A 72,089-nucleotide genomic window follows, 5' to 3' on the forward strand; every position below is an offset into this window, starting at 1 on the left:
TCCCCACTCTAGCTTCCACAAAGTCTGTAGTTAATACCCATCTCCTACACCTTATGCTAAGTTTCCCAAAAGTGGAGTTCCCCACATTTGATAACCAGAATCCTGGAATGAGAGAAATAAATTTCCAGAAGCTGAGAATATTGGATACAGGCTGGCTAAGGTTATGCAAGGAAAAATGTGGTTGGGAGTTCAGATTGTTATTTGGTTGTCATCACCGTGGAAGACTGCAACCTAAGGCTGTCCTGAGGGCACTGGTTGGCTGTAGAGAGCGGGGTAGGAAAATCATGAGAGGCGAAAGAAAAAGGCACCAAAGGCCAGTTCCAACACCACAACCCTTTGCCAACATTGATAGCATATGGATGACGATCTATGTGAGAGATCGTACATACAGCCATGAATTATTCCCACCTCTGGACACATGCAGCTGGGATGTGGATTTGTAGCTCCTCCCATCAAGATGCTGAGTCTATTTCTCCAACCCTTGGATCTTGGTGGGCCATGTGACTTGTTTTGGAGCATAGAATAGTAAAAACACGATGCAAGCAGAGACTCCAAAAGTGCTGATGCATTGTGGCTTGCCTTCTCTTTCTGTTCTTCTGAACCCTGCAACTGCCCTGTGAAGAGGCCTGGACTATCCTCCTTGAGGATGAGGGGCACAAGGCCCAGTTATCCCTGTCACTGTGGCCTGCCCAAGAGCCTGCTAACTACCAGACATTTCCATGAGGCTATCCAGGATTATCCACTTGCATCCTGAACCACTAGCTTACCACAGATGCATGAGCAAGTCTGGCTGAGATTAGCAAAGTTGACCCAGACTCAAGATCTGCCCAGCTATCCCACAAAATCAAGAGTCAGCTGAATGGTTTTAGGTGGCTAAATGGTGGGGTGGTTTGCTAAACCAGCAAAAGCTCAACTGCTGTGGTCGATTTCCATGGATGAGGGATTAGTGGGAGGTTATGTGACAGAACCAGATGTGCTGGTCTCTTGAATTTATTGGTTATAGTGAGGCCACCAGGAGCAGGGAAATTAGGGACCTGAATGAGGAATCAATTACTCCCACGTTCCTCCTTCCCAGTCATCTCCCAGGCTGAAAAGAGGAGGAGAAAAACATCCAGCGAGGCTACACCTGCTGTTCTGGTGTGTCTACGCTATAGGAAGTAGGACATAAGAACCCTCACCAAGCCTGGGATCAATCAGGGTAGTTTCACCTCTCTTCTTCTTAGGTGTTATGCTACATCATGAAGAGAAAGTGGAGAGGGTCAAGAGAAATGAAAGCGCAGGGTGAATGAAGCAAAGATGAGAAATGAGGTTGGAAATAGTTTGCTCTTGCTCAGATGGGGACTGGCTGACAGGTCAGGAAAAACCTGCCTGGCCAGGGTAGCCCAGAATACCCTCTCACCATGGGTGGTCCTGGGTTCGCCAGGGTTGGAACTTGTGCTGCAGAATGGGGCTGCCCTTGTACTTTGAATTCTTGTAGATAAAAGACATAACTAAGTCATTTTAGGGGAATGGAGAGTGACTGGAAACCTCAACCTCCTGGAGCCAACAGTTTCTATTTTTCCATTAACTTGCTACTAGATTTCTCTGCCCCTACTTTCCAACACTTCTCCCCAACTCACCATTTTCAGGTTGTTCCTTTGTCTTTACACAAACATAAACGCTTCACGTGCTTCCTCAGCACTGGTTCTGTGCACCCTTCCCCCTCTCTATTCAGTGAATTATTGGTTTGAACACCATTTAAATGTGGTCTGTAGCCTAGACCCTCCACAGAGTTGTGAACTTTTATTTTCCACTCAACTTCTCTAGTTGGCAATTCCACAGGCATCTCAAACAGAACTCAGCCGAAACGGAACCCTTGACCTCCACCCCCAACCTGCTCAACCTCCATCATTCCCCGTTTCAGTAAATGGCATCACCGCTCAGCCAGTGGCTCAGGTGGAATCTTGGGGTCATCTACAACTCTTCCTTCCTCATTGCTCATCAGTCCATCACTAAATTCTATTGCTCCTACTTCCAAAAGCACAAAATTATCCTCTTCTCCTCATCTTCATGTTAATCCAACCCACTCTCATTTGTTTGCAATGTAACAGGCTCCTAACTGATCATCTCAGATGCCTTTTTAAAACTTAAATTTGATTATTTTCTTGTTTAAATTCTTTAATAGCTTTCTATTGCTTTTTTATTTTATTTTATTTTTAATTTTTTGTTTATTGCAGTAACATTGGTTTATAACATTGCAAAAATTTCAGGTGTACATCATTGTACTTCCATTTCTGCATGGACTACATCATGTCCACCACCAAAATACTAATTACAACCCATCACCACACACATGTACCGAATTATCCCTTTCACCCTCCTCCCTCCCCCCTTCCCCTCTGGTAACCACCAATCCAATCTCTGTCCCTATGTGTTTGTTTATTGTTGTTATTATCTACTACTTAATGAAGGAAATCATACGGTATTTGGCCTTCTCCCTCTGACTTATTTCACTTTGCATTATACCTTCAATGTCCATCCATGTTGTCACAAATGGCTGGATTTCGTCGTTTCTTATGGCTGAGTAGTATTCCATTGTGTATATATACCACAGCTTCTTTATCCATTCGTCCCTTGATGGGAAAACAGTATGGAGATTCCTCAAAAAATCAACGATAGAACTACCATATGATCCAGCTATTCCACTGTTGGGTATTTATCCAAAGAACTTGAAAACACCAATTTGCAAAGGTACATGCACCCCTGTGTTCATTGCAGCCTTATTCACAATAGCCAAGACTTGGAAGCAATCTATTGCTTTCTGTAAAAAAAAATTGTTGAAAATCCTTGGATGGTCCATAAGGCCCTGCATGATCAATAACTCTCTCTCTCAAAAGGCTTTAACCATACTGGCCTCCTCAATGTTCCCAGAACCTCTGAGCTCCTTACAACTTCCAGACCCTTGCGGAACAGTTCCCTCTCCCTGGAGAAATTCATCTCCAATCCATTGCCCAGCTCATTCCTGCTCAGCCCTCAGCCCTTAGCTCTCTCTCTGTCACTTCTCCAGAGAGAACCACTCCAACTTCTCCACAGAGCTCACCCGCTCACCCAGCTCTATTACTGAAAGCTTCAAGTTTATTTATAAATTCTACAAATGGTGAAAAGAATCATTTATTTGCACAAGTATCCTCTGAGCAGTGACTCCCGAAAGAGGCATTCATTTGTGAGGCTCAGCCTTGAAAACAGATTACAGCCTAAAGTCAGCAAAGATGGGAAACAGGAACTAACGAGAAATACGTTCTGAGAGCAAGTCAGCCAGGAGGTTTCAGATATAGACCCAGGGGTTAGGTCCCCTCTCCGCCAAATCACTCATTTTCCTCCCTCCCTGCCCCCACCCACAAACACCCCTGTTCCCTTACCTGGAAAATCTGAGTCCTGCTCACTCCTCTCACTTTGAAGGCAATGCTAAGCCGGGATATTGAGAGAGGAGGAGAGAGGAAGTGAGGGGAGGAGCCGTTCAAACTTGCTCATGCAAGAGACCTGCCCACCTTCTCATCTAGCAGCACTAATAGAACTGTCTGCAATGACAGAGGTGTTTTGTGCGGTCCAATATGATAACCTTTGGCCACACGGGCTGTTGAGCACATGAAATGTAATGAGTGTGATTGCAGAATTGGATTTTTAATTTTATTTCATTTTCACTAGTTGAAAGTTAAAGTTAAATAGCCACACCTGCCTAGTGGCTACCATATTAGACCATGCAAAAATTCTACAGGGAGGAAAGAAATATAGGTCATGCTGTGATATTCTGGAAGAAACTGCTGGGTCAAAACCGAGAGTTGCCAGTGATTCTGAAAGACCTATGGATCCCTGGACCCACATTTCAGCACAACAGGCCTCCCAGCCCAACATTTACCCCCAGTGCTTCGGGCTTGTATCAGTGTAGGCAGCTACCACCTGCTCTCCTTTCTCCCAATGATGTGGGAGAGAGAGCAAGAACTGTTATTTCCAGGGTGTCTCTTCTGAATCATCTGCTAGAAGAAAGAGCAAATGATTTTCATTTGACTACTTAGGAAGGGCCCAAAGTCACCCTGTGAGATAGTACTAGAACCATTTTGAATAATTTAAGCCTTGACATCTGACATTATCTGTCAGGAAAATGGAAACTGTGAGGATTGTAATGAGGGTCCCAGTTCTCCAGGGATGTGGATCCCATCTAAAAGGGGTCCCAATTTACCATTATAGCCCAAAACTGAGACAATTTAGAGTTGCACAGGACTTCAGTAATTATACAAGCTGCTAACAATTCTAAAGAGAGATAAAGGAAATGACATAAATTTCTCTGAAGATAGAGTGTGGTTGGCTTTGTATATATAAGCACAGGATAACTACTCTAGGCAGTGGCATAAATCATGCACCAGCAGTAAGGATAAATGACGTTCCAGAACAATATAACCTAAATAACAAGGACATCTCAGTCCCTAGGTGAGAGAGACAAGAAAAGTGAGTCAGAAGAATAGACAGAGTGTGAACACGTTGCTGTTCTTCTGAAGTGAGTGACTTAAAGAGAGAAAGGGGAGGATTATATTTTGTTTCTATAGCTTAACCCTAGCTAGAAGATTTGTGTCATTCTCTATTTAATTGTGGAAGTGGGAGCAGAGACTGATGTAAAGTATAGTCGTTATTTAAAGTACTGTTAAACCCCAGACCATTATTTAGGTATTCTTTATTTGGGTTACAGGGATCACTTCTCATAGGAAGGTTCTCTGTTATGGTTTACATTTGGAATGACACCCAGGTTGGGCTAAATGCTTTCAAAACAAAGCAATGTGTAGAGAGAAATTTCTAGCTTTAAAGGCTTATGTTATAAATGAAAAACAATCTAAAAACAATTTTCTGAGATATTACATTTAAAAATTGGAAAACGAACAGAAAATTGGACCTAAAGTAAAGAGAATGAAGGAAATAATACTGCGATGAAATCATTGAAATAGAAAACAGTGAAACAATAAAGAAAGCAAATGAAAACAAAAGCTTATTCTTTGAAAATAACCAGGAAAATTGACAAGCCTCTACCAACATGAAGAAAAAGAGTAAAAACACACAAATTACCAACATCAGGAATGGAATACGGAACATCACTACAAATCTTACCAACATCAAAGGGAAATCATGGACTGTAATGAAAAACTTTATGCCAATACATTTGACTATATAGATGAAATAGACAAGTTCCTTGACAATCACGAGTTAGCAAAACTGACCCAAGAAGAAATTGAAAATTTGAAAAGCCCTATATCACATTAAAAATTAAAATAGTAATTTAGAACTTTCTCATAAAACTTCAGGGCAAAATTAATTCATTGGTAAATTTCATTAAATATTTAAGGAAAAAATTATATTATATCAATCTAACACAAACTCAGAAACTAGAAGAGAAGGGAACACATCCCAATTCATTTTACGGGGCCCAAAATGCCATGAAACCAAAACCAGATGCAGACATCACCAGAAAAGAAACAACGGACCAATATCCCTCATCAAAATAGACACGAAGATCCTTTAAAGAATATTAGCAAATGAAATCCAACAATATGCATACAAATACTATATCATGACTGAGTGGGGTCAATCCTAGGTGTGCAAAGTTTGTTTAACATTTGATAATCAACATAATTCACCATCAACAGATGAAAGAAAACATATACAAATGGTCCCTGACTTACGATGTTTCGACTCACAATTTTTCAACTTTACAATGGTACGAAAGCAATACACATTCAGCAGAAACTGTACTTAGAATCTTGAATTTTGACATTTTCCTGGGCTAGTGAAATGCGGTACGATCTTCTCTTGTGATGCTGGGCAGTGGCCGCTGCTCCAGCTCCCAGTTAGTCACGTGAAGATGAGGGTAAACAGGCAATACACTCACAACCATGCTGGACCCACACAACCATTCTGTTTTTCACTTTCAGTACAGTATTCAATAAATTACATGAAGAATTTAACACTTTATTATAAAATAGGCTTTCTGTTAGATAATTTTGTCCAACTGCAGGCTAATGTAAGAGTTATGAGCACGTTTAAGGTAGGCTAGGCTAGACTATGATGGTCAGTAGGTTAAGTGTACTAAATGCGTTTTTAACTTAGGATATTTTCAACTTACCATGAGTATATTGGGATGTAACCCCATTGTAAGTCAAGGAGCATCTATAATCATTTTAATCATTCCAGAAAAAGCATTTGATAAAATACAGCATCCATTCATGATTAAACTTCTCATCAAGCTAGGACTAGAAAGGAACTTATTCAATCTGATTAAAGACACCTAGGAAAAAACTATTTCTAACATCGTACTTAACAGTGACAGGCTAAGTGTTTTAGATCTGACATTAGGCATCAGGCAAGGATGTCTCTTCAATATTGTCTTGGAGACCCTAGCCATTGCAGTAGGACAAGACAAAGAAATAAAAGGCATAAAGATTAGACAGGAAGATGTAAAACTGTCTTTATTTGCAGATGACATGATCATGTATGTAGAAAATATTAAGGACTCAATGAAAAAGCTGGTAGAACTAAGAAGTGAATTTACACAGCTGCAGGATCCAAGGTCAGTACATAACATTCAACTGTATGTTTATTCACTAGCAATGAATGATGGGAAAATTACATTTTAAAAATAAAACAATTTAAAATAGAACAAAACATTTAAGAATAAATTTAATGAAAGATGTGCATGACCGATACACGGAAAATTGCAAAAGGAAATCAAGACCTGAGTAAAATGCAATGTTTGTGGATTGGAACACTCAGTAATGTTAAGGTGGCAGTCCTCCCCTAATTGATCTATGAGTTCCGTAGAATCCCAACCAAAATCCTAACAGAATATTTTAAAAGAAATTGCTAAGCTGATTTTAAAATTTGCATGGAAAGGCAGAAGACATGGAATAGGTAAAACAATGTCAAAAAGAAGGAGTGGAATATGGAGGACTTACAACACCTAATATCAAGATTCACTATAGAGCTGTGATAATCTAGACAATGTTAGATTGGTGAAGGGATAACAGAGATCCATGGAAAAGAACAGAGGGTCCAGAAACACACCCCTATGTAAACCATCAATTGATTTTCAACAAAGGTGCCAAAGTAACAGAAAGAAAAGAGAGTGCTTTCAACAAATTGTATTGAAATTGCTAAATATCTGCATGGAAAATAATAAACCTGAATCCTTATCTCACATCACACACAAAAATTAAATCAAAATGGACTCAAGCTTAAATGTAAGAGCTAACACTATTCTACTTCCAGAAAAAAGTATAAAGAAAATCTTGATGATACTGTGTTAAACAGATTTTTTAAATAGGACAAAAAAGTTCCAAATATAAATGAAAAAGCTGAAAACTTAGACATCAAAATTCAAACTTTTGCTCTTCTAAAGACACACTTAAGAAAATGAAAAGGCAAGGCACAAACTGGGAGAAACTATTTGCAAAACATATCTAGCAAAAACATGTATCTAGAACATAGGGAGAATTCCTACAAAAATAATAATAAAAAGACAAACGAGCCAACAATAAAATGGTCAAATGATTTTAATGAAAGGGAGATATACAAATAGCCAATAAGCACATGAAAATTGCTCAACTTGACTAATCTTTGGGGAAATGCACACGAAAACCTTAATGAGATACCACTACACACCTGTGAGGAAGACTAAAGCTGAAAACACTGAAAATACCAAACATTGGCAAGGATGTGCTTTCATAGATCACAGACAAGCGTACGAAAGGGTACCACATTTTTGGAAATAAACAGTATCTCATAAAGTTAACCATACAAACCGGTTAAACCATACAAATCCCACTCCTAGGTATTTCCTTAAGAGAAATAAAAACATAGACTTGTGTGTGAATGCTTATTTGTTATGATATTTTAATAGCCCAAACCGGAAACACCCAAAGGTTCATCAATTGGTGAATGAAGAAACAAATTCTGGTATCTCCATACTGCTATGGGTTAAATTGGGTCCCCTAAAAAGGTACATTGAAGTTTTAATTCCTGGAACCTCAGAATGTGTTCTTATTTGAAAATAGAGCCATTGGAGACATAATTAGTTAAGATGAGGTCATACTGGAGCAGGGTAGACCCTTAATCTTACAAGGACTAGTGTCCTTATAGGAAGAGGAGAATGCCATGTGACAACAGAGGAAGAGCCCTGAGTGATGGGTCCACAAGTCAATGAACACCGAGGATTGCTGGCGACACCAGAAGCTAAGAAAAAGAAAGAAGCTAAGAACGATTCTCCCCTAGAGCCCACAGAGAGAGGACGACCCCGCAGACACCTTGATTTTGGACTTCTAGCCTCCAGAACTGTGAGAGAATAAATTTCCATTGTTTTAAGTCACCCAATTCGTGGTACTTTGTTATAACAGTCCCAGGAAACTAACGCACACACCATGGAATTCTAGTCAGCAACAAAAATGAACAAAAAATAACACTTGCCACAGCATGGAGGAATCTGAAAAGTAACGCTAAGTGAAAGACGTCAATCAGGAAAGACTACATCCTGTAGATTACATTCATATGAAATTCTAGAAAAGGCAAAACTATCACAACAGAAAGCAGACTACTGGTTGCCTGGGACATGGAGTTGGAGGAGAGGATGGACTCCAAAAGGCCATGAGGAAAATTGTTAGGTGTTGGAACTGTTGTGTATCTTGATTAGGGTGGTGGTCATACAGCTGTGTAAAATTACCAGAATGCGTCAAGCTGTACACTGAAAATGAATGAATTTATTTTATGTGAATTAAAACTCAGTAAAGCTGAAAACCTGCAGCTGTTTAGGTACAATTGGATGTAACTTGGATAATCTGTCGTGGTAGATTGATTGTAAGACAGGCCACCAATGGGCACACTACCTGCGTCCACGGCCTTTGACAACATGAACCTGTATCTCTTCCCGTGCAGAGATGGGGTCTATTTCGGCACCTCTTGAAGCTCACAGCCACCAAGGCTGTGCAGGTTGGTTTCCGACAGCTTCTGCTCTTTTGTGCATTTCCTGTCTCTGCTTCACAATTTGACACGTTTTTTTCAACCTGTGAACTACCTTCTCACGCATATCAAAATATCTGTACCACATTACTAGAAATTCTATGGTAAAGAGACCAGAGAACGGTTTTCACACACATCACAGCACGGTCCCCAGGAAGTCTGTGGTCTACAACCGACGTTAGCCCATTTCTCAGAATCTTGGGAGGAAAACAAGAAAGGTCGTTGTAAACTTACCTGTGCGCAGCAAGCTTCCTCCCTGTCTCCGCCACCACCATTTCCTGCCTCTTCGCCTTCACCTTTTGTCTTACCTATTCTATTTAGCTGTGGTCACTTCGCAGGATAGAAAGGTTAAGAAGCAAGGTCCATTTCCCTAGTCTGCGTCGGGTGGTGCTCACAATGGACTCAGACCTGGAGAGGAGGCCTAATTAAAGATAGTCACACCCTGTCTTGAGCTGAGTAAAATGACCAGTGCAATTAGTGGCTGCAGGTTGTTCAGACTGTCTCTGCTTTTAGAATCCTGACAATGGAGCTTGAAAAGCCTACACTGCTTATAGACAATTTAGCAGGTCAATTACTTTTTTATTATTGCTTATTTTGAAGTTATAGCAACTTTAAATTTGTATTCAAATTTCTCTATTTGCAAATTGTGAATGGCCACAAATGACTCCACGTAAATATAAATATGTAAAAGTAGTTTGCACATTCTCTCTTTTTATATTTTATTTCTATTTAACAAGAGATCAAGGATTTCAGAGTGAAGATAGCAAACTTCCATACTCTAACCGTTCTAGAAAATGGATTAACATAATTGTAGACCACAGACGTCCTCTCTTTTGGCAACCCCTAATTAAACCACGACTCGAGAACCTGGAAGAATGAACATCAGTGACAAGAGGTTTCAACAAGTTTCTGGAAGGCAGAGAGATGAAAGTTGCATTGGGGCAGAACATCCCCAGTCAACACGGTCCCAGAGAGGCTGTGGGTGAGCTGGCCTCAGATGGTGACTGGACCACCTCGGGGAGGTTCAGCTTCAGAAACTACGGCCGCATGGAATGGGGCAGCGGGGCTGAAAGTAGCGTGTGATGTGAACATGAGACAGTTGATTCTTCCATCATCCCCTCATTGCCCCCTAATTCAGAAACCCACACTTCAAGGAATCTCTTCCAAGTGTGTAATTAGAGGGTTCCTCTCTATAGATTAGAACATCTCCAGAGAAAAACCTCTGCATTCTGGCATTTAGGGTTCCCTCTGCATAGCAGCCTGTACCACTCTGTCACCTCAGGTGAAGACTGCAGTCACAACTCTCACCCCTCACATGGAACTTCCAGGAAGCTTTTGTCATGACTTATCCTCAAATATGAAAAGACGATCAGGGAGAACTGACATTTGAGGACAGACTACAACATGAAAGAGAGAGAGAAGAGACTAAGTAAACAGAAAAATAACTCTAAAAGGAGCCATTAACTCAGGAAACAAAAACAAAAACAGGAAAAACCAACCAGACAAATAAAAATAAACCTCTCATTCAGGTATCTAGATTACTAAGCCTCCCACTGAAATCAGCTAAAAATACTGAGAAATATCACATATATTTTCTTAAAAGCATAGGTAAGCAGACAAGAAAATAAGCTTTCTCAGACATGGAGCAAGTTGAAGGAGGAAACCCAGACGGGTGAGTGAGGGTGGCAGCTGGCTGTCGCTCTGGGGAATCTCACCAACCCTGGAGAGCTCTGCTCTCAAAGTCACACCAACGTGAAAGTGAGATTAAAGGCCAGAGCTGATTTGGGGGGTCTAATAGGGGAACTTTTACCATGAAATGTAAACTCCACAGGGCCACTTCCTCAATGAAGGGAGATCTAGAAGCAGTGACTTCCAATTGGTGAGCTGGATGATGGATTTGAAAAAGAACAGGCCAAAATGGAGTTAAATGGGCAAACGATACTTACAGAGAGAAAACAGAAGAGAATAGGGCAGAGGGAATGTTCAAATTGATAATGGGTGAATTTTTTCCTGAACTGATGAAATTGACCAATCCACATAGTCAAGAAATCTAACAAATCCCAAAGGAGAGAATTAAGAAAGAATTCACACCTTAACACATAGTAGTGAAACTTTAGGACATCTAAGCAAATTGAATATCTTAAAAGTAGCTGGAAAGAACAGACAGATGACCTTTGAAGAAGAGATAGCTGAAACTACACTGATATCTTAATAGTAACAAAGGAAGCCAGAAAACATGGAAACAGATTTTCAATGTGTGGAGAGAAAGTAATGGTCAACCTAAAATTCTATACTCAGGGAAAATAGCTGTCAAAAATAAGGGCAAAATAGAGGCCAGCCTGGTGGCGCAAGTGGTTAAGTGTGTGTGCTCCGCTGTGGCGGCCCAAGGTTTGCCGGTTTGGATCCCGGGTGCGCACTGAAGCACTGCTTATCAAGCCATGCTGTGGCGGCGTTTCATGTAAAGTGGAGGAGGATGGGCATGGATGTTGGCCCAGGGCCGGTCTTCCTCAGCAAAAATAAATAAATAAGTAAATAAATAAAGGCAAAATAAACACATTTCAAACAACAAATGCTGAGGGTTCTTGCCACAGCCTTTGTTGCCACAGCACAACCTCATGAAAGAAATTTCTGTAGAATGTACTTGAGGCAAGAGGAAGGTAATCCCAGAGAGTAAATCAGACGTGAAAAAAAAGGACCAAGTCTAAAGAGCATAAACAGTACGAAATAATAGCAATAACTTCTAGAGTTTAAAATAGAAAAAAAAAAGAAAATACACAACAACAATAACATGCAGATTGAGGTGGAGGTTGGGAACAGAATCAAAATGTTCTAAAGTAATTTGTTGTATTAGAAGAAGATAAAAATATAGATTACCTTCAGACCTTGACAAGTTAAGAACATGTGTTGATATTACTGAGTGGCCATTAAAAGTTGGGAAAAGTGTATATAATTTCCAAACTAGTAGAGAAAAAAATATAATGTTAACAAATACCCAAATAATCCAAATTAAACCACGAAGAAGAAGGAAAAAACAAATCATAGAACAGGTTGGACAAGTAGAAAGCAAAAAACAAAATTTGATATATGCATCCAAATAGATCAGAAATTATAATTATGATAAAAGCGCCATAGGTTTCAGTTTAAATAATAAACATTTTGGGGCCAGCCCCGTGTCTTAGTGGTTGAGTTTGCAATTTCCACTTTGGCAGCCAGGGGTTCTCGGGTTTGTCTCAGATGCGGACATGCACACCGCTTATCAAGCCATGCTGTGGCGGCGTCCCACAAATAGAGTAGAGGAAGATGGGCACAGAGCTTAGCCCAGGGCCAGTCTTCCTCAGCAAAAAGAGGAGGATTGCCAACAGATGTTAGCGCAGGGCTAATCTTCCTCATACACACACAAAAAACAAATAAAAAATAAACATTTTTTGAAGTGGATTGCAAAAGAAATCCAAATCTAAAACATGAAACTGAGAGAGGTTGAAAACAGAAGTGTAGGCAAATACAGCAATCAAATTCTAAACAAACAAGAGCAAAACATCATGCGAAGTTGACTTTTCATTCAATATTTATTGAGAGCCTATTATGTACAGGCACTGTTCTCAGCAATTGGATATATCAGCAAATAATAGCAGGTAAAGATTCTCACGTTTCTGGATCTCTCAGTATTTCGTGAAGGGACAGAAAATAGGCAAAAAAGGAATAAATTGGTAAATTATAAAATATATGAGATGTTCACTTAGATAAGAAACAAAATTGTAGAGTAAGGTAAAGAGGATCAAGAGTGAGAAGGCAGGTTACACACCAATAGTGTGGTCAGGGCATAGCTACACAGTCCTATCAGTCAAGGTAAAAAACAGCCTTCTGTTTATATCTACCACATAAAGAGATCACGGTTATAAAGGGAGTGATTGAATCACCAGAGAAAATAGACAAGTCTACATGTAGGATGACAGATTTTAACAAACATCTCTCACTCATTGCTAGAACAGACAGATGAAAATTGAAAAAGTACACAGAAAATTTGAGCAACGTGATTAATAAGCTTGATCTGATGAGCTATACAGACTATTTCATAAAATTTCAGAGTCAACTGTCTTCAGTATGCAGGGAACATTTATTACTACTGGTCTTATGTTTGTCCATAAAGAAATGCTCTAAAAATTTCGTAGGATTAAAATAGACCATATTTCCTAACCACAATGTAATTAAAACACAAATAAATAAAATGCCATGTGTTTGGTAATTTGAGGACATAGTTTTAAATAACTCATGGATTAAATAAGATATCATAGAAATTGATAAATATCTAGAACTAAAGCATAATTAGAATACTGCATTTCAAAGCTTATGAGATGCAGTTAAAGCAGCATTTACAGATTAAATTTTAGCTTTAAGTGTACATGTTAGAAATGAAGAAAGGAATGACAATCAGCAAAATATATATCTTAAACAATAAGAAAATAATAAAAATAAGAGCAAGCTAGAAACTGGGAGAGAATATCTGCAAATAACATATCTAATAAAGAACTTGTATACTTATTTGCTAAAGAGCTGACAAAGAACAGAATACATAAAGAACATTTGCAATTCATTAATAAAAAGACAACCCAATTCAAAATAGACAAAAGATATGAATAAGCATTATTGACATATAATAAACTGTATATAATTAGAGTGTATATTTGAATAAATTGTTACATATGTATACACCAGTGAAACGATTACCACAACCAAGATAAAGAATATATCCATCAGTCACAAAAGTTTCCTCATGCTCCTTGGTAATCCCTCCCCATCCCACCTACACTCATCCCCAGGCAACCACTCATGTCCTGTGCACAGATATGCATAGCAATGGTGCCTTGATGTGAACATTTGAGACATTGCCTGAGACCCAGATTCAGAGCTGAGACAGCATGTCTGTGTGGAGGAGGAGATGATGAGGATGATGAGGGTTTGTGTTACTGTCATCACCACCTTCTGCAACATGGCAATTTGTTGATTCCAAATCCCAGAGAATGCAATCCAATGTGGAAAGAATTTTAGATCATCAAGATGCTTTTTAACAAGAAGAAAGAACTTGAGAGCCATTGCTTTAGATATTCCATTTTTTATATTTGTTTATAAACATAGATAAGACTGCTGTCTTAAAGGTACATGTTGATTCACAACCTCCTCAGGAGGTTCCTGGCCTCCATAGGTGGAGGGCAAGGAGAGACTGAAAAAGAGGCAGACCACTCCAGATGGGCAGGTGGCGGGTTTAATAAAGCAAGGGAGCTTACATACAAGGCTTGTCTTAGGTGGCTGCTAGATGAGTAGATTTCTGTACCTGACCACCAAATCTTAAAAATTTATATAGAGGCCTTAACTGGGTTCAGTCACGTATACCATCAAGATGGTCTCAACACCACATTTTTGTCTCAAGGCTGGATCCTTGGGGCAGCTTCAGGGAGTGGGGAAGGCAAGCGAAATGCATATTCCAAGAATCGGGGGGGGTAGCCTCCAATTGCCCAGGTCCAGCTCAAGAGTCAACTGGTAGTCGTGTCCTCTCCATGACTTCCCCGAACACTTCACCCCTAGTGACCAGCTCTAACAGTCTCACATGTCCCCTCTTACTCAATAGGCCCTGAGTGGTCAACAAGGGGTTTCACTAGCATGGAAGTGGCTCATTGGGCAGCTATCTGGCTGCACTGGAGGCAGATGCCACAGCAACAATACAGGCATGTGCAAGAGAAAACACAGGTTGAGACAATAATTCCCCAAACCACTGACAACTTTTTCTGCCAAGAGCCCCATTATCTGAATGATTGATTTACTAAGTCCCCTAGGCTGGGGGTCCGATCAGGGCATGCACTTGTGTCCTCATGTGACTTAATAAAGACGACACATTAGCAGACTCATCAGGTATGAACACACAACATTCTGTTTGAATAATGGTGCAGGTGCCTCCTTGCAAGGCAGTAGTAATGTTTCAGGCCCTTCTATTCTGGAGGACAGCTTTTTTTTTATCAGAGACATTTCAGCATTCAGTAAGGACAGGTGTTGTTGGCTACCATTCAAGACTTGCTCTATGAATTTAGTAAGGGCTTCTATGCGGGCTAAATGTCCAGAAATTATGCAATTTTTAAGTCTATATTCAAAAAATGACTATTCAAATGAACTCTGGTTGTTGACCATGGACCATGTGCACAAATCTTGAGCAAATGATTGCTGCATCTCAAACACGCCTTCTTTGACCTCAGGGGCTTGTTACTCACAGTATCTCTGAACCTCCTCGGGTAGCATCGTCTTCAGAGTTAAAGACCAAAGTAGAAAGCAAGTCTCTAATTTATAGTTTCTTTTTGTTTTCAACCGTAAGCATGCCTTCAAGTTTGGTCATTCACCATATTCACCAGATTGAGATTCTGTAAAAATGAAATCCATTCTCAAAAAGCTGAGCTGTGATCTCTAAGAATGGTCAGAAGTTTTGCCACAGATGTACCGTAAGCTTGCCGTGAAAGTCTCCCACGCAGACGTAAAGATCCTGCCCATGCACCACAGTGCTCTTCACTGCCTGTCCTCTCCTCGGCACAAGGACGTGGAGACTCCTCAGCACAGATTTTTGGCTGGTCGAGGCTGGGCTCTGACTGACCTTGAGTAAACAAGGCCCAGGGCTCATAGGGACACTTCTCCCACTTCAGATAGTACAGACCCGACTCCACCTCTTTGAACCTCTGGACTCTGGGATTTATACACAAACACCCCTCCCTAGTAGGAATGTGGTAACTTCAAAATTCTCTCAGTAACCCCCATGAGCAAAGTGCCTTGCCCTGGAATCCTGCTCTTGCCACTCACTGAAACACACAAGACTTCAGTTACAGGAATCAGGATTGGCAGGATCCTGGGGTTCTTTTCTAGAGTCATCTCCTGCACAGCAAAGAAGGTAGTCTGTATGTAACTATGTGATTAAACAAGAGGGACTCCACAGGGGCGTGGAAAGAAGACATTTATTCTTTTCTCCTACTGGCCCTTCGAAGTGCTCCATCAGTGCCTCATGAGGAAAATCTTGGATGGGTTCTGCCCTAAGCAAAAAACCTCTCCAATCACTGTTAGTCACATTTATGTAATTAAAACATCCAACCCAATAATCAAACTCTGAATTTCATTCAATGGTAAAGCTTCTCCTTCCCCTGGCTTGTGCCTGCTTCAGCAGAAGGACCTGCAGTGTGGACAGGGCTTCCCCACACTGCCCTTCTTCTCCTCCTTCTCCAGTCACTTGCCTTGGTTCTGACCCTCCTGGGCAAAGAGCTAGGGCGAAGAAGCATGAAGTGTGGGTTTGCAGAGGCAAATGGAAATATTTGGCACAGACGAGATTTTTAAGTTATAGTCCAGGACATTTTAAGCTAGGATGGTATCTGAAAAAGAAAAGAGAGAAAAACAATAAGAGAATTTGTCAACTTCCAGATCTCCGTGAACCACAGAACAATCTTGCCAGAGAAGCCTGATGCCTCACTAACAAAGTACTCACTGATGTGGACTGAAATAACACACATAACCAGTGGTGCCAACACTTAATGGATGCAGGATTTCTTATTTGAATTTCCCTAAAGTGAGTCTTTGAGCTCTACGTGATACTTTATTGCCTGATTATGCCAATTCTGTAACTTCTTAAATTTGTTGGCATTGTGAGGAGGGACAGGTGGGGCCAGGGAGTGGTAGGGAATGAGCTGGGAAGATGTTTCATTCTGATTAGCTATTGCCACATAACAAACCATCTCACAATTTAGTAGTTTAAAACAACAAAAATCATTTATTTTTCTCATGAATCAGCAATTTAGGCAGGACTCAGTGGGGATGGCTCATCTTTGCTCTTTGCAACTTCATCAGAGATGGCTCTGTCAGCAGCTGGAGAACTCACGTCTGTGTTGCCTCACTTCCATGGCTGGCAGATGAAAGATCAGCCGGGGGAGTGGGTCAGTGACTTCAAATCCTCTGCATGTAGGCCTCTCAACGGGCAACTTGGGCTCCCTCATAACACGGTGACCAAGTTCCAAGGGCAAGCACCCCAAGAGAGCAAGGATGCAATTTTCCTATCGAATCTTAGAAGTCACATGGTGTTGCTTCACGTATCCACTATTTATCAAAGCAGTCACAAAGTCCATCCAATTTCAGGGTAGGGGACACAGATCCCATAACTCAATGGAAGAAGTAACAAGGTCAGATTGTAAAAAGAATAAGTAGGATAGAAGATACTATTGTAGCCATCCTTGGAAATTATAATCCTCTACATTAACAATCATAGTAAATTAAGAAAAAAATATGAAATTTACATTACTTCCAAAACACATGCCATATTGTTGAAAGCGTCATCATAATCCGATTAAAAACATCTTGGAATATACTACGCTCAGCCTCTTGCCTTATATCTTTTATTTGTTCATCATATTTCATCTTTAGTAATTTAATTTTTTCCTCTTTTTCTTGCTGTGGTTTATCAGCATATTCCTGTTCTACTAGTTTAATTTCATTATTTAATTGATCAGTGTAGATTTTCTTCAAGTCCTCTGCCCGTCGTTTCAGCCTTTCCTCTGTGTCCTTGTACATGGCATCCGAAAAGTAAGCCCCTCCATTGTTCTGCACCATTTTCTCCACCAGCTCCACCAGCTCCTGCACTTGAGCTTCCTTCTCAGCTTCGTCTGCTCTGTTGTTGAAGGCGCAGTAGCGGTTCCCACACTCCTGGATGATGTTTCTTAGCTTCACATCCGCCGCTGCTATAAAGTGACTTAGGCTCTGATCCTCCAAACTATCTTTGCGAGTGAACAAGATGATCATGTGATTCATGGCTGCCTTCCCAAAGAGAGCTTTGATATATGCAACGGTTTTCTGCTCTTCCTCTGTGTAGTGGCCCAGCTGCAGAACCACTACGATGGCGTGAGGCCCGGGGCAGGAGTAGAGGACACACTTGCTGATTTCCTCACAGGTCGTCTCCAGGCTCTTCCTGGTGTCAAAGAGCCCTGGGGTGTCAACAACAAGAAGGTCCCTGCCCTTCCATTCTCGAGATTCCTTTTGACAGGTCTGGGTAACAGCGTGGGCAGAAATTTTAGAAGCGAATACTTTTTTTCCGAGGATGGTGTTTGCTGTTGCACTTTTCCCACTTCCAGTTTTCCCTACCAGAACAATCCTCAGAGCATTGTCCTGAGAGTCAGCCATCTTCATATCAAGAGGCTCTGGGGCTTAGGTACTCACAAGACCTTAAGGTTGGGAAGGCTGAGAAGAAGAGAAAAAAGGGTCAATTTGGGTGCATGGGAACCATTCCCAACTCTCTTTTCTTTCTTTTCCTCCCTGAAAAATTGATAAGAGTCTATTATCGCTATTGATCCCAGTTGAGACAGAAAGATGAAACAGTTCAATCACTATGGAAGAAATAATAGAGAAAGTAGTTAAAGAGTTTCCCCACAAAAGAGTACCGGGTCCAGATGGTTTCACAGGGGAACTCACTTAAAGCTTTAAAGATCTGATAATCTCAATGCTACATAAACTATTCCTGATCATGTAAAAAAGAAGGAAAATTTTCAATTCTTTTTCAGAAGCCAAGTATAATATTGATCCCAAAGGAAAACAAAGATTTCACCAATAAATAAAGCTACTGACATGTTTCATTTGTGAACATTGATGCAAAAATTCTAAATATATTATTAGACACTAAAAAGTAATACATCATGATTAAGTGCATTTATTTCAGAAATAGTAGGGTAGTTCAATATACGAAAATTGATTGTTACAATACATCCCATTAATAGATTAAGAAGAAAATTTCCTAGATGCAGAAAAGACATTTGACCAAATTCAACACTAATTCATGTTTAAAGCATTCCATAAAATTGGAATTAATAGATATTTCTTTAATATGATTTTATACAAATATAAATTTTAAAAATTTTGCCATCACCTTTTTTTCCCCTGTAGCTACAAAGTTGATTATAAAGTTCATTTGGTTGAAGCAAAAAGAACATTAGCTTGGACAATCAAGAAAAAGAAGAAGAATGAAGGAAGACTAGCTCTACCAGAGAGTAAAACATTTCAGTTTCTATAATTAAAGCAGTAGGATGTTGGTGCGTGAAAAGAGAGACACAACAGGGAAAAAAACCCAGAAAATTCAGAAATAGACCAAATAGATCATACTACATTCATTTGTATTCAATTCAATTATATTACATTACATTTATATCCAATAAGGCAACATCTCACATCAATGGGAAAAAAGATGGACTAATAAGCAAGATTGGGATAACTATATAACCATACAGAAAAGATAAAGCCGCATCCAGGGCCAGTCCCGTGCCTTAGCGGTTAAGTGTGCACGCTCCACTACTGGTGGCCCGGGTTGGATCCCAGGTGCGCACCGACACACCGCTTCTCCGGCCATGCTGAGGCCACGTCCCACATAGAGCAACTAGAAGGATGTGCAACTATGAGATACAACTGTCTACTGGGGCTTTGGGGGAAAAAAAAGGAGGAAGATTGGCAATAGATGTTAGCTCAGAGCCAGTATTCCTCAGCGAAAAGAGGAGGATTGGCATGGATGTTAGCTCAGGGCTGATCTTCCTCACACACACACACAAAAAACTGGATCCATTGCCTCATGCCATTCAAATTCCATATAGATTAGAAATGTAAAGGTAAAAAGTTAATCCCTATAAATAATAGAAGAAACATGGATAAATTCTTTGCAACCTGAAGGTAGAGGAAATATTTCTAAGATTTGAAAGAGAGTAAGGAAAAAGACTCATAAATTTGATTACATAAAAATCTAAAAGACAGTGTGAGGCAAAGAAACACCATAGACAAATTAAAACACAAATGTCAAAATAGGGAATAAAAATCTCCAAGTTATATCAAAGAGGGTTAATTTTCCTCTTAGACAAAGAAAATCTAAAAGTAGAGAAACAAAAGATAAACAACTTGATAGAAAATGGAGTAAGAGATATGAATAAACAGTTCAAAGAAAAAAAGGAATGTAAATGTCCCATGGATAGATAAAAAGATATTTGCATTCACTCATAATAGAGAAAAATAAATCAAAACATAGAAAAAAGAAAATAACTAAATTAACTAAATTAAAATTACACTGAGATACTACTCACCTACAGGTTTGGGAAAACTCCAAAAGTTTGCTGGCCTGATCTGTTGGTAAAGGTAAGGGGGAAGCAGGTCCTGTCCTACAGGGCTAGTGGGAATGGAAAACCAGCCCAAATCTACAGAGGAGAAGTTAGCAATATCTTGTAAAAGTACATGTGCATTTACCCTTTGATTAGCAATCCCAATTTTAGGATTTATTCCAAAGCTACACTGACAAAAATACAGAAAAAATTAGGCATAAGGCATTACATCACTATTTGTAATAGCAAAAGACCAAAACCCTATCAAATGCCCATTATCAGGGGACTGGTTGAATAAAATAAGTTATTCACATAGTTAAGTACTATCCAACTGTAAAGAGGAAGGAGAAATATCTCTATAGACCAGTATGGAGAGATCTCCAGGATATATCATTAAGTGCAAAAAGCAAAGCGAGGAAAATAATCTATAGTTTTCTAAGATTTCTCTGATAAGGAGGAATATGAACTACATATATAAAACAAAATATATATTTTTTCATATACATGAAAAAGCAGTGGCAGGATAATCTGAAAACTTTGTTGTTAGTCCTGTGGAGTCAATTCTGACTCCTGGTGACCCTGGGCACAGCAGAGCGGAACCCTGCCCAGTCTTTTTGCACCATTTCCTCACCTTCTGGCACTGCTATTGATAGGGTTTTCATGGCCAATACTTTCGGAAGTGGGTTGCCAGGTCCTTCTTCCTAGTCTGTCTGAGTCTGGATGCTCCACTGAAACCTGTCCACCAAGGGTCACCCTGCTGCTATTTGAAATAACAGTGGCATAGCTTTCAGTATCACAGCAACACGAAGTCACCAGACAGACGGTGGTCTGGTTCCCTGACTGGGAAATGAACCTGCCAAAACTTAACCGCTAGACCACCGGGGCTGGCTAATCTGAAAACTAAACAAACAAAAAGTTACTTACATAGGGATGGGAGGACCAGGGTGAGGAAACAGTGATAGAAGCTGGAAACTAGACTTTTTGGATATACTTAGATTTCATAGATTTGATCTTGAATTCATGTAAATAGTTTACAACAAAAATTACATGAAAAGATACTAGTAAAAATCAAAAGCAATGAAACAAATGAACCTAATTGTATTTGTGTGGTGGATGAACTACAGAAAGAATTGGCCCAAGAGATTTGAAAACGCAGTAATCTCATTGTCCACCCTAATGGGAAATAGGTTAAGGCCACAAAAAAAAAAAAAAAAAAAAAAAGCAAAAGAATCTTAAATTGTTTTTAGGAATCTTATTCATAGTTATGTGTGTGTGCGTGTAGTTTTGAGGTCCACTGGAAAGGCTGATGAGCCCAGTAGCAATAAGTACCCTTACTGCCCAGATTGTGGTCTTCAAATGCCATTTCCCACCAAAAAAAATTAGGGCTATTAAGAAGAAGTACTGATTCCAGATCTGGGCCAGGAAAGGTACGAGTTGACCCTAGACCATCTTGCTATACTAGAAAGCCAGGATGCTATCAAAAATTACTGGGATCTTATCAAAGGGACTCAAGAGCCAACTTGAAGAGGCTCCAAGTGGACAAAGATGGGACAATTTGAGAATCAATAAGAATAATAATTCCAATGGATTGAAATATATGAGATGTGTTGAAATCCATGAGTTCATAAGAGTACCACCTCCTTAAAAGAAGTCAATTGTTCCTTTGGAGTATGCTAGGAAAGTGTCTAATCATTTGGAATCTTGACAAAAAAAGGGAAAGAATCAAGCATTTATCTTGTATTTCTTATATAACTGTACCTCATGGAAATGAAAGAATTGTTGAGGGGAAGTTTGTTTTCATAGGATTATTCCACCTAATAAATGAAGGAAGAATGACAGAATATCATAACTGGTGACCCTTAATGAAACAAATTTGCTGAAATCTGCCAACATCACAGAAAGAGAAACAACCAAACATCCTTCTGATGGAAGTTTCCAACTGCACCTCTGAAGCAGTCCCACCAAAAAAACAGTCAGACCTTAATCTGATTAAGCCTCTCCCTAAATATAAATTCACACAAAACACTAAAACCAGAAGAGCGTGTTAAATGATGTTTTGAGGATGTAATCAACAAAATGGACACTGTCCAATTCTGTTGGACAAAAACTACCCTTTTCTTAAGCAAAGATATTTTGCAGAAAGAGACAAGGAAGGTGAAAACCTATATATTAAGCTAACCTTAAGAAATATGGAACAATTGCAAGTTGTGGACCTTATTTGGATCTGACGTCAAACAATTTTAAAAATTATGAATAATCAGAGAAGTCTGAATACAATTGTTTTTTTTGTTGTTGTTAATATTTTTTAAAACTCTAGTTGCTTTTTGAAGTCTGATTATGGTAATATCTTTGAAATGGTGTTTATCTATCAGACACACATATTCAAACATCTACTGATAAAGTGACACAATGTCTGACATTTACTTCAAAATAATCTGAGGTGGACAGAGTGCTGAGTATATAGATAAAACAAGATGGGCATCAATTGATAATTGTTGAAGCTTTGTATAGGGTCATGAAAGTTCCTTATATTGTTCTCTTTATCTTTGGATAAGTTAAAAAATTTCCATAATAAAAAATTTAACCGGTATGTAGTATAACCACTACTGAATGTGTACCGTATACCAAGCACACTGAAAAATATGTTTTGTACACTATATCGTTTACTCTCCAAAAATAGCCTGAAAGGAAGCTAATTTTATTATTCTAATTTTTTAACTAAGGGAACTGATGTGGCTCAAAAATGCTGAGAAACTTGCCCAAGGTCATGGAGGTAACAGGAATTGGGCAGAGAGGGATCCAGTTCAAGGTCTGTCTGACTCCACCACGCTCCCTCTTAACCACTGAACACCACGGCCTCTTCTTGGTTCCTCTCAGGCCCATGGTTCTAAATTTAAGTTTACATCAGGTCAGAGATAGATCAGGGCAGGGCAGGGAAGACAGTCCACACTCCTTCCAGAAACGTGAACTGGCAGCAAGCCTGTAATTATGGAAGGCAATGAGGAGGGTTTCACATATGTTCTTTCTTTAGAATAGCTCATCCTCTCCCCCTCCTCACCTCGTATCTTACACTATTGGGGACACAGCTTCTCTCTGTTAAATGCTGGAAAGGACTCAGCAAACTGAATTCCAGATTTCCTCTGCCATTAGTGACCTGCATAACCCCTGGAGAATCACCACACTCTCTGGGATTCTGATTCTTTTTCAGTAAAAAGAGAGATTTAGACTGGGTGGTCTGTCAATTGCCTTCCAGCTCTAAAGACCCACCTTAGGGACACTAACTTCCTCTTCAGGGAAAAGGATGGGTTATCAGGCCGCACTCAATGTCCATCACAAGAGCAACTGGATGGAAGGGGCACTATTCAGCGACAGTTTGTCCTGTTCAATAGGAGATGGATGGACGTTGTGCTAACACGTCTCCTTACTCCCCTCCCTGCCCTCCACCACCACCACTCTGGCAGCAGCCTCCTTGCTGTGCTGCTGTCACAGTACCGGATCCCTTCTCAGACCAGAATCCACCCCCATGCAGACTCCCTGTATCCTACTGCCCCTCACAGCTTGTCGCTCTGGGGCCTCTTCCCAGCCAGGCTCACCTTCTTTTGAAGAGTTGACGAATTCTCAAGTTTTCTCCAAAGAAGCTCTTTGAAATGGTGCTTTTGCTTTAACTGTGGGGAAAAAGTGTTTGCACCTCCAAAACCTCTGAGTCAGGAAACTCAGATTGGGTGGAGCCAGTGAAGGAACTGTTTGCCTTTAAAGAGACAGAAATATTGCCTCATAATTTGGTGGGTGCTTCAACGTTCCTAAGGTGAAAGCTTTTTCTCCATGTGCCTGGTATCACACCAAAATTTCCAAAGCTATATTTGTTGTTTTGGGTTATAAATGTGGATCTAAGAGGTTCTTATTAAATGACCGAAATCTTGCCCAGAAAGCCATGCATAATGTCTCATCATCTTCTCGGGCTGGAGTTGGAGACTGCGGGGTGATTTTGGGAAGAAAGAAGTTGGCTATGTGGCTTGGTGTTTCCAAGTTCAGAGCCTGGGGATCCTTCCCAGTCATTGTATAATATGGGTTCTTACTATAGTCTTTCAGGAAGGTCTCACGCTATCATTCAAAAGTTAATAGCACTCAGGTACTAAGCCAGAAGGGTCTACACCATTAGGAACCAAGAGAAAAAGAGAAAGGTGAGGCCTGGAAAAAATCTTCCAATGACCACACAGCTTCTCTAGTTTTCTTCAAATGGTTCTCACAAGCTTGAAAATACACATGACCCGACAAGTAAAGATGCATCCAGAGACCAGACTCCACTTTCCCTCCCAACTATCCTACTTTCTCCTACCCTAGGCCCAGGCAGAGATAGATTTTCCCAGATTGACCCAGTGGATGGTACCATCCTGCTTCAGAAGTTCTTTTGAGATGAGAAGCAGGTTGTCAAAGCTCAGATGGTTGACTAGCTTTTCCAGTTGTCTGTTGCATCACCATAAAAATATTAGTTTTTTTTTTTGGTGAGGAATATTAGCCCTGAGCCAACATCTGTTGCCAATCCTCCTCTTTTTGCTGAGGAAAACTGGCCCTGGGCTAACATCAGTGCCCATCTTCCTCAACTTTATATGGGAAGCCTGCCACAGCATGGCCTCATAAGTGGTGCATGGTCCACGCCTGGGATCTGAACCTGCGAACGCTGGGCCACTGAAGTGGAGCGCGCATAACTTAATCACTGTGCCACTGGGTCAGCCCCTATTTTTTTGATTGTGTATTTTGATTCACTACATTGAATAACCGGATTAGCCAATGCTCAAGCTTGAGAGTAGGTACTAAGAAGACTAGATGTGGGCAGAAAGTAGCAGACAATAGGGTGGCCACCCACGGAGGGAAGCAGCTAGATTTGGAGATTATGGTGTTAATGACCATATTATTGGCCCATGTCATTGAGCCAATTATTGATGTTAATGACTTGGGTCACCTTGAAGAACCACAGGCGACAGTCTTCTGACTTCCAATAAAGGCACAGATTGGGACCAACAACGTAATTCACAAGGTCTGGCACAAAATGAAAATGCCGGGTCTTTGGTCAAAAATCATTAAGAATTTTAAGATGACATCAAGACAACATTAAAGCAAGTGAGGGGCCCTTCTAAGGACAGGGCCCTGTGCAACTGTACAGGTCACATACCCATGAAGCTAACCTTGACAAGGCTGCATACACATGAGTCTAGAGGAGAACCAGAACCAAATCTCCTGCTCAAAACATCTCCACCATTGCCCAGTTTCATTTCATTCTACATATTCCTTGAATGAAACTTGGCCTGCCAGAAGCTGCCTTGGATGTTTTCCTGGTCAGCTAATTGCTTCTCCAGGTATTACGCTCCGGTACAATGGTAAGTTCCTGAAAAGGAAGAGGGAAGTAGTTGGGATAGAATCCATAGATGCTATAGGGAATAGGAATTGGGTCTCAAATGGTAAGACCCTTGAGGCCAGTGGCCAAGAGGGAGCATCTGGCACATATCAGTCCCATCCTGAACCCTAACTTAGGAGTAATCTCCCTCTGGAAGAATTGTGATAGGAACAAGGTTGCGCATATGTCTCCTGTATTGTTCACTTGGCCATGCTCCTCATTGTTAAGAGCTCCTTTCCACTTCCAGCTCTGCTGGGAGCCACCTGACTCTCTGCTGCTGGTCCCCACCTGCAACTCCATGAAGTTTCCCCCTTCACCTAGGATGCTGCTCCTTCCACATAGTTGGAAGAAAAGAGATGAATGTGGAGATAACCATAGCTTCCTTTTTACATTTTCCCTTTATTCTTTATGTCACACACACACATGACAATGTGGATATAATGAATTTTCCAAAAAGTTGTTCGGTCATTAAAAGATAGTTCTTTACATTCTATGGGAGTCTGCCTTGTGCAGCTCAGGGCTTTTTCTGGTGCTAGGATCTAGATAAATTCAAAGCTCAACTTATTAAGACATTGCAGAAATACTAACAGGAGGTGAAAGGAAAGGCCCCTAACACTGTCCTGGCTCTTCCTCAAATTAACTATGTAAGCTTTGTGTATCAGTTTCCTATTGCTGCCATAAGAAATTACTAAAAATTTATTGGCCTAAAACAATACACATTTTTTCTCATACAGTTCTGGAGGTGAAGAGCCTGAAATTAGTCTTACAAAGATAAAATGAAGGGATCAGCAGGTCTGGTTCTTTCTGGGGCTCCAGGAGAGAATCCATCCCTTGCCTCTTCCATCTTCTAGAACCTGCCAGCATTCCTTAGCTTGTGGTCACATCACTCCAATCTCTGTGGCCATCACCTCATTGCTTTCTTCCTCCTCTGACCTTCTTGCTTCCCTCTTATAACTACCTGGGTGATTACATCTAGGGCACACCCAGACAATCCAGGACAATCTCTGCATCTCAAAACCATTAACTTAATCACATCTGCAAAGACAATTTTGCAAGAAGGTAACACTCACAGGTTCTGGGGATTAGGACATGGCTATCTTTTGGGGGGCCACTATTCAGCTGACCACATTTGGGTAAGTTAACCTCTGTGCAACTCACTTTCCTAATCTTTCAGATGGAGCACCTACTCCATAGGGTTGTTATGAAATTAAATAAAGTAGTATATATAAAGTGGTTAGAATGGTACTCACATTATTGTGAGCAATAACTGTTAGATAGTAGTAGTAAGAGAACTCTTGATGCTAGTCTTAGGTCATAGATCATCCTCCTTAAACTCACCTACTGTGGGATTTCACACCATAGGTGCCGGTCTTAGTCAGCTGAGACTGCCATAACCAAATATCATAGACTGGGCAGCTTAGACAACAGAAATTTGTTTCTCACAATTCTGGAGGCTGGGAAGTCCAAGATCAAGCTGCTGGCCAATTCAGTTCCCTGGTGAGGGCTCACTGCCTGGTTTGCAGATGGCCAACTTCTCACTGTGTCCACACATGGTGGAGAGAGGAAGCAAGCCCTGTGGTATCTCTTCTTGTAAGGGCACTAATCCCATCATGAGGGCCCCACATCCATGACCTCATCTAAACCTAATTACCTCCAAAACACCCCAACTCCAAATACCATCACATTGAGGGTTAGGGTCTCAACATTTGAATTTTGAGGACAAGGGACACAATTAGGTCTATAGCAGTACCTGAATACATAAACAGAACTGAAGGCCCTACAGGGAGAGGTGAAAAGCTTGGAAACCCCTTACTTCATGTTTCCTAACTGCTGCAGAGGGCCTTGCCCTCCAGTTCTGAGAATGACTGTGTCTAATGAGCAGATACGAAAGTTCTAGAAGTCTGTTGATTTCTGGTTCAGTTTCTCATCCTTGTCTATGCATCTGAAAACACTTTCCTCTTAAGTCCTTAAAAAAAGAAAAATCACAAACTTCTGCCAGGAAACACCCCTTCCTTCAGCCAGGGTCAATGCAGGGACAGACATTGGGCCTGACCAGTTTGTCGTTCAGCAAGAGGGTCAGCAGATCACGGGTGAAGAAAGCAGCCAGGGATATTGGAGCCCTCCATCTTGCTGCCAAATAAAATTTCTTAGTTGCTTCCACTTTTTAACAGTCTCCTTCAGGTTCACTACCTGGCTTTGGGTATTGCTCAGGCTTTCTGGGTTTCTCTCCTTTACTCCTCCACCAAATGGTACCTGCGTGAAAAGGAAAATTCAGCACTTCCACAGACTGTCTACCAAGGCAAGGGATCTGGATTATTTATACCCCTGCACTCACAAGTCTCTGCTTAAATGCTCTCTGGCTCCCCCAATGCACAAGAAGAGCTGCCTCCTGCAAGCTGAAGGCGGCCTTGTAACAAAAGCGACACAGGTGCTGGCTGTAGACAGGTACTTGGGGCTGGATCCCCCAAGCGAAACATGGCTCAAACCCTCAGGAAATAAAGTCCATGCCCCAAGAGACACTCTTGCTCTCCTCCACTCTGATATTTTTGGTTACCCTAATAATTTAGCTACAACCATTCAGTCTCATTATCAAACAGATCTCTGCTTCCTTCTACCACTTGCCTGAAGAATCTGCTAAAAGCTACCAGTCAGAATTTGTGTCTTCAACAGAGAAACGCCGTGGAAAAAACAGTACTAGGTACTCTGAACAATTGTTACTTCAAAAAACAGACTCTTAGGAACAGGTTTCCAAGATGGCAATGCTTAGTCAACACTCAGACTGCACCGGTGAATAGAGCCAGGATTTCCGGGATTATTTCAGTCTGGAAGCAGATGTAATTCATGAAATCAGACGACTGACCCAAGGTCCAGCAGAATGAGAATTAATAACATAGGACTGAAGGAACTGATCAAGGAAATTTCATTGTGGTTGTTTGTTTGGAATATTGTTGGTATTATTTTTAACGTTCTATTTTTATAGATATGTGAGGAAAACTTCATATAACTATAAACTATCTCTAATCCACAAGTTAGTAGACTTTGCATTTGTAAAGTGATATCAACTGTTTTAAATTTTATCTGATTTTCACTCACCCTCAGAATTCAAAAACAAATACTTCTACTGAGTTTCTTTTATGTTTCATGACAGTATAATCATTTGCATAGGTTCAGGAAAAATCTATTCTCATTTTTACAAAGATACAATTGGAAAAACCAGTTCTGCATCAAGGCCATATATAGAGTGTGGTATTTGAGAGTGATCTTCATTTACTCAGGTACAGCCGGGCCACTACTGAGGAGCAATGGTGGATGTCATATTTGGAGCTAATGCCTACAAAATCCTCCCAGGAAAACTAACATGACACCTGGCTTCCAGGATCCCAGTATCTCAGGTAGTAAGGAAGGCCACTCCTTACTCCTTTGCAGTTCATGAACTTAGCAAATTGTGGAGACCTCAAGAAGAGGGAACTTCACTGAAAGTTATAGGTACAGCATGCAAAATTTGTTGGAGAAAGTGTTTGGGTCTTGGTTTCTCACACTTGGGACAGAAGAACAAATAATGGAGGTTTTTAAAAGTCTCATTCAAGATTCCTTTTGAAAATTTCCCAGAGAAGTTAATTCTTTGGAATTAGTAGCTCCTTAATACTGTTAGGCTCTAGATTTGCTGAGCAAATTCATGAAGGCCTACCCAGTTAATTAGAATTCTTCCTGCATCTATGTAAATAATGAGGCTATGCATAATAAGAGCAATCTTCTAGGGATCAACAATGACTGGTAAAGACTGTTTATGATCACGAGGTAAAGAATGCCATTAAAATGATCCAAATTTAGAAAGAGGCAAAAGTGGTAATAAGTGTTCTCTCTGTGTGGTGCTGAGTTTGCCTGTCATCTGAGATATTTTACAACTCTAGAAAGACAGAAAGGTATTTTGCAGATTTTTGTTTTATAGACATGCAAATAATTTTCCATCTGGCGGAATGTATAACCGAAAAGTTACATTTTATGAGTGTCTTGGACACTAATCCTGGATTCTCAAATGCTTTTTTTTTTTGTGAGGAAGATCAGCCCTGAGCTAACATTCATGCTAATCCTCCTCTTTTTGCTGAGGAAGACCGGCTCTGAGCTAACATCTATTGCCAATACTCCTCCTTCTCCCCCCACCAAAGCACCAGTAGATAGTTGTATGTCATAGTTGCACATCCTTCTAGTTGCTGTATGTGGGATGCGGCCTCAGCATGGCCGGAGAAGCGGTGCGTCGGTGCACACCCGGGATCCCACCAGGCCACCAGTAGCGGAGCACATGCACTTAACTGCTAAGCCACGGGGCCAGCCCTCAAATGCTCTTTGAACCAATTATAATCTCTTACTGGTTCTCTCATTAGTCAAGGAGGTGAGTAAAATCTTTGACATGTGTTTATTTTATATTTGCACAAGAGTCATGAAATTGTGTTTTTGAAAATTGCACTCTCACAGGAAAGAGAGGGAGAAATGGCATGAGAAAGCCGTGGAGGTGGAAATATACTGGACACGGGCAGAGAACAGCAAACAATTTGGAGTGGAGAGATCACTACCAGCGTTTATTAAGGGCCTACTGTGTCCCAGGCACTGGCATTCATATAATTCTCTCCTTCATTCCTTACAACAGTGTAAAATAGATATTAACTGGAACCATGACTGGAAATTTAGGTAAGCAGAGCTCCACTGAAACACTGAATTAGATTGCTTCTCAAGGAGAGCAGTAGAGGAAGATTGGCCTTGAAAGAAAAGTTGAGGCAGATTGTAATGATTGTTGAATACCAGGCCAAGGAATGTAGACTCTAAGCTCTGGGCAGTAGAAGTCTTCCCAGTGACATGGGGAAACTATTTACATGGGTTTAACCTACTAACTACAACTAGGACTGGAGAGGAAGACACCAGGGCATTTCACCCTCAAACTGCATAATTTACCACCTGCTATAGGTTGTATTGTGTCCTCCAAAGATACCTTCAAGTCCTAACTCTGGTACCTGAGAATGTGACCTTATTTGGACTAGGGTCTTTGCAATGTAATCAAGTTAAGATGAGATCTTTAAGGTGGGCCCTAATACGATGACTGGTATCATTATGAAGGGAGGGAAATTTGGACACAGATACACAGAGGAGAATACCATGTGACATTAGAGGCAGAGATTGGAGTGATGTATCTACAAGCCAAAGAATGCCCAGGATTGCTAGCAGCCACCAGAAGCTAGGAAGAGACAAAGGAGAATCCTCCCCAGAGGCTTCAGAGACAGCATGCCCCAAAAACATCTTGATTTTGAACTTCTAGCTTCCATAACTGTGCAACAATAAATCTGTTGATTTAAGCCACTGAGTTTATGGTCATTTGTTACAACGGCCCTGGGAAACTAATTTAGATTTTGGTACCAGGAAGTGGCGTGCTGCTGTAAAAAATACCTAAAATGTGGAAGTTCTTTTGAAATTAGGTACTGGACAGAGGCTGGAAGAATTTTGAGGCACATGATAGAAAAGTCCTAGATTGCCTTGAAGAGACTACTGGTGGAAATCTGAACGTTAAAGGTCCTTCCGGTCAGATCTCAGGCTGAAGTGAGGAACAGGTTATTGGACACTGCAGGAAAGGTGATACTTGCTATAAAGCAGCTGAGAAGTTGGTTGAATTATGTTCTACTGTTGGGTGGAAAGTAGAACTTATAAGCAATGAACTTGAATATTTAGCTGAGGAAGTGTCCAAGCAAAGTGTGGAAGGTGCAGCCTGCTTTCTCTTGGTTACTTACAGTAAAATGCAAGAGGAAAGAGAGTGGAGTGATGCACATACAAAGCCAAAGAATGCAAAGGATTGTGAGAAGCCACCAGAAGCTCAGAAGTCTCAGGAAAGGATCCTCCCCTAGAGCCTTCAGAGAGAGCAAGGCTCTGCTGACGTTCTGATTTTGGACTCCCAGAACTAAGAGACTATACATTTCTGTTGTTTTAAGCTACACAGTGTGTGGTGATCTGTCACAGCAGCCCTGGGAATCTAATACACCCCCTGTCTCTTTTCCTCCACCTTTTCTCTTGCCTGTTTTTGTTCCATCCTCTTAACAACTCAAAGATCCTCCCTTCTGCATTACACAGTCTGAGCAGTGCTAATGTACTAGAACTTGTTCTTCCTCATTCCTCATCCACACATCCGGCCCAAATGGACCATGGAAGTCTCAGGGATGAGAGACGTTGTGGATTCCTCAGGAGAATTTAGCTTTTCAATTCTCAGGGGAATTATTTTTTGTCAACAATTTATACAACACCAAAATAAAAACAAAAAATTGTTTCTTTTAAAGAAGGACAGAGGAAATTAAGTCCTGAGAGTGCAATTAAGGCCTCCTGAACCCTTCAGGGAACACATAGACTGCCGGGATGGTCTGTGCTGAATAGGTTATAAGACCACCTCTGCCTAAAAGCATGCCCCGGTCCCACCACCAAGAGTCAAGCTCACACTCTTACAGAATACTGAATACACACAAGAAAATTGTTTTATCTTAAAAAAATAAAAAAGAGGAGGGCATTATCCCTTTAAAACAAGACAAAACAAGCTTTAATGCATTTCAATATACAGGAGCCTTCTCCCTATGCTACACTGGCAGCACAGGATGACTACTCTGTCTGAGTAGTTTAACAGCAATTCGCATCCTTCTGTGGCCCAATGGCACTTGTTTTGTTCCACGAGCTTCAGTAGTAGAGTCTCATGTCAGCACATCAGCCCTGGGTGTCTCCCTTTAATACAGGAAGTGCCGTCAGAGGGAAAGTGTGTGGGTCTGATTCTGCCACTATGAATATCTATGGCTTTGGGCAAAAAATCTCATAACCCCTCTGAGTCCCAGCATCTTGAGAGCTAAGAAGATAGGGAAGTGTCAGATTGTTGAAGTTTGATGCCTGCAGTGGAACTGTATCATACAATAATATGCTGCTGCTCTCAACACACCCACAGCTCCGTTCCTTACTCGCCTACCTAGACTACTATAGACTGCCAGGATGGTCTGTAGAAATCTCACCACGGAGATCGCGCTGAACTGTGCTCAGGCTCCTTTTCAGTTCCCTCCTCAGGCTGGTGCTGGCCTGGGGACGCAGTGGAAGAGTTTTCCTGTGAATCTCCAACCCCACACCAGGGCCTCATTCAGAGCAGGCACAACAGTTGGCACTTTGAACTGACGTAAGCTAAGCAAAATAAACTCTGCTCTAAACTGGCATAGGTGCATATGGATGTTGCTGTCTTTCAAAATTCTAACAATGAAGTTCTCAAAGCCTAAGTAGCCAATAAACAGCTGAGCAGCCTCATTGCTTTTGACTACTGTTTACCATGAGGAAATATAACTTGAGATTGTATTTAAATTAGTCATTTCTAAGCTGTGAAAGACCATAAATAACTATTTGGAAATATAAGGAGACGCCAACATTCCTCATTTCCCCTGAAAGTATAACATATTTGCATTTGGTGGAAACCAAGGACTCCAGATAAAGATAACAATCTGGAAGACAGTGGCAGCTGCCACCTAGGTCCCCATTTAGCAGTGTTTCATTCAACTACAATAAAGAACAACAAAAAGGGAAAACTAAACTATACAAATTCCATGCACTCAGTAGGAAGAAAGAAGAGGGGAGGCTAGCAATGTGGGCAAAGTTTAACCTAAAACTACCGACAGGGTTTCCACTTCCAGAAAGCCTCATGGGGAATCCCGCAGACATTACTGGTGGAATAACCATAACTGTGAAAATTATGTTTTAAAGAATTTAAAGTCTCTAAAAGTTGTCCTAAGGTCATAGAGCAGATGAGGAAACATTCATTTTTTAAAAATCTGCTAAATCCTAGTAAGAACAGTGAGAATCTGTGTAGTACTTGAGCCATGACCTACTTCCTCCTTCCTAAACCCACCCTCAGCTCAGCTTGAAGGAAACTCCATTCTGGGCAGGTGTGACCAAGAAGATGGGGCTCCCTTTCCCCTCGGGTACTCATCAAGCGTGTAATATCTTACCAATAGGGGAAGACTGGCAGCATTTATCATTCCCTCCAATTTTAAGTTGCTGAGAATAAACTCCTGGTAAGTGAAGCCAACAGCACCCTACTGATCCTCTATGCATTCAGTAGAGCCTCTGCCCCAAGCACAACAGGCTAAAAATACAGAGGCCCTGGCTGCCCACACTCCAGCTCCCTCATGTGATGGAGGTTTCATGGTGGGAAAGGCAAGTTGAGAAGACCAGAGGCTCCCATCTTCTGCTCTGGGCCCAGAGCTGTGGCTCAGAGATTTTGTTTAGGATGAAAAGAAGTTTATGACAACAGAGAACTCCAAAGCTCTCCCCAAAGGAAATAGTGTTATTTGAAATGGAGTGTGGGAAGTTTAAGTCAAACAGCACTCTTGAAAACAATGAAGATTTTAGTGGTAAGCACTTTAGAGGAGGCTGAGAGCCATAAGAGAAACCACAGACCAGCAAGTTTACCAGAGAGAAGCAGGAAAAGAGACAGGTAAGAGGAGTCCTTCTAGGATCAGAGAAAACCTGAAATACTGGCCACAAAAAGTACCCCTGCAAAGGAAGCAAAATTTAATTAGATCAGACTGTGGAGCAATTTATTCCCAAGGGTATTGCCAAAACCAAGACAGCAATCAGTTGGTAATTAGTAAGCCTAACAGCTGGGTGTAATCCCAATGGAGACATGCAGGTTAACAGAGAGGTTAGGAAAAGAGACAGTCAGAGAGAGCACTGCTTAAACTATTGACATCCCAGGTGACTGTGTGCATGCCCCAGGCTGCACCCTCTGAGGAGGAACATCAGAGGTTTCACACTGCAGGGGAAACAGACTTCACTAGAAGAGTCTAGCCTAGTCCCTAAATGAATATGCAAACAACAGCAAATCAAGCCCTAGAAGAGCAGAAGGTGAATCAGTATCCAGACTTGCTACACTATATTACTTAAAATGCTCAGTTTTTAATGAAAACTATAAGCCAAAGAAACAGGAAAGTGTCTTCTATACACTAGAAAAAAAAAAAATCAAGCAACAGAAACTGCCTGTGAGAGGGGCCAGATACTGGACTTAAAGACAGTGCTTCAAAGCAGCAATTATAAATAGGTTTAAAGAACTGAAGAAAAGCACACTTAAATAAAGGAAGCTATGATGACAATATTTCATCAAATAGAGAATACCAAGAAAGAGATAGAGGGCCAGCCCTGGTGGCCTAGTGGTTAAGTTCAGTGCACTCTGCTTCAGTGGCCCAGGTTTGGTTCCTAGGCACGGACCTACACCACTCTTCTATCAGTGGCCACGATGTGACAGCACCCCACAAACAAAATAGAGGGAGGTTGGCAACAGATGTTAGCTCAGGGTGAATCTTCTCCAGCCAAAAAACAAGACACACAAAAAATGATCTTTTTTGAAGTGAACAAAATAGAAATTCTGCAGTTGAACAGTATAATTGAAAATGAAAACTTTAATAGAGGGGATCTAATGGTATATTTGAACCAGTAGAAGAAAGAATCAATGAATTTGAAGATACAGCAATTATAAACATATATGAACTTACCAACTGAGCCCTGAAACACATGAAGCAAAAAATAACAGAAGTCAAGCGGAAATAGATAATTCAACAATAGGAGTTGTAGACTTCAATACCCCACTTTGAATAATGCATAGAGCAACTAATCAGAAGGCCAAGAAAGAAAAAGAATACGTGACCACAACACTATAAATCAACTAGGTCTAACACTAGAACACTCCACCCAACAATGGCAGATTATACATTCTTTTCAAGTGCACAAGAAACGTTCTCCTAAATAGACCATTTGTGAGGCCATAAAATAAGACTCAATAAATTTAAGAGGCTTGAAATGATACATAGCATGTTCTCCAGCCAAAATTGAGTGCAATTAGAAATTAGTAATGGAAAACAAATTGGGAAATTCAGTAATATGTGGATATTAAACAACACAATCCCTGGGAGCTGGCCCCGTGGCTTAGCGGTTAAGTGCGTGTGCTCTGCTACTGGTGGCCTGGGGTTCGGATCCCAGGCATGCACCGATGCACCGCTTGTCCGGCCATGCTGAGGCGGCATCCCACATACAGCAAGCAGCAGGATGTGCAACCTCCACATACAACTATCTACTGGGGCTTTGGGGAGGAAAAAAAAAAGGAGGCGGATAGGCAACAGATGTTAGCTCAGGGCCAGTCTTCCTCAGCAAAAAGAGGAGGTTTGGCATGGATGTTAGCTCAGGGCTGATCTTCCTCACACACACACACACACAAAAACATTTAAACAACACAATCCTAAATAACCAAAGAGTCAAAGAAGAAGTCAAAAGGGAAATCATAAATACTTTGAGATGAATGAAAATTAAGAAACAACACAGCAAAACTTATGGGGTGTAGCCAATGCAATGCTTAGAGGAAAGATTATAGCTGTAAATACCTATATTAAACAAAGAAGAAAGATCTCAAGCAAATAACCTAATATTCCACCTTAAGGCAGTGAAAAATTAAGAGCAAACTAAAGCTAAAGCAATAAGAAGAAGGATATAATAGAGATCAGAGTAGAATTTAATGAACTAGAGAATAGAAAAACAATATGGAAAACCAAAAAAACCAAAACTGGGTTCTTTGAAAAGATCAACAAATAGACAACGCTTTACCTAGTTTGACCAAAAAAACATGAAGGAGAATTAAATTACTAAAATCAGGAATGGAAGAGGGGACTTTATTACTGAGTTTACAGAAATAAAACAATTATAATGAAATATTATGAACAATTTTATGCCCCCCAAATTAGACAGCTTAGATGAAATGGACAAATTCATGAACTACCAAAATTGACTCAAGAAGAAATAGAAAGTCTGAATAGACCTATAAAACATAAAGAGATTCAATCTAATAAAAAAAATTACCTACAAAGAAAAACCCAGACCCAGATGACTTCACTGGTGAATTCTACCGAACATTTAATTAATACCAATTCTTCACAAACTCTTCTAAAAAACACAAGAAGAAGAACACTTCCCAACTCATTCTATGATGCCAGTATTATCCTAATACCAAACCAAAAAAAGACATCACAACAAAAGAAAATTAAGATCAACATCTCTTATGAATATAGATGGAAAAATCCTCAATAAAATACTGGCAAAGAGAATCCATCAATATATGAAAAGGAGTATACACCATGACCAAGTGAAATTTATCCCAGGAATGCAATATTGGCTTAACATCCAAAAATCAATTAATTGGGGGGTGGGGGAAATGGGGAGATGTGGGTCAAAGAGCACAAACTTCCAGTTATAAGATGAATAAGTCCTGGGATCTAATGGACAGCACAGTGATTATAGTTAATAATACTATATTATATACGTGAAAGTTGCTGAGAGTGGATCTTAAATGTTCTCACCACCAATAAGAAATGGTAATTATATGACGTGATGCACGTGTTAGCTAATGCTTTGGTGGTAATCATTTCTGCAGTATATAAGTGTATCAAATCAACAGGTTGTACACTTTAAACTGACACAATGTTATATGTCAATTATATCTCAATAAATCTGGGGGAATAAAAACAAGGTGGAGTTCAGTGAGAGTTGGGTTCTTCACTAGAGACAATGAGCCAATCAGCTTCAGATTAAGTTAATCTCCTCACTACATACAGGAAAGTCAATTTCAGAAAGTTTAAGTGAGTTAGGCAAGATCACATAGCTTGTTAATGACCTAACTAGGCCTAGGGTCCATTGCACCATGATCCTGTCACAGCCTTCTCTCCACACGGCGACTGGCCATTTTACACACCTTTCTCACGACCCTCTTGAGGGGAGAGACGGTAACGTGGGTTGGAGATGCCAACAGAATGGCTAGACTAAGACTTGTATGAAAAATTTCCATCCTCTACCTGCTGTCCTATTTTTAACAGCTGGAAAAGCTTCCTTTTCATGAGAATGATGAGATCTGCATGTGATGTTCCTGGCAGATAGGGCCGCACTGGTAGCACTGTCCACACTGAGGTCCAGTCAAGGATTCCTCTCAGGATTCCTGTCCTGGGGAAGGAGAACCTCAAGAGGTAATTTCATAGGAAAAGACCTAAAAAGCAAAAGGAGATAACGTTAGTGGTCAAAGGCCAGAGATGAGAACAGGCCTCAGAAACCTAAAATGTTCTCCCCTCTTGGGACACACAATGGTGGTGTCACAGGGACCTTATGGAGGTGTCACAGGGATCTCCTGTCCTGTTGGGGACAAGATGTTGGTGTCACAGGACCTTCTGAAAACATCATCACATTCCAAAGCAGGGGGTGAGTTTCTCAGTGGAAACATCACATACCCAGGACCGCATTGGTGAATGTTTCTGTCTCTTTAAGTCACCACCACTGGGCCCTCCCTCCCTGAGCTGTCTGAGCTCTGAGGTCTGAGAGGAGTGAGACTTCCTCTTGTGCTGGGAGGAAACAGCCTGCGTACTCACCACCAAAGGGAAAGCAGTAGGTCAGGGGTTTCTCGGAGCCAGCCTCAGAGCCCGTCGCCAACTCTGCAGCAAAGGTGAGCCCAAGGGAAAGGGACCCAGCTGGGGAGTAGGACCTGTGAGGAATTTGGTACCTGTATGAGCCCGCTGAGGGAGCACCTACATTGTCCTAGGTACGAGGCGGGGAGCAGCACCTAGAAAGAGTAACATCATACTTCCAGGTTTTTAAGGATGTTCTGAGTTTCCAATAGAGTAAGTTCTGGAGAAGTGGGAAGCATCTTCTCCAGCTCTGGAGGGCACACAGTCTTACCAAATCCTCTCTCCTTCCCTACTCCCCTAATAAATAAGGAAGGTGTTTGCTAGAACTACTGCAGGGCACAAAACATACTTTAGAAGGCAGAAATACTCCCCAGATGCATGTTGAGGAAAGCCAAAAAACATTTTTGAGGAAATATAAATGCATCTAAACTCAAACAAGTTGCAAAGTGAAATTCTGTATATATCTGAACTGAATCCTCCTAAAAACACTCCAATTTCCTGAGCACTGTCCACAATCGGGTCTTGCGGGAGATACCTAAGGTTATGAAGCTGGTCTTCAGACCCTTGCCCTCCGTGTGCCCACACATCTGCTCCCCAATCTAAGACTCCCAGGGCTCTGTGGGCTGCTGAGCCACCTCAATGTCTCATCTCATCTCATCAGTATAATGACGGATGAACTAGGATAGGGGATTCACAAACTCAGATCATGGACTGAATGCATTAGAATCAGTGGAGAGGGGGACTTATTTTTTAAAAGTACGGATATGTAAATCAAAATCTCTAAGAAACATTGATTTTAAAGAATCTCCTACATAATTCCAAAAGATAAGAAGTTCAAGAAACACTGGACTAGATAAACAAACTCCAATCCCTTGGAGTTTTAAGATGATAGGATTCTACATGTTGTACATTCTTCAATAACAATACGCCTTTTTCACCCCCAGAGTTCAGCTCTTAAGAACTCTGGAACAACTTTTCGAATCCCAATCCAAACTCCATGGGAAGTTCTAAACCCTCTACTCAAGGGTTCTGTGAATTCCCTGTAGCACTTGCTCGTTTCCGTTCTTGACAAGGACATCTTGCTTTAGCTAAATTCTTGTTCTTTGCTCTCATCTTGTGGCTGTTTCTTCATTTCTGCTCTGCTGTCAATTATGGGAGCTTGTTGATTTCTACACAAAATTATCACATGAGGCCCGTGGGGTGAACTTTGCTGAAGGCTTGGGCGGGGGGTGGCAGGGTATTTCCTGCAGAAACACGAGCACTTGGTTTGGGGCCAGGCAAACCTGTCATCTAGGTCCTTTGGCCAGAGACAAGTTCTTCAGCCAGCCTCTGCCTTTGCTTTCCCTTGTGTGGAGCCAGGAGGGAACACAGTCACCTGCAGTAACCAGGTGGACGACAGGAAGAGGCAGAATTTGAAAGGGATGGTGAAGCACAGACAGGACTCAGACAGACTGTGGGAGAGGGTGAAGGGTCATAGGAGGGAAAGCAGAAGGCAGGTTGGGAAAGGCCCTGAAGTCCCCTCTTTGTGGAGCAGCTGATTGAGTCGGGGGAGTGGTTGGAACTGAGGCTGGAGACGCAGACGGAGCAGAGACTGTGCACTTGTGATAGGGGAAACTTGCTCCTGGAATGTTACTGTGCTAAATGACGGTTGAATTGGGTACCATCACTTTACTTCAAGAAGACACAGATTTGGGGCAAGAACACTAGGAGTTGGAGGGGAGCATCCCAGTCTCTCCAGCACACGGATCATATTTAGACAAATTTCGAGCCAAATTCTCTGGCTTTCTGGGAGCAGAGTCAGAGGCTCTCCAGGTCAGCTTCGCAGATATCTCTGTTTTCCAATTTCCACAAACAAAATTCCAGTTTTCTTCTTGTTTGTTTCCCAGGCCAACCACACTAAGGTGCTTCCTTAAGTCACGGAGCAAATTTTCTGGCCCTCAGGGTTTTCCAAAGTCTCCCCTGGCTGCTGAATCTCCTGGGAAAACTTAATATCTACAACTTACGTCACTGACAAAGGATTACCTGTGAAAATTAATATCTACAGCTTCCTCACTGACACAGAGTGAGTGTTATAGTCTCTGCTCTGCTTTTTGCACTTGGAGTCCCTGAAATGACAAAGCCAAGTTCTCACAGTCTCATGCCAGCCCCAGACCAGGCTCTTCCAACGTACTTCCCTAAATTCAGATGTTCAGGGGCAGGAGGGAACTATGAGTTTCTCACTCTGGTGTCACCAGCTCTTTGGACTCTGCCTGACACATTGTAGGTAGTTACACCTATTTGATGAATAAATGAATGAAAAATGAAACAATAAACGGTGTTTGGGACGCTTTCAGGTGAGCATGGGAGGAAGGAAGATGGCCAGAGACGAAGAAAATGTCTATGGTAAGAACACAGCTCGCATGGCGTTCCTGCCCACAGGGGTGAGCTCTGGGTAATGAGGGATGAGCTAACCCCAGACTGAACAGAGATAAGCGCCAGAGGTGCCCTGACACTGGGGCGAAATAGCAAGAGCCCTGAGATTTGCCTTTTAGCCAGATCTCTGCCCCTGCCCTGCTGTGAGATATTAAGTTCTTTGACTAGGCTGTGCCTCCATTTCCCAAAGTGTAAAATGAGGATAATAAATCTACTCTGATCTCCATAGAGGAGGATGCAGAAGGGATCAGATCCCGGACTAGAGGGAACATGATTTACCAGGTAGAACGTCTTAGAGAACAGGATGGAAGGTTAAAACAGGTACCTTATTAGGCAGCAGTTTTAAGAGAGACAGGAGAGGAAGGAGGAGGGACAGAGGGAGGGAGGGAAGAAGAAAGATTATCTCAGCTCATCATCTCACAACCCTGTGAGAACCTACTATTTCCTTTTTTGCAGAACAGGTCTAGTTCTTAGATTAAGCAGCTTCCCTAGCGCACACACCTGGCAGATGCTGGGGCTGTAATTCAAACCCAGGTGTCTGGGACTCCGGACAGCCCTTCATTCCCAGGCCTACTGCCTTTCCTCATGGGATGGCATCTGGAGAGTATCAGAGGCCACTGAGGTTGTCACCTGTGGAACAGCTCTGCACGGTGAGGATGACCGGAGATCAGGTCAGCTGCAGTCCACGTGGCCTGGATTTATAAAGGGCTATTCTCTAGAGAACACCACGGGGGCGTTGGGGAATCTCCAGGTGCAGGTGGTGATGCCAAAGGGGAAAGAAATAGATGGGCTAAGATCCCCCAGAGTCCAAAAATCTCCAACCAGATCTCCTCAGTAAAGGTTTGTTAGAAAAGCAAAGGTTGAAGGCACTATTGTTCTCCTTTGCACTAAAGGCATCCAGCAGATGCAGCTCAGCTGGCTAAGTTGCTTTAAGGTGTGCAGCTCACGAGTAATTGTCCGCACAGGTGCCGAAGACGCCGCGCAGGCCCCGCAGGAGCCCAGGCTGAGGCTCATCCTGGCCGGGAGGACAGGAGCCGGCAAGAGCGCCACGGGCAACAGCATCCTGGGCCAGAGGCGGTTCCTCTCCAGGCTCGGAGCCGCGTCCGTGACCAGAACCTGCGCCGTGGGCAGCCGGAGGTGGGCCGGGGGGCACGTGGAAGTCATCGACACCCCGGACCTGTTCGGCGCCGAAGACCCGGAGACAGAGCCGGGGTGCGGGGAGAGAGGCCGCTGCTACCTGCTCTCGGCCCCCGGGCCCCACGCCCTGCTCCTGGTGACCCAGCTGGGCCGCTTCACCGCCCAGGACCAGCAGGCCGCGCGGCGGCTGAGGGACATGTTCGGCGACGGCGTGATGGCGCGCACGGTCGTGCTCTTCACGCGGAAGGAGGACCTGGCGGGGGACTCGCTGCAGGACTACGTGCGCTGCACCGACAACCGCGCGCTGCGGGAGCTGCTGGCCGAGTGCGGGGGCCGCGCCTGCGCCTTCGACAACCGCGCCACCGGCGGGGAGCGGGAGGCCCAGGTGGCCGAGCTGATGGCGCTGGTGGAGCGGCTGGTCGGGGCCCACCGGGGCGCCCCCTACACGAACGACGTGTACCGCCTGGCGCAGGCGCTGGGCGGCGCGCGCCCCGAGGAGCGGCTCCGCAGGGTGGCGGAGACCGTGGCCGCCCGCCTGCAGAGGCGGCGGGGGCGCGGGCTGCTGGCCGCGCTGTGGGAGTGGAGGAGGGCGCCCTGGAGCCGGGCCAGGCTGGGCGTGGCCGCCCTGCTGCTCTCCAGGTTCCGGCAGGACGCCTTGGGTGACGTGGATTCTAAGTGACAGACGCCGAAGAGGACTGTGACCCACCAACTGATAAGCACATTCATGCCTGGTGTTCTGCCCCTTCAGGGCTCACAGGTGCTCCTTCCCTCCCTCACCTCCCTCTGATCTACCAACTTCAGAGTCCTGCCAGGTCCCTTCTCCCTCCCCTGACCTTCCCATGTGACCTGGCCCTCCCTTAGCTCTCTTCCTACTGAAGCCAAACAGCTCTTGTTGCTTTTGCTTATTTCCCACTGACCTCAGGCTGCCCTTCCCTGGCACGGAATTGTCTTTGCTGCTGAAAGCAGATGAGGAGCACCTGTCCTCTCATCCCCTGGACTCCCCACAGGACCAAGGGCAGAGACAACACAGACCCTCAGGACATACTCGTTTATTTGAATTGACTCTGAGGTGAATAAATAAGTGTACTGGACATCACATTGTGTCAAAGGAAATCAGTATTTGTGGATGTTTGTCCATCTGCCTAATGTGCCTATTGAACAAGGACACTACTCTGTCATCCCTAAACCCATCTTTTAGGGATTTTGCATGCAAAATCCATGCACCCACGTGCAGACACACACCACACACACACACTCAGGTGTGTGATCATACGAAGAGAGCACATTGGAGAAAACAGCCGGTCTATACCTGCAGGGGACTGTCTCCCCGGGCATCCCCATTCCGACCCCTCTGCAGCTTGAAGGCAGATGATTCCACAAGTCCAAGGAAACTACGTGTAACTAGAGGCTCAACTGCCTAGGAGCCATTGAGACCCTGCAGAAAGTCTGCTTCCAAAGAGGAGTTTTCTCACGGGCATACAGACTCACAGGGAAAGAATGTGCTTTTCAACTCAGGGACAGATCAACAAATTTAAGAGGTCTGGAAATTTTTCTTTTATTTCAATGCCAACATAAGGGCAAACAGGTCTTTGTCGGCTGAGAACTGGTGATAAGATGGTGGGGTATCGTCATCTCCTTCTGTCCCATGCGTATCTGGGAGAGCCAGCTCTCTGGTCCAGGTGAAATGAGCCAGGTTAGCCTGTGTGGTCAGTCCTAACTGTGCCTCCCCATCTCTCCACTCACACTTGCTTTGTCCCCAACACCACCACCCTTGCACACAATCAAGCTCATCTCGGATACTGCTGTGCAATTCCAAATCTCTTCCCTACAGCATCCTCTGCCCGTTGCCTTCACAGCCAGAGAATCTTAGGTTTCTGATGACCTCAGATCACTAAAGAGACACATAGAAATGGAAAATAATCTGCAACAGTTGAGCATACATTGGAGAGAGGGGCCCACAAGCCCTGCATGGAAGCCATTGGGAACACTAACAGGAGGAACTCCAGTGCCAACTGCTGAGACTTGAAATTTCCTCAGCCGCACAGGTCGTTTTGGTTTAAGGGGTTGTGCACAGATCCCAGCAAGGCCTGAGGGAATCATGATTTTTGTCTTGTTCACTTTTCAAATTACTCTTGTGATGAACAAACAGAGAAAAACTCTGCCATTTTCACTCTGTTGAGACAAGGGATGGTCACTGGTGAAGATAAATGTGAAAAAAGAATAGCAAAGTGTCCAGTGTGAGCAATGTAAGGTTTTAACCTGTGACCCAAATAGGGAGAAACATTTGCTTCTTGTTCTTCCGTTGGGGAGGAACGGAGCCCAGGGAGTTCCCAAGGGACAGTGACTGAGCTGCTGGAAATGTGGGAAGGAGCACTCCAGGGACCCCAGAGGGCAGGCACACCCCACTAAAGCTGCCATGAAGGGCACATTGGGGAAGAGCGTGTGTTTGCGGGCAGTGTGTTAGGGGCTGTCTATGTATATGTGGGATATCTGTAGAAGGATAAAGGGTGTCCTGAAAAGTATCTGAAACAACTAGTGGATAAAAATAACATGTAGTGCTGGGACAACTGGATATTCACATGCACAATGATGAATATGCATCCCTGTCTCACACTATATGCAAATATTAGTATAGTCACGGGTGGCTTCACAACGAGGATATGTTCTGAGAAATGCGTCATTGGGTGCCGTCATTGTGCGACCATCATAGAGTGCACTTACATGAACCTAGATGGTATAGCCTACTACACACCTAGGCTACATGGTTCTAATCTTATGGGACCACTGTCATGTATGTAGTCCATTGTTATGCAGACTGAAACGTTGTTATGCAGCACATGACTGTATGCAAAATGGATCAAAGAGCTCAATATAAGAGTTAAAACTATAAAACTCTTGAATGAAAATGCAGTTTTAAATCATCATGACCGTGGATTAAACAATAGTTTCTAATATATGACACCAAAGTCACAAACAACCAAAGAAAAATAGATAAACTGAATTTCATCAGAATTTAAAACTTTTGCCCATCAAAGAACATCATCAAAAAAGTGAAAAGACAACCCACAGAATGGGAGAAAATATTTGCAAATCATATATCTGATAAAGATCTAGTATGCAGAATATATAAAGAACTCTTACAACTCCACAATAAAAAGAGAAATAACTCGATTTTAAAATGGGCAAAAGATTTGAATAGATATGTCTCCAAAGAAGATATACAAATGGCCGACAAACATGTGAAAAGATGCTCAACACCATTAGTCATTGGGGAAATGGAAATCAAAACAAAAATAAGATACCATTTCATCCTCACTGGGATGGTTACAATTTAAAGAAAATAAAAAGAAAGAAAAAAATAACAAATACTGGTGGGGATGTGGAGACATTGAACACTTACATTGCTGGTGAGGATGTAAAATGCTGCAGTCACTGTGGAAAACCGTGGCAGTTTCTCAAATAGTTAAATGTAGAGTTACTATGTGACTTAGTGATTCTACTCTTAGGTATATATCCAAGAGAACTGAAAACATATGTTCATACAAAACTTCTACATGAATGGTAAAACTGTATTTTTCATAATAGCCAAAAAAGTGGAAACAACTCAAATGTACATCAACTAATGAGTGGATAAACAAAATAAGGTATATCATACAATGGAATATTATTTAGCCATAGAAAGGAATAGAATACAGATACATGCTACAACATGAATGAACCTTGAATGCATTATGCTAAGTGAAAGAAGCCAGACAAGAAAGACCACATAAGATATGGTTCCTTTTATATGAAATGTCCAGAACCTGGAGTGAGCTCGTGAGAGTGTCCTTAAAAGGGTTTTAGCTTTAGTTCCTTGCACTCTGTTAACATGTATACTCAGCTTCACTTTTTAAACTTTCCTCCCCTCTTCTGAGTTGAATTCTATTCCCCTAAAAAAGATATGTTGAAGTCCTAACCCCTAGTACCCATGATTGTGATGAATGTGACCTTATTTGGAAATAAGGTCTTGTAATTTAATTGTTAAGATAGGGCCATTAGAGTGGGCCTTAATCAATTATAACTGGTACCCGTATCCGAAGAGGGAAATTTGGACTCAGACACATACACAGAGGGAAGACAGTCATGAGAAGATGGAGGCAAAGATTGGAGTTATGCTGCTACAAGCCTAGGAAAACGTAGGGTCACCAGAAGCTGGAAGAGGCAAGAAAGGATCCTCCCCTACAGTCTTCAGAGGGAGTATGGCCCTGCCAACACCTTTATTTTGATCCTCTCGCCTCCAGAACTGTGAGAGAATAAATTCCTTTATTATAAACCACCTAGTTTGTGGTACTTTGTTGTCACAGCCCTAGAAAACTACTGCCTCCTCCATGTTGTGATTCCCTCTAGTTAACCCTGGTCAACACACAAGAATTACATGTTGTTGGGAGAATAAATGGCAGGTCATACATAGGTGTGGGTAGGCAGGGCACTAAGAGGAGTGCAGGCTGCCCCCGCATCATGCTTCTCTGAGGATGGCTTGGTGGTGGCAGCAATGACCTAGGGAGGACATTGGTCCTGGAGAGCCAGCTGCTGACCAAAACCAGAGCAAGCTGAGGGCCACTGTCAAGCTGAGTGACATTCAAGCACAGGGTGATCCTTGAGTTGCTGATGCACAAGGACAAACTTGGAAGCACCAGGAAATGTATACTCCCTAACCCTAAATACATAGTGGGATGGGGAGTGGGGTGCCTGGGTCCTAGCATTCTGTAGACATGGGATATAGAAGTGGCAGACCCTTGAGAGATACATCATGCTCTTCCTCCGTGGTGGTACAGGGTCATCTTCAGATTTTTCATCAGCAACCATGGAGGCCAGATGGATGTAACAATATTTTTCAAGTGTTGAAAGAAAAGGGCTGTCAACCCAGCATTCTATGGACAGAGCAAATATCCTTGAAGAATGAAAGGGAATCAAGGCATTCTCAGATGAAGGAAAATTAATTAAGGGAATTTTTCACCAGCAAACCCACTCTAAAACAATGGCTAAGGGAAGTTCTGAAACAGAAACAATAAAAGAAGGAAACTCGGAACACCAGGAAGGAAGAAAGTAGCAAAAATATGGATAAATAGACTTTCCTTCTTCTCTTGAGTTTTCTAAATTATGTTTGATGGTTGAAGAAAATATTATAGCACTGTCTGATGTGGTTCTAAATTTATGTAGAGCAAATAAATTTAAGACAATTATATTGTAAATAGGTGAGGTTAAGGGATGCATAGGGAGGTAAGGTTTGTATACATATCTCAAACTGGTGAAACGATACCAGTGGACTGTGATATGTTATGTACATACACTGTAATACTTAGAACAGCCACTAAAAAGTCATACAGAAAGATACATTTTAAAAACACTATATATAAATCAAAATAGAATTCTAACAATTGTTCAAGTAACCCACAGGAATGTAGAGGGGAAAATAGAGAAATGAAAACGAGAGAGAACAAAGAAAAAAACAAGAGAAAATGGCAGACTTATGCCCTTATGTCTCAATAATTGTATTAAATGTAAGAGATCTAAATACACTAATTAAAAGACAGACATTGGCAGAGTGGATTAAAACACATGATCTGACAATATGCTGCTTACAAGAAAATCATCTTAAATCTTATAGTAGAAAAAGGTTAAAAATAAAAGGATAGAAAAAGATAAATTGTGCAAATATTAATCATGGAAAGGAAAGAAGAAGTGGCTCTACTAATATCAAATAAAGTAGACTTCGGAACAAAGAAATTACCAGATGCAGAGAGCAACGTTACATAGTGATAAAAAGGTCAATCTGCCAAGAAGACAAAGCAATTCTAAATGTGTGTTCTCAAACAACAGAGTTGCAAAATATGTAATAGAACTGAAAGGAGAAATAGACAAATCCACAATTGCAGTTAGAGACTTCACACTCCTCTCTCAACAACTGATAGAACAACTACATAGAGAATGAGCAAGGATATAGAAGAATTTAAGAACACCATCAATCAACAGTATCTAATTGGTACTTATAGGACACTCCACCAAACAATAACAGAAGACACATTCTTTTCAAATGCACCTGGAACATATACCAAGATGGACCGTATCCTGAGGTCTATGTAGGTCTGGGTCAGGCAGCCTTAGGAAACTACTACCTCCTCCATGTTGTGATTCCCTCTAGTTACCCCTGGTCAACACACAATAATTATACCTTGTTAGAAGAAGAAATGGCAGGTAATACCTAGGTGTGGGTAGACAGGGACAACAAACGTCTACAAGTTTAAAAGAATTGTAATCATATAGAGTATGTTCTCTGCCCACAATGGAATCAAGCTAGAAATCCATAACAGCAAAACACCAGAAATACCTTCTTCACTGCCCTATCAGCAGCATCATGACTGCCTAAACCATCATCAGAATCTAAGGCCTTGTTGATGGCCCTTCACTGTCAAATTCTAAGTCTGGAAAGGGACTTTTCTGGTCTTGGGAAACACTCATGACACGGTCATGGAAGGATGGAAAAGTAAGGAGTAAATGGTTATTTCTTCTTTCTTTCTACCCATTGCTGAAGCCAATCTCCTTTGTTGTTGAAGAGAGGAGAGGATCATATTCTCCCTACCACACGTCTGTCTCCTGGTCCCACCACTGCCCCACTCCTCTTCCACTTTGAGTGCAGATGACTTTACTCAAGAATGGACAAACTCAGGCTCTACTCACCCTTGGCCAGACTCTGCCCACCAGTTATGGCATAGCTAACCCTGTGGGCATGATCAGCTGCAACTAGTGTAATTAGGCTCTTGGCAAAAATTCTGAGAGCAGCTGCCTCATCGGGGGTGGACATCTTCCAGGCTGTGCTGAGGATCGGCCTCACAGAGCACTGGGAACATCTCAGGTCACATCCCTGAGGCATTGCGATCAGCGTCCTCCTCTGTCCACTCGAGGTGGTTTCAGGGACTCCAGCTTTACTGTGAGACAGGAGGGAGACTGCTGTCTTTTTCTGACAAAGGAAGAAACTGAGGCCCAGAAAGCTTAGGTGGCGTATTCCAAGCCACCCCCTGTGCGGGATCTGGAACCATAATATATGTCTTATAGTTCATCCTCCTTCTGTCCCTCCATGCACCTCTTCAGGCCCCACCCCACCCACTCAATGATAAGATTGTGCGAAACGTGGAAATGAAACCACAAGTCAGAGTTTGGTGGGAAGAAATCTGAATTATGAAACACAATTTCTCTTCCGTTGTCTGTGCTCAATCTTAAGAAAAAAAGGAAGTAATACACATTATTGAGAAAGGAGTGTTGAAATCTCCAACTGTAACTGTGAATTTGTCTATTTCTGCATTCATTTCTGTCAGTTTTTGCTTCTTGAATTTTGAAGTTGTCTTGTTTTTCTGAAGGTCTGTTACTTATGAGGTGATGCACATTCAGTATTATTTTGTCTTGTTGATGAATTAACCTATTTATCATTATAAAAGGTCCTTCTTCATCCCTGGTGTAGAGATGGTATTGTTCTGTAGCCTACTTTGTCTGATATTAATATAGCCACTGCAGGTTTCATATGCTTAATCTCTGCATGATACATCTTTTTCATTCTCCTACTTTCATCTATCTGTGTGTTTGTATTTACAGTGGGAATTCCTTTAGATAGCATACATTTGGGTCCTTCTTTTTTTCCAATCTGACAATCTGTGTTATAATTGGAGAGTTTAGACAATTTACATCTAGTATGATTATCGGTATTGTGTTTAAATTTATCATCTTGCTATTTGTTTCACCTGTTCATTTTTCTGGTGATTTTTATAATTTCCATTTTATTTCCACTATTGTTTTACTAGCTGCACCTCATCTTATTTTCTTAGTGGTTGCTCCACGACTTACAATGTGCACTTTTAACTTATCATGTTCTACCTCTAGGGAATATTATATGACTTCACATAAACTGTAAGATCTTCATAACATTATATTCTACTTCCTCCATCCTATCTTCTGCCTTTTTGTTGTCACACATTTTATGTTCACATAAAACAACAATATGTTGTTATTTTGCAATTAAGAGTCAGCTATCTCTTGAAGAAATTTTTAAGTGATAAAAAGAATCTTTTATATTTACCCACCTATTTACTATTTTTGGTCTCTCATTTTGGTGTGGAGATCCCAATTGTCATCCACTTTTATTTTCCATCCACCCGATCCATCTTATGGATCAGTCCTGAGGAGCCTATTGTTCAATGTCTGGAAACAGTTTTTTAATATATTACATATACATAGTTTTCTGGTTGTTTATGGAAGCATGGTAAGTAACAATCCTAGTTACTCCATCATGACCAGAAACAGAAGACCCTTCCTCCATTTCTTTTCTTGCAAAGTATTTATCAAAGACACTAGACATTTGTACTATTGACTTTCCCCCATTCTGAATTTTGCTACTTGCTCCTCATCATATCATTTAATATATTCCTCTGTCTCATAATTTTCATAAAACGGAAGTTAGTTGTGGTTGGTTTGATCAGACAGATCAGAATCAAGTTTAACTTTTTTAGACAATTTTCCTTAGTTGGTGTTCTATATTTCCACCAGGGGCCCCTTTTTATGTTATCAGTCATTGATGATCATTGTATAGATCCACTACCTAATAGGTATTGCAAAATGGTGACATTCTATTCTAATATTTCTTTTTCATTTAGTAGCTAGAATATTTCTATTAGGATATTCTTTTTCTCTTCACTTATTTAGTAACCTGAAGTACAGTTTATTCAGGAAAGGTAGGATAAATGCTTGATAAACACTAGGATAAGTTACAAATGAATAAAAGATTCAAATGTTAGCAAAAAGGTAATTAAACAGTCCTAGAAGGGAACAGAAAAGTATTCCACTACACTCTACACATGTGGAAGGTCTTTCTAACTATGACTCAAAAGCCAGAACACACAAATAAATGTGATCGATTAATTTGCCTACATAATAATGATAGTTTTCTACATAACAAAAACAAATTAAAATATGAATGACAAACTAGAAAATAGTATTTCTAACTCATATGCTAGACAATGACTAATATCTCTAATAGGCAGAGTTCCCAAGAAATTGAAAGGAAATGACCAACCACCCATTGTAAAAAGGGGACAAAGGATATGAAGAAAATTAACAGAAAAAAACTGATATTAAACATATGAAAAGATGCTGAATCTCACTCATATGGAAAGAAATGCCTATCAGACTTCACTTAGATATGATTACTCTCCATTAGGTTTTCAAAACCCAAAAGTGTGCAACAAACAGATGTCTTCATATTTCATTAGTGAAAATACAGAATGGCACAACCCATGTGTAGCAGACAATGCGACATTGTTTGACACAGCAAAGGCTGGAAACACCCCAAATGACCATCAACCGGGACAGGTGAAAAATGAACTCAGGTATAGCTACACAAAAGACTACTATGCAGCTGGACAGTATAGAACAAATAAGGAGGTGCTCTCCATACGCATACGGAAAAATGCCCACGATACATTGTTCAGTGAAAAGAACAAGATCTAGAGCCATAGAAATAGTATGCTACCTTCTATGCAAAAAAAGAATAAATTAGGATTTTGTACTCAGGTGTGCTTGTATTTTCAGAAAGAAACACTGTAAGTATACCCAGGAAATAAAGTGGTTAATTTTAGAGGACTGCTGGAGATTCAGGTGGACAAGGTAGAGCCAAGATCTCTTAATATTTGCTTTTTCATAGTTTTTTATTGTGGTAAAAATCACATAATATCAGATATACCCTATTAGCAGATTTTTAAGAGTACAGTACAGTATTGTTCACTGTAAGCACAATGTGGTACAGCAGATCTCCACAACTTCTTCACCTTGCATGACTGACTCTATATCCATTCAACAACAACTCCCCATTTCTCCCTTCCCCCGGTCCCTGGCACCACCTTTCTACTTATTGTTTCTGTGAATTTGACGACTTTATATACCTTATATAAGTAGAATAATGCAGTATTTGTCCTCTGTGACTGGCTTATTTCACTTAGCATAATATCTTCAAGGTTCATCATATGTTGTAGCATTGACAGGATTTCCTTCTTTTTTACTACTGAATGAAATTCCATTGTGTATGTGCGTGTGTACATATATATGTATATATATGTCACATTTGCTTTATCCACTCATCTATCAATAGGCATTTAGGTTGTTTCCATCTCTTGGCTATTGTAAAAAACAACAGCATACACATTCTTCTCAAGCACACATGGAACATTCTCCATCATAATCATATGTCAGTTCACAAAACAAGTCTTAACAAATTTGAAAAGATTGAAAACACACCAAGTACCTTTTCTGACCACAATAGTTTGAAAACTAAAAATCAGTAACAGGAGGAAAACTGGAAAATTCACAAAAACATGGAAATTAAACAGTACACTCCTGAACAACCAATGGGTCAAGGAATAAGTCAAAAGGGAAATCAAAAAAATATTTTAAAACAAACAAAATGGAAACACAATATACCAAAACTTACGGAATGCAGCAAAGGCAACTCTAAGAGAGAAGGTTATAGTGATAAATGCCTACGTTAAAAGAGAAAGATCTCAAATAAACAACTTGACTTTATGCCTCAAGGAATTAGAAAAAGAAGAACATACTAAACCCAAAGTTAGCAGAAGGAAGGAAATAACAAAGATCAGAGCAAGAATAGAGACCAGAAAAATCATAAAAAAGATAAATAAAACTAGGCTGGTTTTTTTGAAAAGATAAGCATAAAATACAAACTATTAGCTAGAAAAACTTTTAAAAAAGAAAAGAAACAAAATTAGAAATGAAAGAGGAGACATTACAACTGATATCACAGAAATACAAAGGATCATAAGAGACTGCTATGAACAACTGTATGTCAACAAGCAGATAAACTAAAAAAAAAAAAAAAAAAAAAGAGAAATTCCTAGAAACATATGACCTACCAAGACTGAATCATAAGGAAATAGACAGAGAAAGACAAATACTGTAGGATCTGACTTATATGGAATCTAAAAACGCCAAACTCATAGAAACAGAGAGTAGAATGGTTGTTGCCAGGGCTTGAGGGATGGAGGAAATGGGAGATGTTGGTCAAAGGGTACAAACTTTGAGTCATAAGACGAATAAGTTCTGAGGATCCAAGTACAGCCTGCTGACTATGGTTACCAATGCTGTATCATATACTTGAAAGTTGCTGAGAAAGTAGATCTTAAATGTTCTCACCACCAAAAACAAAGAAAAGAAATTGTAATGATGTAAGGTGGTGGAGGTACTAACTAACCCAAATGTGCTAATCATTTTACAATACATACATGTATCAAACCATCACATTGTACACCTTAAACTTACACAATGTTATATGTCAATATTAGTTCAATAAAGCTGGAAAAAATTCTTTTGGATAAATACGGAGAAGTAGGATTTCATATTGTTATGATTTTTGAATCATCTGAATGTATTTTCTATTCAAAAGGTAAATTTACAAGAGTTCCCAATCTTCCTTTTACAGAATCATAATATATTTTTAACATTTAAATATTTTGATCTTATTTTTTAAAGACAAAGTAACTTGAATGTAAAATTTGTGCTATGCTGCAGTGATGAGAGCAGGCTGCCCAAGCACCCAAACAGATTGCTCTTGTACCTACATATCATTATTCACACAGAAGAGAATTCTCGGGCTGAACCTTATAGGACTTGCATGATCTGTTTTAGCTGTGTCCCAAATGTAAGGAAAAAATGTGGATTTTCAGAAATTGTCATCCATTAATGCCTTAAGCTTAATGCAAATATCAGAAGCTCTAGAAATTGTTAAAAGACTTTTGTACTGGAAGGAATTAAGTAGTTGGTAGCTGGATGAATTCATTAATTCATTCATTCATTCATTTTTTAAAAGGAGGAACATATTTAGCATAAACAGTCGACATCAGAGCACTGTTTTAGGAAGACAATTGTGATTGAAATATTCTGTTGAGTTCTTGGAGTGCCCAGCCCACCAAACCACCAAACCTGACCCATGGTGTGTTTAGACAGAATCCTGACTTGTGATGCTGTTGGCTTTGGGCAAAACCATTTTTTAACATATTTGAATCTGAATGTTACCTTGACGTTTCTCTTTGCATTTCTCATGTAACTAAATATATCTTATCTCCCCAAGGACAGTGCCTCCAACAGACTTTAGCCACATTCATGTGATTAGAAAGATAAAAGAGTAATAAGCACATTAATAATTTTTGAACTACTATTCACATTCCAGATGTGACTGTTCAGATTCACAGTGCCAATGAACCCCTTCTTTCCTCCATAGTTTTGAATAATAACATATTCACACAAAGAACGGTGTCAATTGGGCAAACTATCACTTTTTCGTTCAAAGCACAGAGACTCCTAGTAAGTTGGGGTGAAGAAATGTAGCAGGAATCAAAGGTCCAATTGAAGCTTCCAAAACCTTCTCCCTGAATGCAGAATGCTGGGCCCAGAGTGGGCCTCTGCTAACATCCCAACCATACTAGACCAAGAAGAGTAAACCTAACAAGGAAAGACATGCCTGAGTCATCCAGAACAGACCATCTCTGGTCAGTTTAGACCTGGAAAGAGGAAGTACCAGGCAGGCTACACATGGGCACAGGGAGATCCAGGAACCCAAGAGAAGGGGCATGGAACCCGTCTCCTGGTTTGAGGCAAAGTAACTCTAGTCCCCTGTCTGGAAACAGTAGGTGTCAGGGTTTCCCCCAAATTCTTTCCCCCAAATTACTCCTCCTTTTATGAGAAAGAGTGAATACTATTCTCTTCCGAGGCAGTGGAATTTAAGTATTTTCTCCTGTGGAATTAAGGAGCAAGAGAGTCTCTCTAAAAAGACTAGAGGGTTCATGGAATGCTGCTCCTGGAACAGTCCCTCTCAGGACCCAGCCACCATGCTATGAGAAGTGAAAACTGTATGAGAAGGCTACATGTGGGCACTGGAGTCAACAGGCCCAGCCAAGCTCCCCACTGACAGGTAACATCAGCTACCAGCCACGTGCAGGAAGCACCTTGCACACTGCAGCTCAGTTGAGCGCCCAGACAACTACAACTCCAGCCAGCGTCACATGGAATAGAGCCATCCAGCAAGTCCAGTCAACCCATAGATTCTTGACAGATAATAAAATGTGGGAAATATTATAAATTACAACTATATTAGATTATATATTACATATAAATTAATTGGGCAAAAAGATCAATGCTTTTGTATTATCCCCCAGGACTTCAACCACAGAATCCAATGCATATGTTCCTGAAAATAAGGGTGCACTTTCTTTTATTAGAGTAGATCTGTACCTTACTTTAGTGGATATCATGAAACTTTAGCCACAAAGGTCTCTGAGGCCAATAGAGATTCAGAGTTATAGAGACTAAAAGCTACTGAGTTGAGGGGCTGGCCCAGTGGCTTAGCAGTTAAGTGTGCGCCCTCCGCTGCTGGTGGCCCGGGTTTGGATCCCTGGCACGCACCGACGCACTGCTTCTCCGGCTGTGCTGAGGCCGCGTCCCACATACAGCAACTAAAAGGATGTTCAACTATGACATACAACTATCTACTGGGGCTTTGGGGGGGAAAAAAAAGGAGGAGGATTGGCAATAGATGTTAGCTCAGAGCCGGTCTTCCTCAGCCAGGAAAGGAGGATTAGCACGGATGTTAGCTCAGGGCTGATCTCCCTCACACACACACACACACACAAAAGCTACTGAGTTGATAATAGCTAGTACAGATGTCGACAAAACAATCATTTCCTATTGTGGATAACAAACATTCTTCTACATTGCAACATGTGAAACAGGTGTTATAGGGCAATTACCAAAAATGACCCCATTTATGATGAGTTTGTCCTTCTAGCCAAACTCTTGTCAAAGCAACAATTTGCTTGTTGCTGTCTGCTATGTGACCATAAATTTGACTTTGGAACTGGTTCTCACAATGGAGTCTGCTACAGCTTTCCTACAGCCATACTAGTACTATACAGGTTTGGAAATCAAGGAGACAAATGGAGGTGTAGGGTATTTCAAAACACAAACTTATTTGCAAAACAGTGGCCTCTAATTTTACACACTTTGCTGGGTGCCTGAATGAGGAGGAGCACAATGTAATTGCTACATGTGCTGCCAGGGTATGTGTTAATAACAGGTCCAAGATTTGGCATTATACTAGCTTTTTCCTGCACGAGAATAATGTGCTATCAGATGCAGAAATAGGGCCACTTTCGTAGCGGGAATTTTCACATATAGTGTTTATAATGAAGTCCTAACTTCTTGAGCGGTTCTAAGTGAAGTATCCAGTGAGGAGACGATATTGGAATGACTTTTAGAACTCCAGCCATAAGAAACAAACAGGTCACTGATCTCAAGCTGCCTGAGAAGCCACTTCAGAAGATGAAAACACAGGGCAAAAGAACAAGCCATTACCAAAAACATCCCCTGAAAAACAAAGGAAGAATGAGGCCCAAAGCTGCCAAACAGAAAGCACGCCACAAAACATCTTCTCTCAGCCAAAATCATGAGATCCTGAGATAGAGGGGAAAAATTCAAGAACCTAAAAATGAAACGGAAAGCAACCCAACCACTGAAATAACAAGCAGCAGGGGGCAAACAGCCAGAAAAACCAGCAGGAGAAAATGCAAAAGAGACAGACCTTCTCCAGGAGCTAGAAGATTTAGAGATGAATTTTTTAAATATTCCTAGAAAACAAGTTGAATACCAGAAATCACTACAAATATATCTTCTTGTTAAACCTGATGGAGCACCCTGACATTCTCTGGTCTACCCTTGAGGATCATCTGTAATTTATTCAAAATTCCGAATATGTGGGAAATTTTTTAATGTTTGCTAAATTGATTTTTCCTACCTTTCAATATAATTGGGGAGGAGAGGGAATAAGTTTTTGTTTTTAACCAAAGCTTGACAAACTAAAAGAGAGATGCCATTATTCTCAAGGGACAGGATCTCATTTACATGAATAAAAGCATCTTAGAAGATTTTTTAAATAAGGAGTGAGCAAGGAGAAGAGAGTGATCATAAGGGGAGAAGAAGTCTGGTGCTGACTCGTACTCTGCAGAATCTCCAGTAAACTTTCTAAACCTAGAAAAAGAAAGAAAAAGCTAATTATGAGTAATTGTGCCTGAATACCAGTTTTTTTAAAAAAAACAGTAAAAACACTACATTTTAGGCTTTTAGAATCAGAGGTTGAAATAGAAACAGTGCATAATTTCATAGGACCAAGGAAACAGAGAAAAGGCTGAGGAAGAAGTAAAGGGAACTCTTAGAAATAGTGGGAAGGACTCTGAACACTTCCCTATTGTGTAATTACAGTTTAGATCAAATTTCACCAATTCTTCAAGGAGTAGGGGATACTCAACTGACATATGAGTGACAAATTCTAAATTGAGGGCCTTGGACATATCAGATATTGGGATATAATTTAACAACAAGGAGTCTTCTGTCACCAAGGATTCTACAATATACCTGGGCACATAGACAAGCAATAGCAAGCCCTTGGTCTGGGTATGCAGAGAATGTGATCAAATCAAATAGGAGGGGCACTTAAGTCAGGCTTAGATGGGTCCAAAAACTTTCCTTGAGAATATGAGATTTAAGATGAATCCTGAAACCCAAATGACGAATTGGAGTAGTCATCCACAGCATGTGTGCATGCCTGGGGTGGGGGGGAACTGTCAGAGGTGGGGCGAGCTGCTGTCAGGAGCAATGCAGGCAGGAGGGCAGCACCCTTGGGTGTGTCTATCCAAGTAAGAATAGTGATCGATGAGTGGAGACTTAGAAGGATGCATCAACACGAAGAGCTTTGGTTAAAATACCAATGAGTCTAGAACTTGGGAGGACAGTTGAGAAGCATAAAAGGATAATAAGCTGAAGAACATCAGGATTACATTTCTTCCTAGTTTATCGATTGTATTTCTCATAAATGGGTGTTGGATTTTGTCAAACATTTTTTCTGCATCTATTGAGATGATCATGTGGTTTTTCTCTTTCATTCTATTAATATGGTGTAATACATTGATTGTTATTTATATGTTGAACCCATCTTGCCTTCCTGGGATAAATCCCAGGTATCTATACTTATATATGGTACATACTTCTCATGGTATATACTTCTGTTCTAAGTTGCTGTGTTTGATTTGCTAGTATTTTGTTGAGGATTGTTATGTCTATATTCAGAAAGGATATTGGTCTATTGTTGTCTTTTCCTGTACTATTTTTGTCTGGATAATACTGATCTCATAGAATGAAATGAGAATTACTGTCTCCTCTCCTATTTTTTTTAAGTGTTTGTGAAGTATTTGTGTTAATTCTTCCTTAAATGTTTAGCAGAATTCACCAGTGAAGACATCAAGTACTGGGTTTCTCTTTGGGAGCAGTTTTTTTAATTGCAAATTTAATCTCTTTACTTATAGGTTATAGGTACATTCAGATTTTACTTCTTCTTGAGTCACTTTCAGTGGTTTTTGTCTTTCTAGGAATTCATCCATTTCACCCAAGTAGCTTGTTGGCATACAGTCATTCTTAGTATTTCCTTACATCCTTTTCATTTCTGTAAGGTCAGTAGCACTGTACCCTCTTTCATTCCTGGCTTTAGTAATTTTAGCCTTCTCTCTATCTCGTGGTCAGACAAGCTAGAGATTTGTAAATTTTGTTGATTTTTTTCCAAAGGACAACTTTGAGTTTCACTCATTTGCTTTGTTGCTTTTCTATTGTCTATTTCACTTATGTCTGTTCTTATGTTTATTATTTCCTTCCTTCCTCTTGCATTATGTTTAGTCACTCTTCTTCTTCTGGCATCTTAAGATGGAAGGTTACAAGTTGCTGGTTGAGATCTTTCTTCTTTTTTAATAAAGGCATTTACAGCTTTAAGTCACCCTCTAAGCATTGTGTCAGCTGCATCTCATAAGTTTTGGTATGTTGTGTTTTCATTTTCATTCATCTCAAAGCATTTTCTAACTTTCCTTGTGATTTCTTCTTTGGTCCACTGGTCACAGTGGTCGTCCCTTATCCACTTATCCTTGGGGGATTCATTCTAAGACCCTCAGTGGATGCCTGAAACCATGGATAGTTCTGCACCCTCTATACACTATGTTTTTTCCTATACATACATATCTATGATAAAGTTTAATTTATAAATTAGGCACAGTAATGATAAAGTTTAATTTATAAATTAGGCACAGTAAGAGATTAACAACAATAATTAATAACATAGAACTATTATAGCAATATATTGTAATAAAAGTTATGTGAATATGGTCTCTCTCTCAAAATATCTTATCGTACTGTACTCACCCTTCTTCCTGTGATGATGTGAGATGATACAATGTCTACCTGATGAGACGAAGTGAGGCGAATGATGCAGGTGTTGTGACGTAGTGTTAGCCTACTGTTGACCTTCTGATGAGAAGTCAGAAGGGGGATCATTGAGCCATGACAACCTCCATGGTTGTATGTCAGGAGCAGATGATGCTAATGGTTGGGGATCCAACAAATGGAAGAGTCACATCCTTGGTGGAATGCAGCGGGATGGTGTGAGATTTCATCATGCTACTCAGAATGGCACTGCAATTTAAAATGTATTGATTGTTTATTTCTGGAATTTTCCATTTAATATTTTTGGACTATGGTTGACCACAGGTAACTAAAACTGTGGAAAGTGAAACTGTAGATAAGGGAGGACTGCTGTATTTGGGAGTGTGTTGTTTAATTTCTACATATTTATGAGTTTTATAAAATGCCCTCTGATATTATTTTCTAATTTCATCTTATTGTGGTAGAAGAACGTACTTTGTATTATTTCATCCTTTTAAATTTATTGAGACATTTTACAGCTTAGCATATCTATCCTGGATAATATTCTGTGAGCCCTTGAGAAGAATGTGTATTCTGCTGTTTTGAGGCGGAATATTCTAGAGATGTTTGTTCAATCTAGGGGGTTTATACTGTTCTTCAAGTCTTCTATTTTCTTTCCATTCTTCTTTCTAGTTGTTGGGGTACTGATGTCTCCAAGACTTGTTGAACTGTGTATTTCTCCCTTCAAGTTTGTCAGCTTTTTCTTCACGTATTTTGGGGTTCAGATGTCAGGTGCATATATATTTACAATGAATATATCTTCTTGAAAGATTGACCATTTTGTCATTACAAAACGCCCTTACTTGTGGCAAATAACAATTTTTGTATTAATTCTATTTTGTCTGATATTATAGCCACTCCAGCTCTATTTTAGTCATGGTTTATGTGGTATCTTTTTCCATCCTTTAACTTTCAACCTATTTGTGTCTTTGAATCTAAAATATGTCTCCCGTAGGCCTCTAAAGTGTGTCTCCTGTAGACAGCATACAGCTGGATCATGCTTTTTTTAAAATCCATTCTGCCAATCTCTACATTTTGATTAGAATGTTTAATCCATTTATATTTCATTACTGATAAGATAGGATTTATGTCTATAATTTTGCTATTTGTTTTCTATACATCTAATTTTTTTATTCCTCTATTACCTCGTTTTTTTCTGTTAAATAGATATTTTCTAGGGTACTGCTTTAATAACCTTGTCATTTCTTTTACTATATTTTAAGTATTATCTTCTCAGAGGTTGTCCTGGGGACTACAATTTACATCTAGTTCAGATTAATTCCAACTTAATTTAAATAGTATATAAAACTTTACTCTTATATAGCTCTGTTCTCTCTTCCCCACTTTGAGCTGTTAATATCATATAAATTACATCTTTATAAGGTGCTCTTACAGGTGCTCTTTATTTCTTCATGTGGATACAAGCTGCTGTCTAGTGTTCTTTCATTTCATCCTGAACGACTTCCTTTAGTATTTCTTGCAGGGTAGATCTACAAGGGAAAAATTATTTCAGATTCTCTTTATCTGGGGATGTTTTAAATTTCTTCTTCATTTTTGAAGAACAGTTGTGTTGGATAAAGAATTTGGGGTTGACAGTCTTTTTCTTTCAGCACTTTGAATATATCATCCTACAGACCACTGACTTCTGTGGCCCCTGATGAGAAATCAGCTGTTAATCTTGTTGAGAATCACTTGTACATGACAAGTCGCTTCTTGCTGTTTTCAAGATTCTCTTTGTCTCTGTCTTTTGATAGTTTGAGTATGATATGTCTAGGTGTGGGTCGCTTTGGATTTATCCTACCTAAAGTTCATTGAGTCTCTCAGATGTGTAAATTAATGTTTTCATCAAATTTTGGAAGTTTCCAGCCATTATTTCTTCAAATATTCTTCCTGCCTCTTTCTCTTTTCTCCTGAGATCCCCTTTATATGTATGCCAGTATGTTGATGGTATCCCATGGGTCTCTGATGATCTGTTTAATTTTCTTCATTCTTTTTTCTCTATACCCTCAGCAAAAGTAAATAATCGAGACTATGTCAACCTCAAAAGCTTCTGCACAGCTTTTTTCCTGCGTAGGGGTCATACATTCTTGTTTCTTTGCCTGTTTGTTAATATTTTGTTGAAAACTGGAAATTTTAAATAACAGAATGTGGCAACTCTGAAAATCACTCCCCTGTAAGCCTTTGGTTAATATCCAGAGTTCTGAAAAAGTTGATTACAATCATTTTTGACAGCATTTTCCCTGTTTTTGTAAAGGTAAAGGTTTTTGGAGGTCTTTGCCACTCCAACTGACATCATCTCATAATTATATTTAAGCCTCAGAAATAGCATTCTTATTGCAATGTGAAGAGTAATTAGGAGGAGGCAAGACTTCAAACAATTTCAGTCCCAGGAAACAGTTGCAACAATCCAGACCAGAAATGATGGTGACCATAGCTGAGTGGAGATGGGGGGGAGGAAGATGAATGCTCTGGAGAGATACAAAGCCATTATAGTCCATGATTTTGTGTTCTTTGTGGGAGGGATAAGTTAAGGTTCCTGGTTCGGGCACCTTGATGGAGTGTGGCACCATTCCCAAGGTGGGGAGCCAGGGAGGAAGGGGATGAACGGCCTGTGGAGCTGACAGTGGTGCCCACGAGAAATAGTCAGCAGAAACACCAGAGGTGTTTGTTGGATGCTCCGGTACCCAGTAGACCTGGATGTTGACAACCTAAAGACATGGTGACCAATAGGACTGAGAGTCACACCTGGTAATCAGTGGTGCCTCGTAAGCAGTACCCAGCAGAGAAGGATTCGTGTCAGGAAAAGCATGGTAAATGCCACATGGGAAGTGACAGATATTTTCAAGAGCTAACACAATTCATCCTCTGGGGAACCTCAAAAATATATCCAAGGAAAATAAGAACTTGCTGGGGGTCTGGAGTGCTGCAATAGCAGGTGGGGTGAAAAGCTAGGAAAACATTCATAATCAACGTCAAAATGACCTCATTTTAAACTCAGGTTACAGTAGCCTTATGAAAGACAAATGACAAATATATTTCCTGAGGCTCTTTTGGGCATACATCTTGGTCCCAGCTTGACCTCTTTTAAACTAGCCTACACTTTGTCCCATAGTCTGGGGGTCAGGAAACACAGGCCTGCCACACTACCACCCACTAACACATGTGAGGACAGCATTAAACTAAAAGCAATAAACAGGAAATGTTTGTAGCTAGAGAGAAACGTGTAATGTTGTTCACAGGTAGATTTTACACCAGTCTGATGAGTACATCCTGTGTCTCTTCCCAGAGACAAATGCAAGAGTTAAGGCCACAGAGGTTTCTTGTTAGCATCTCATTGCCTCTCATGGGATTATGAGAGATGAGACAAGCTGATGCCTTAGTCTGTTAGGGAGGATGACAGTATGCCAGCGGGGAAGGCTGGACCAACATGTCCAGGGAAGAAACAATTGTAATGATGGGATAGGAAGATGAGGGTTTTTTCAGATTTTCTGTCTTTTTGCAGTCAGGAAACTTATTTTTTACTCTTTAAGCTAAATTCACCAAAAAGCCATATTCTTCACGATGTCTTTCTCAGTGCAAGAAAAGAGAGAAGTGGAAGTGGAAGAGGTTGCTGTGAGGAGGGGGAGGCTATTGCGTGGTAAGTCTGGGGGTACTGGACGACCCATGTGAAAAATAAGCACATGCTTAGTGCATTAGCAAAACAGAGACACTATGAATAAGGAAAAACCACTTCCCTAGAAGTTACCTCTCCACTCTATAATCCAAAGAGATCTGGACCATCAGGCCATCCTGCAGTATATCACGTTGATTCATTGCCCCAAGGTGTCCCAACCTCAGCACTATTGACATATTGAGCCAGACAATTCTTTGTTATAGTGGGCTGTCCTGTGCATTGTAGAATGTTTAGCAGCATCCCTGGCCTCTACCTACTACACACCAGTGGCAACCACATCCCTGTTATGACAACCAAAAATCCACTGCCAATATCCATTGTGGGGCAAAATCCTTCCCAGTTGGGACCTACTACATTACATCAATGATACCACACTGAACAGGCAGGATGAGCAATAGGTGGCCAGCATGATAGTGGCCTAGGTAAGACATGTATGCATGAGAGAGTGGAAGGTGGATTCTGGACTGCCATCTCAAACAGGTGAGGATGGTGTGCCACCTCCTAGAATGCAGTAGACACACTGAATCAGTGATCTCCAACAGGAAGAATACATGGGTCTTAGAATCAAGAGATAAAAGAAGCAGAAGAAGCTATTCTTACCGTTATTCCCAGTTACCCGCTGGAGGGCTTTGTCCTTCAGGTCCCTGGGCTCTGCAGGGTTAGATTTCCCAACTGCAGCAAAAGTCCCTTTGAACCATGACCTATGGCTGCCACCTGCACACTTTAGAGTCCCTGTGCCTAGAAACCAGCAGGCAAGAACAGCAGACTCATCTTGCCAGGGTTAATTGGCCCCGATCAGCAGGATGAAGGGCTGCTGTTCACAATGGGTGCATGGTGGAACCGGTGGAACTCCACTTCGGCGCCTCTCAGTACTCCATTGCCCAACTGAAGCTGTGACTGTGCAAGTGTGGCAACCTCAGCCTAAGAAGAGTATGGTTACCAGGGTCTTAGATCCCTCAGGAATGGGGGTTTAGGTTACACAACAGGTAAGCACTGACACAAACAGTAATGAAATCTTAGGTGAAGGGAACTGAAAATGGTTAGTGGAGGAGGAAGACAGTGAGTACCAGTTGCAGCCCAGGATTGAGTGCACAACGATGACTGCAGTTCATCCTAGAAATCTTCCACTTTTAGTTGCCTCTAAGGAAGAGAGTCCTAGGGGAACCGTGAAGGAACAGATCCCCAAACATACATGGAGCAGTAGATCTGCATGGAGCATGCCTACCAGCCATGGAAGCCATGAAGGTGCACTACACTTGAAGGTTCTCCCTCCAAGAGAACTTAGTCAACTAATGTTTGTCAAGGGTGCCAAGAACTCACAATGGGAAAGAATAGTTTCTTCAATAAATGGTGTTGGGAAAACTGGATATCCACATGCAAAAGAATGAAATTGGACTCATATCTCATATTACTCAAAAATTAACTCGAATTGAATTAAAGACTTAAATATAAGACCTGAAAGTGTAAAACTACCAGAAGAAAATGCAGGGAAAACACTCTTTGACATTGGTCTTGTCAATGATTTTTTTAATATGACACCAAAACTACAGGCAACAAAAGCAAAAATAGACAAGTGGGATAATGTCAAAGTAAAAAGCTTCTGCACAGCAAAGGAAACCATCAAAAAAATGAAAAGGCAACCTATGGAATGAAAGAGAATATTTTCAAATCACATATCTGATGAGGGGTTAATATTAAAAATATACAGGAAACTCACACAACTCAATAGGAAAAAAACCACACAAATATTCTGATTAAAATGTGGGCAAAGGACCTGAATAGACAGTTTTTCAAAGAAAACATACAAACAGCCAACAGGTACATGAAAAGATGCTCAACATCACTAATCATCATGGAAATGCAAACCAAAACCACAATGAAATATCACCTCACAACTGTTAGAATTGTTGTTATCAAAAAGACAAGAAATAATAAGTGTTGGTGAGGATGTGGAGAAAGGGGAACCCTTGTGTACTGTTGGTGGGAATGTAAATTGGTGCAGCCACTATGGAAAACAGTGTGGAAGTTCCTCAAGAAATTAAAAATGGAGCTACCATATGATCCAGCAATCGCACTTCCAAAGGAAATGAAATTAGGATCTTGAAGAGAAATCTGCACCCCCATGTTCATTGCAGCATGGTTCACAACAGCCAAGATACAGAAACAACCTAAGTGACTGTCAACGGATGAATGGATAAAGAAGCTGTGGTATATATATATATATATAATGGAATATTATTCAGCCATAAAAAGAAGGAAATCTTGCCATTTGCCACAACATGGGTGGCTCTTGAGGGCATTATTCTAAGTATAATAAGTCAGAGAGAGAAAGACAAATACTGTATGATTTCACTAATACATGGAATCTAAAAATGTCTAACTCACAGAAACAAAAAGTAGAATGGTGCTTGTCAGGGGTTGGGGATGAGGGAAATGAGAGCTGTTGGTCAAAGGGTATGAACTCCCAGCTATAAGATGAATAATTTCTGAGGATCTAAAGCACAGAATTGAAAAAAAAAAAAAAGAAAAGGAGCGGCCCAGTGGTGTAGTGGTTAAGTTCGTGCACTCCGCTTTGGTGGCCCAGGGTTTGCAGGTTTGGATCCCTTGCACATCACTCATCAAGCCATGCTGTGGCAGGTGTCCCACATAAAATAGAGGAAGATGGGCACAGGTGTTAGCTCAGGGCCAATCTTCCTCAGCAAGAGAAGTAGGATTGGCAACAGATGTTGGCTCAGAGCTAATTTTCCACACAAAAATATAAAAAATGAAAAAAAAAAAAACAGAAAACTTGCCATCTGCTCCAAGGAGCACAGTTAGCTGACAGCCTCCAGCTGCAACACTTTCATGACCCACCTCAGCTTTTGAGCCAAGCCATGCTCTTCCCAGGCATTTCTAGCCAAAGGCTGAGCACAGCAGACCTACCAGTGTCTGCCCAGTGCAGGACTTCACTATTGGTCAGTCTTCACCCCAGAAGTCCCTACTGAGTTGGCCCAGGCTCTGTCAGATCTGAGGCTCTCCCTACCCAACTCAGCTCCCTCCTTTCTTTCCTCTTGCAAGGGTCAGATCTGCAGCACCTTCTGAAGAGTTTCTCTGCCCACTTCTGCTTCCTCCCCTTTGTCTATAACAGGCATTACTCCGCCCCCACCTGCAATAAACCTCCTGCACTCCTAGCTCGTTCTCGGCAGTGCTTCTCAGTGGAACCAGACACAGCAGTATCGTCACCCTCCTCAAGAGCGGTCTGAAGGGAAGTGGAGATGTATGCTAGGTCCTACCTGGGAGAAGATGCCACCTTGCTTAGCCCTCACATCCCCCACCTCATGCAGCTCCCACTGTCACCTGCTCAACCTTAGGTAGTACATTGGGATTTGTTCCTGCCTTCAGACAGAAGAGAGGCTCTGGGAAGAGGCACAAAATGCCTTCTAGACATTATTCCTCCCATGTTCCTGGTTCTAATACTGCTTACATTTATTTGTCCTTGCTATAGTGACATGCCCAGAGTGAAAGAGTCCTGGGCTGGCAGAGGCCTAGTAAAGAGGCTGTCACCCAGTCTAAAGGTCTTCAGGCACCAAAGATGCAAAAACCTCACCAGAGTCACGGTATCTAAACATCTCCATTGCCTCTCCATGGAGGCATACTCTTCCCCCGAGTCAGAAAAATGGGAATCAGGAGGACAGGAATTTATAATAGAGTTCACCTTTATTATTTCACTCAACTGAATATCTTGACACACATATTTCCCAGAATTTGTCATATTAAGGGACAAAAGTTCTAATGGTGAGTGTCTATGCTCTTATAAATGGGTTAATCTTGAAGGTAGCTCACTAATTTCAAAAAACAAAAGCAGATGACATAGATCCTGTCCTCAAATCATGTATAAAGTGGTTAATATTGAAAACATCTGACCCGACATCTACCTGGGAGAAGACTCCATAGTTCTCATCTCATGTACCACCCACATCAGGCAGCTCTCAATATAATTGGCTCAGCCATGGGGAGAACACCACCATCTTGGAAGCAAGAAGCAACCTTCAGTATGGAGGCTGCGTGCCAGTGAAGCTGGGGCAGAGAGACAGAAGGAAGCTGAAATGTTGATGCTACACCTCAGACTGCCTACTCCTGGCCTTCTAGACACGAGCCACGATAAGCCCTTAATGTGTTTACACCATTATTGTTTGAGTTCCCCGATTTTTCACCTAATTCCTAACCCTCAGGGATAAAAAAGGAGAAAAGTGCAAAGGGGTTTTCAATAACCTTTTCTAGAGGAAATCTAGAATTATACTTAGAATTTTAGAACGTTGCAAGATTGTATAGCAATTACATGCCTCTGTTTTTTTAGTCTGTTTCACTGTGACGATTAGCAATAAAATCTTCTGAAACCTCACAGACTCATGTTCATTTCCTCAGGGACAACAAGGGAGGGTAGACTGGGTCCCACTTTCCCTTCAGGCTTGGAAGGAAGAGAGCACTAAGGAGCAGCCACTACATGAAGAAAGGAACCTTCTAGCCCTGAGTCCTGCCCCAGGTTAAGACACGGGAGCTCAGGGGGCTACCAGGCCTGGCAAGCAGCCCTGGGGAACGAGGAGGCCCACAGGAATCCAGCTTCTCCATCCTGCCATGCCCAGGGGTTGGCTGGACTGTGCCCTGCTCTCACATACCTGGATCCCCTGGTTCCTGAGTAATAATCTGTGTTCTGACCCCAGGCTGGCCTCGGCCTTGCTCCTGGTGTCTGTCCTGACACCAGTCCACCTACATGGGTGAGGTCACTCTTGTACTTGATTCTGATCCTTGACATCAGCCTAGTCTCAGAAGCCTTTTCCAGATTTCCCCACCTTATTTCTTCTTTCTCCTTTATAATCTCCTACCACCTGCCCAGCCTGATAATTTACTTTACCTACAAAGAGCCGCAGCATCCCAGGTGAGATGCACCTACCTCCCAAGTCCTCAAAGTCATGGATCCTCTTCCCAGCCCACCAGTCCTCCCATGTCCCCACCCCAACCTCAAGGTGTCTTCAACTGAATGAGACCCCAAGCATTTCAGCTACCTATGGTAACATATCTTTTAAGGTCTTCAGTAAATTTGGGGGCTTGTGCTTTTCCTGGGCATTTTTCATTATTTTGCTGACCTTCTCCCAACCATAGGGGTATCCATGCCCTCCACATCTCCCTATCAGCTCATTGGCCAATGTCAAAAGATCTTTTGCCTAGGCTTCCCTGGCTTGGCCACTTTCTTTGTTATTAAAAGCACAAACTCGCCCCTCACACTTTTTAATTATCTTCTTAAGAGCTTTGTTATCTGTGTTCTTGAGGTACTCCTCAAGCTTCCCATCTCCTAGATCTTCCTTCCGGGTGAACACCACAATCGTATATTTCATAACTTCCTCTCCAAAGATGGTCTCCAGTTCCCTCACCACGTTTTCATCCTCCTGAGTGAACCGTCCCAGCTGCAACACCAGGACCAGAATCTTGCTCCCTTCTTCACAGCAGGACCAACAGCGTTCGACCTCCTGCTCCAGCTGGGATGGACCTCCCTCAGCACCGGGCATCAGGTGGAGTGAGGGAGTGTCCACAACCACAACATCCTGCCCTTCCCACTTCCTCCTGCTGCTCTGGCACGTCTTGGTGACTGGCTGCGCTAGAAGCTGAGAGGGGAATTTGTCCCTTCCAAGGATGGTGTTCCCCGTCGCGCTCTTCCCAGTCCCGCTCCTCCCCACGAGGACAATGCTCAGGGCCTCTGTTGAAAGGAAAGCGGGAAAGATTCGTGACCACGGGCTGATCAGGGTATGACATTCAAAGTTATGCCATACATTACAGCAGAGGATGCTCAGAGAGCTTCAAGGCAACCCTCTCGCCTGGCTGCTCCATCCCCAGGCATGAGAATGGCTTGTTCCAGTCACGCGGTCTGTGAACTCAGAAGCAGGACTTGACCACAGTCTCTGCCCTGTGCTCATCCATTGACATGGCACTGTTCCTGTCTCTGAATCTGCTCTGCTTCCTCTTTCTGGTACCTTCTCTGACTCCCTGGCACCTTGTGAATGCTGCTGGCTTTATTATTCTTCACCTACTCAGCTGGTCCAGTGACCTACACAACTCATCTTTTTGTCTTCTGCTCCTGCTGCGACTATGTCTTCCTATTGCCAACTAATGCTAACTGTAGCAAAATCTCCTTGATGTATTTGAAAAATTATTCCATAGAATTGACTTTTCATGAAAAATGTAACTGTGTATACCAATGGTGGTTTACCAGTTCCTTTGGCTGGGTCACACTGAAATCCATTGCTCATTAAGACCACGTTAAACTTGATTATGTCTCTCATGGATGAGTCAAAAGTCACTTCACGGTTTTAATAATGAATATCCCCTAACACTGTTCTGTGCAGTGACAATAATGGAGAATAAATTTTCCTATAAATGAAATTACAGATGCACAGAGATCTTACGAGGTGTATTACTGGGGGTTTCTTACGACTTTGCACTTGTACTGTGATCTCTCTCTCTCTCTCTCTTCCATTCAGGTCTCTTCACAGTTCTGCTCAATTATGAATTCTTTACCAAATTACTAGCATCCACCCCCAAAAAAAGAGGGAGGAAAGCTCATTCTGTGCTCTTCCTTCCAGGTGAAATCATTGAATTGCTTATGCTGAAGCTGCAATCCTATAGTTATGCTTTCAGGATGAAAAATAAATGAATCTTCTGACACCCCAATATTTGTCATGTATTTCAGTCCCTGCTTCCATAAAATCAGAGGGTGTGGTTCTCAAGTCCTCTCTAATCTGATCTAACCTCCTCATCCCACGTTATCTAGATGTGTGAACCCTCCATTTCCATGAAGACTATTCCCTTTTATTCCCTCTGAAGTGGCATGCTTAGTCCTACCTCCTTGCTTCAGATTGCTAGTGTACTCTCTGGAATGACTTCCAGCTTTCTGCTCAGCCATCCAAACTCTACCTATTCTCCAATGCCTGTTTCAAATTGTGCTTTCTCCACACAGCTTCCTCAGCTTTCTCACATGTCTGTACTTCATGAGGCTACCCAGCACCTGGCCCCCCATGAAGAATTGAAAGGGCTCAGTAAACAGATATGACTTGGTCTGATATTCTTCCTGGTGAGGACACTGTAGCAGAAGAGAATGTCACGAGCAGTGCTGGGCTGGAAGAATCTCAGCTCAGGTCAGTAGAACATGGAATGCTTAGTGGATAGCAACTCCTGCTTTAGCAGTAGATAGGGTTTTATGACTGGGCTAATAAAACCCATCTAGTGCCATGTGGGGGCCACCCATCAAGAGCATTCAGGCTCCCTGTCCTGTCCAGTCAAAATAGCTTCCTCTCTCCAACAGAGAGAAGAGTAAAGAACCGAGAGACTGGACAAAGAAGATGAGAGAGAGAGTTAGGCTTAAGAGAAAGAGAAGAGTAAGCCAATGATCGGGAACTATCTCATCACCAACACTGAGCAATGAGCCCTGGACAACAGATACACTGTAAGGAAAACAAGAGATTGGAAGAGGTCAACTCCTTCCCTTAAGACCCTCACCATCCAGCTGGAGAGATAGGATAAGGGTCATGAAAAAATTAAACACCAGGTCAGGACAGCGTGCACAGAAAGGCACATCACTTTAGTAAAATGTGAGAAAGAACGGAGAAAGAGAAAAGAGTTAGTCAATAGCATGGACCTGTCCTTTTTATCTTCTCTATGCCCTTCAGAAAATGAAAAGTTCTTGTATATTTTATATCTATTTTTTAAGTATATATGAAATATTTTCTACACATTGTTTACCTCTCCCTCTGAGGAAGCAGGGCTTGTTTCCGTTTTGCTGCACCACACTCACAATGTTTTCCGGGAGCTCATCCACCTCATTTTGCTCCTCATCTCCGGTCACAACTGAAGGTGCTGTATCTGTTTTTACATTTCTTGATGAGCTGGTTGAGGGATTTATTTCTGTCTTTTAAGAACGTATCTACATTCTGATCCCCTATATCTTCCTTCCCGGTGAAGAGGACGATCATGTACTCAAAGAATTTGTCTCCAAAATTGCTTCGGATTGTGTCCAGCACTGCCTCATCATCTTTCTCAGTGAAAGAGCCCAGTGGGCTCACCAGCAGGAAGGCGTGGGGGCCCGGGAAGGTGTGTTTTGAAAGCTCTGATTCAAGGACCTTTGAAAGTGAGATGTCTGGAGTGTCAATGATTGAAATATTCCTCTGTTTCCAGATTCTGCTCTTACACCTAAACATCTGGGTTACTGACTGTTCACTGAATTTGGTCTCAAAGACTCGCTTCCCCAGAAGGCTGTTTCCAACGGTACTTTTTCCGGCCCCACGCTTCCCCACGAGCAGGACCTTCAGTTCTGACATCCCAGGGTTCTGCTCACATCCTGTGGCCTGCAGCTGCTTCTCCTCTGGCCCTGCAGGACAAAATGACAGATTCAGAGTCTCTTCTTGCACAGGACGCAGAGACGTGGACGGGTTTTATGATTTCTCATCCTTGTCAGTTTTTATAGAGAATGGCAGTAGGGTACTGAACCAGTAGAACTCTAGTCCCAGAGAGAAGCTACCCATCAAAGTTAAAGCCACGAAAGGCACCAGGAACCAATTAAAAGATATGTAAAGTGTGGGGCCGGCCCCATGGCTTAGCAGTTAAGTGTGCGCGCTCCGCCACTGGCGGCCCGGGTTAGGATCCCAGGCACGCACAGGTACACCAACGCACCGTTTGTCCAGCCGTGCTGAGGCGGCATCCCACATACAGCAACTAGAGGGATGTGCAACTATCTACTGGGGCTTTGAGGAGAAAAGGAAAAAAAAAGGAGGATTGGCAATAGATGTTAGTTCAGGGCCAGTCTTCCTCAGCAAAAAGAGGAGGATTGGTATGAATGTTAGCTCACGGCTGATCTTTCTCACACATGCACAAAAAAGATACGTAAAGGGCTTGAGGTTACCCAGGAACACGATAACGTTAAACTTGGTCTTCACTGGTATTGGTCCTTAGGCTTCCTCTCACTTTGCTACCAAAAGTAAGTACTGGGGCATGAAGTCAATGGACTAAGGCAGGACCAGGGAGAATCCAAGTTTAAAATGCCCCTTAGTGGTATATTCATAAAATAGAACAGAACTCAGCAATTAAAAAAAAAAAAGGGAGTGACTGATATGCAATGTGGATGGATCTCTAAAACATGCTAAGTGAAGACAGCCAGCCACAATACTATACACTATGTAATTCCATTATACTATGTTCAAGAACAGACAAAATTAATCTATGTTGATAGAAGTCTGGAGATGGTTCCCTTTGTGGAGGGGCAGTAAGAACTTCTAAGCTGATGGAAATGCTCCATATCTTTATCCAGATGGTGGTCACACATGTGTAGATATGTAAAATGTCTTTGAGCAGTATACTTAAGATTTGTGTATTTTACTTCATGTGAATTATACCTCAATGGTGTAACAACC

The 72,089-nt window shown here is 41.5% G+C and overlaps 3 protein-coding genes and 1 pseudogene across 6 annotated transcripts in view; 1 reads left to right on the forward strand and 3 right to left on the reverse strand.

Moving 5' to 3' along the window:
- LOC101388413 (GTPase IMAP family member 4-like) overlaps window positions 1-3,521 on the reverse strand; it is a 6,835-nt pseudogene extending 3,314 nt beyond the window's left edge. The window contains exons 1-2 of the transcript XR_015552543.1: window positions 3,399-3,521; window positions 2,506-2,612 (exon numbers count right to left, since the gene is read on the reverse strand). The product of XR_015552543.1 is annotated as a GTPase IMAP family member 4-like (transcript). The remainder of the gene's footprint in view (window positions 1-2,505; window positions 2,613-3,398) is intronic.
- A 9,078-nt stretch (window positions 3,522-12,599) lies between these two features.
- Window positions 12,600-23,855, reverse strand: LOC101390412 (GTPase IMAP family member 7-like). 2 transcript variants are annotated; one of them, XR_015552547.1, is made up of 3 exons: window positions 23,762-23,855; window positions 16,928-18,276; window positions 12,600-16,424 (listed from the first exon to the last, which is right to left on the reverse strand). XR_015552547.1 is itself a non-coding variant. In XM_087432912.1 (2 exons), exon 2 carries the CDS (start codon window positions 18,223-18,225, stop codon window positions 17,341-17,343), a length of 885 nt encoding a protein of 294 aa, XP_087289038.1. In that variant the 5' UTR covers window positions 18,226-18,276; window positions 23,762-23,855; the 3' UTR covers window positions 16,457-17,340. The 2 variants fall into 2 exon arrangements, 1 of the variants encoding a protein (XP_087289038.1); XM_087432912.1 differs by lacking the exon at window positions 12,600-16,424 and having other exon boundaries at window positions 16,457-18,276.
- Window positions 23,856-37,999: 14,144 nt separating this feature from the next.
- On the forward strand, window positions 38,000-42,688 carry LOC101388162 (GTPase IMAP family member 1-like). 2 transcript variants are annotated; one of them, XM_087432920.1, is made up of 4 exons: window positions 38,000-38,086; window positions 39,935-40,110; window positions 40,382-40,430; window positions 41,426-42,688. In XM_087432920.1, the coding sequence occupies exons 3-4, from the start codon at window positions 40,388-40,390 to the stop codon at window positions 42,274-42,276; spliced, it is 894 nt and encodes a 297-aa protein (XP_087289046.1). In that variant the 5' UTR covers window positions 38,000-38,086; window positions 39,935-40,110; window positions 40,382-40,387; the 3' UTR covers window positions 42,277-42,688. The 2 variants fall into 2 exon arrangements, with proteins under 2 accessions (XP_087289046.1, XP_087289047.1); XM_087432921.1 differs by lacking the exon at window positions 39,935-40,110 and having other exon boundaries at window positions 38,001-38,086.
- A 25,009-nt stretch (window positions 42,689-67,697) lies between these two features.
- LOC106801831 (GTPase IMAP family member 8-like) overlaps window positions 67,698-72,089 on the reverse strand; it is a 13,453-nt gene continuing 9,061 nt past the window's right edge. The window contains 3 exon segments of the mRNA XM_087434677.1: window positions 67,698-68,386; window positions 70,426-70,529; window positions 70,531-71,050. Of these exon segments, the coding sequence (XP_087290803.1) occupies window positions 67,698-68,386; window positions 70,426-70,529; window positions 70,531-71,050 (1,313 nt within the window).

The sequence above is a fragment of the Ceratotherium simum genome, chromosome 1 (assembly GCF_057802395.1).
Source record: "Ceratotherium simum simum isolate JZ-2026a chromosome 1, ASM5780239v1, whole genome shotgun sequence".
Lineage (NCBI taxonomy): Eukaryota > Metazoa > Chordata > Mammalia > Perissodactyla > Rhinocerotidae > Ceratotherium > Ceratotherium simum.

Bases quoted from the DNA above. Each gene is read 5' to 3' on its own strand.
- LOC101390412 (XM_087432912.1), bottom strand. From the start codon at position 18,225: ATGAAGATGGCTGACTCTCAGGACAATGCTCTGAGGATTGTTCTGGTA.
- LOC101388162 (XM_087432920.1), top strand. From the start codon at position 40,388: ATGGGAGGAAGGAAGATGGCCAGAGACGAAGAAAATGTCTATG. The intron at 40,431-41,425 runs GTAAGAACACAG...TTGTCCGCACAG, and splicing joins AGACGAAGAAAATGTCTATG to GTGCCGAAGACGCCGCGCAG.